The sequence below is a fragment of the Vipera ursinii genome, assembly GCF_947247035.1.
Source record: "Vipera ursinii genome assembly, chromosome: Z".
NCBI classification, from domain to species: domain Eukaryota; kingdom Metazoa; phylum Chordata; class Lepidosauria; order Squamata; family Viperidae; genus Vipera; species Vipera ursinii.
In genome coordinates, this window is record NC_139517.1 from 115,613,455 (window position 1) to 115,674,402 (window position 60,948).

Here is a 60,948-nt window from a genome sequence, read left to right on the forward strand (position 1 = left end):
TCCAAGGGATTATGGAACGCACACTTAAGGGTATTCAGGGAGTCTGCCGTTATTTTGATGATGTTCTCATTGCCGGGGAATCCCCAGAAGTGTTGGCCAATAGGCTCAGGGCCGTTTTGCAGAGGCTCCGCGATGTGGGCCTCAGATTGAAAAAAAAAACAAATGTAGTATTGGAGTCTCATCAACGGAATTCTTGGGGTTCCGTATCGATGCTAATGAAATTCACTCTGCTGATTCAAAAGTGAAGGCCATCAAAATAGCTCCAAGGCCAAAAGATGGCTCCAAGCTGGTAGACCACAAAGTGAAAGGAACTCCAAGGCATTCCTCCAGGCCACACAAAACTCCGGCATATCTCACAGACTATATTGTAAAATAAAGTGATGTATAGTGTTGTGACAATTGTACCACTACCTACAGAAATTGGGGAATTTTGGAACTGCCTGTACTGCTTGTAAGCATGTTCATTGAGACATTGTTTAATCTCTTGTAGTTCTTACTGCATTGGCAAGCCGTTTAGCTGTTGTTTAATCTTATTGTAGTCCCTACTGCAATGGCACCTCTGTAAAGGTCACTTAATGTCATTCTAGCCACCTTGATTTCATAAGCATTATTATTTATTATTTTGTTATTATGTATTTTGGTTGTTGGGAGTGATTCATAAGTCTTGATTGTTGTCAAGTTTATTAAGGGGATTATAGCCTGATTTTAGGAGGGAGGGGTTTTATGTACGGGGCTTTTGGTACCACACCATGTGAGTTGCCTGAGAGCTAACGGCTCTCCAGCAACCCAGACAGGCTGTCTCTGGTCCTGCAATTGGTCAGCCCCAGGTGGCAAGCACGGGTTCAAACCTATTGGCTGCTACCTTAGGGCTTGGCTATATATTGTGGCTGGGTGTCGCCCAAGCTCAAGTACATTTCCAGCAAGAATAAAAGAATGAGTTTCTCTGTACTCAACCGTGTGTCTTCATTCCTGCTCACCAGAGCCCACGACTTAACATAAAGTATCACCCCCAGCTGCCCTCTGACTCGGAGATGGCTGCATCCGACTGAGCTCTGACAGGCAGGTTTGATGAAATCATCATTACTATGCTGTGGTTTCACAATCAACAGTTCATCTAAGCTTGGAACAGTTTCTTGAAGCCTGACAGAACCCTGGGGGCATAACTCTGACCTCCTGACAACCCCAGAAGCTCTCTTTTTCTCGGTCCATTCCTTGCAATTCTTTAAATGTTTTGTTCTCCTTCAAAAGATATTTCTGTTTCCTGACTGGTTCTCAAAGGGACGGTTTTATTTCTTTTGAATTTTCCTTGGAAGGGAAGTGCTTCTGAGCTGAGTGTACAGGTAATCCTTGACTTACAGCCACAATTGAACCCAAAATTTCCCTTGCTAAGCAAAACATTTACATGAGTTTTGTCCCATTTTATTATCTTTCTTGCCACAATTTTTAAGTGAATCACTGCAATTGTTAAGTTAGTAACAGGTTTTTTAAAGTGAATCTGCCTTCCCCATTAGCTTTGCTTATCAGAAGATCACAAAAAGTGATCACATGACCACAGGACACTGCAACGGTCATAAATACATGCCCAAATTCTGATCATGTGACCATGGGGATACTGCAATGGTTGTAGGTTTGATAAAAAAGGTCATAGGTCACTTTTTCCAGTGCTGTTGTTAACTGTAAATGATCACTGAATGGATGGTTGGAAGTCAAGGATATATTGGGAGAAAGAGAAATCAGCCTTATGGTGGGGAAGGTGTTTTTTTCATAGACATCTTTCGGTCAGTAAAACCGCCCAATGCTTTCTGATTTGAAGACAATCCATGGGAAGTCCTTGAAGGCTGGGATTGCACTCAAGGGTGAGAAACCAGGAAGTTTGTAAATAATGGAAGAGAAGACTCAGACACCTTGATTGTCTTCAAATCAGTCCAAGAATATACATTCTGCTTTCTATCTTGAGTAATTTCATTTGGTCTTCCAAATGTTTAAGGTAAAAGGTAAAGTTTCCCCCGCACATGCATGCTAGTCGTTTCCAACTCTAGGGGCTGGTGCTCATCTCTGTTTCAAAGCCGAAGAGCTAGCGCTTGTCCGAGGGCGTCTCCGTGGTCATGTGGCCAGCATGACTAGACACCAAAGGCGCACGGAACACTGTTACCTTCCCACCATAGTGGTCCCTATTTTTCTACTTGCATTTTTACGTGCTTTCGAACTGCTAGGTTGGCAGAAGCTGGGACGAGTAACAGGCGCTCACTCTGTTACGCGGCACTCAGGATTCGACTCGCCAAACTGCCGACCTACTGATTGACAAGCTCAGCATCCTAACCCACTGAGCCACCACGTCCAAATGTTTATGAGTGGATAATAAGACAGCAGCTGTGCCAAATGGTCCTTCCTGGACATTGTGCACACTCACTCACCTTCTCCCTTACCTGGGACTCTCTCTTCCACATTCTGTCTATCAAAACCATCTGTAAGCATTCAACCCCTTGCAGAAAAAAATCTTAACTCAACCTTAACTCAACAGTTGTACCCAGCTGTCCATCAAAGTGGTAAATGGATGCCTCTAGTGCTTATTGGAAAGGCAGCGAAGAATTTAAAATTAGCAGTTGGACCAGTAGAAAAGCAGACCAGCATGCTACTCCCTGCCAAGGTTTCCTCTCTCTTCTGTCCCTCAACCACTGATTTTTCCTCCATTGCTGTGCATATGTAAAAGAGAAAGAGTGTGTGTGGTAGAGTTGCCTAGCAACTGATTGATTTCCCATTTGATGTGATGACTGATTCTTTCAGGGGTCACAAATATAAGCCCTTGGTCCTTATGGGGTGATGGATATTTTGGGAAAGTAGCCAAAAAAAAAAATATCCAAAGTGCTAGGTCAGAGCTCACTATCTGTGAAGGTTTGGGGGGCATGTGTGTCTGGGGGGGGGAGAGGAAGAGACCTTCCTCTCTTGCTTTTTTGTTCCTCTCATCCAAAAAATAGTCTTCTCTTGCAAAAGCAGCTGCATTGCACCATTGTAACTGTGAAGAGCATCGAGAGCTGTCCTAAGTTTCATTGCTGTTTGACGGTTGCTGTGGGCCTATGCTCACAGCATCTCATAATGCACAATTTTACGATTTGAAGGCAATAATGTGTTGGCTTTTATAGTTGCCTGTTTTACTACAGCAGAGCTGTCCCCAGAGCAGGGGAAAAAAAAACACGTGGCTGATTCATGGTGCTAAGTAACCTTGCCTATTATAAATGACTGCCATCGTGTTCTGTAATAGCTCGAAGAGTTGTCAGCCCAGGCGGGTGTATTTGTAGGGGTCTGTGTGTGTGTGAGAGAGAGATTGGCTTTAGGGGATATTGGAGAAGGAGAAGTGGGTGGATGGGAAGAAACAGCAGGAAAACTGTTATTTCTTCAGAGCGCTGTATATTTGGCACTGTCATTTCTCCAAGGGCAAAATTGCCAGCATAGGTTCAAAAGCAACAAGAACATTTAAAAATATTTGCATCCACGTGCAACATTTAGGATTGGGCTGGAAACATTTGCATCCTTCGGTCACAGGTCTTGCAGAGGTCACTGGCCATCATAAAAAAATTCAATATAATGCCTTGAAAATAAAGGGAAGGAGTCCTAACTTAAATATCAAAACAATTAGCAATTAAGGAGATCTAAATTGGAGAACTCCTTCAAGCTTGTGACCCTTTTGTCAGCCCCACTTCTACTTGCAATGCTGAATTATAAAGGTTGAATAACAGAGTTGGAAGGAACATTAGAGGTCTTCTAGTCCAACCCCCTATTCAAGCAGGAGACTCTGCACCATTTCAGACAAGAGGCTGTCCAATCTCTTAAAATTTAATTTAATTTAATTTAATTTAATAACATTTATATACCGCCCTTCTCCCTGAGGACTCAGGGCGGTTCACAGGGCAGAATAAAATAACCAATACAAACATTAAAAACAGATTAAACAATTGCCCTAGTTAAAAACAATATAATACAACGCTAAAAACCCCCAGAACAATTAAAAAACAAAAAATAAAACAACCCCAACACTCCCCCTCAGGCTAGGCCGGCTTGTACAAACAAAAATGTCTTGAGATCGCGGCGAAAGGAGCGAAGATCGGGCGCCATCCGGAGCTCTACCGGTAGCTGATTCCACAGCTCCGGAGCGCCCACAGAGAAGGATCTCCCCCTGGGGGCCACCAATCGACACTCTCTGATCGGTGGCACCCTGAGGAGGCCCTCTCTGTGGGAACGCACAGGGCGCAGGGAGCTTGATGCCGGCAGCAGATGTTCCCTAAGGTACTCCGGCCCCATGCCATGGAGTGCTTTGAATACCGTTACCAGTACCTTGAATCTCACCCGGAAGACAACTGGCAACCAATGCAGCTCACGGAGCAGAGGTGTAACGTGGGAGTATCGGGAGACTCCCAACACCACTCTCGCGGCTGCATTCTGTACCAGTTGGAGCTTCCGAGTGGTCCTCAAGGGCAGCCCCATGTAGAGAGCGTTGCAGTAGTCCAGACGAGAGGACACGAGCGCATGAGTGACCGTGCACAGATCATCCCGGCTAAGATAGGGCCGCAACTGACGCACCAGGCGAACCTGTGCAAAGGCCCCCCTAGTCACGGCTCCTATATGATCTTCCAAGGTGAGCCGTGAATCTAGGAGGACCCCCAAGTTGCGAGCCCTATCTACGGGGGGTAATAGTTCACCCCCCATAGTTAGAGATGGAATATCCGAATAAACCCGGGATGAAGATATGCAAAGCCACTCAGTCTTGTCGGGGTTGAGCTGGAGTCTGTTCCTCCCCATCCAGACCCGAACCGCCTCCAGGCAACGGGACATCACGTCGAGGGCATCACTGGGGTGGTTTGGGGTCGAAAAGAAAAGTTGGGTATCATCAGCGTACTGATGATACCCAACTCCAAAGCCACGAATGATCTCACCCAGCGGCTTCATATAGATGTTGAACAGGAGAGGCGAGAGGACCGACCCCTGAGGAACTCCACAAATGAGAGACCTCGCGGTCGACCTCTGTCCCCCTGCCAACACCGACTGCGAACGTCCCAAGAGATAGGAGGAGAACCACCGTAAAACCGTGCCTCCCACTCCCAATCCCCTGAGACGCCGCAGCAAGATACCATGGTCGATGGTATCGAAAGCCGCCGAGAGGTCTAATAGGACTAGGACAGAGGAATGCCCCCTGTCCCGAGCCCTCCAGAGATCATTCACCAGCGCGACCAATGCCGTCTCCGTGCTGTGCCCGGGCCTGAAACCCGATTGGTACGGGTCTAGATAATCCAGTGATGGAGCACCCACAACTTCTGGAGGCAAGTCATTCCACTGATTAATTGTTCTGTTAGGAATTTTCTCCTTGTTCCTTCTCTCTTTGGTCAATTTCCAGCTGTTGCTTCTTGCCCTGTCTTCAGGTGCTTTGGAGAATAGATTGACCCCCTCCTCTTTGTGGCAGTCCCTCACATCCAATATGTTATTATTCAAACCTTACCCTTTGTTTGGTCTCTGGATGAAGCGAGCCTCTGTTCTGGCTCTTGTATTCATTTGTATCAGGAAGAAAGTAAGACATAGCTAGCCAGTAAAATGGATGAGCTGAGTGGTAAAATAAATCCATAATTATCACTTGACAGGGAAGTGGTGGAACTGGGGAGGGGGAAAAACTTGGATTAATTCTGCTGACCTTCTACACAGGGTCATTATTCTTTAAGGGGATCAATTGGAAGGGAGTCAGGAAACCATTCTGAAGATGCCTGTATTTTAGGACCGAGCATGGGGGGAAAGCATCGTAATCAGTTTTGTTGCACTGCCAGGGTTTGCAAAGAAAATAGCAATGAAACTATGATACCTCTTGAAAGATGGAGCTGGAATAGTGACTACTTAAAAAGAAAAATCCCAAACTGGAACATAAATTATAGATGCAGGTAGTCCTTGACTTAACAACTCTTTGTTTGGCTACCATTCAAAGTTACAACGACATTGAAAAAAATGTATATAATTGGTCCTTGCACTTACAACCGTCACAGGTTCAATATTCTGGCTGGGCACTGAAAAATGACTAGGGGGGGCATAGATGATCTCTCTCCTGAGACTGCTCCATTCCTATCTAAGAGACATAATAACTTCAGCAGTATAAAGCAAAACAAAAGAATTTTGTGGAATACTTATGTTCCAGTAAAAATTTACTCTATGTTTTCCAGTATTCAAAATTCCTGGTGAAAAGCATTGAGGCTTTGGATATCCATGCCTTGCTGTTCTTACATGCTGGGTTCTTAAATTTCTACTTGGGTATTTATTGTCATCTCTGTGAGTGTGCTGCTGCCTGCTGGTGATGTGAGAACAGTGATCAAACCAACTTTCATAGGAGCTTAGTGTGAACCTAATTTTTGTTTAAGCTTCCCACAGATTATAATCTGCTCTTTATTTCATTTTTTATGTGGTTTCAAAGTGATAACTACACATTCCAAAGTAATAAACCTAGGCTTTCTTGTGCTCAATGAGTAAGTAGAGTCTGTCAACATTGCTGCAAGGATAAAGGGCATAATTCATTGTCATTATTTTTCTAGTCTTCCTATCCAGGGCTTTTAGTTCTGCTTAAGTCCAGCCCACTATTCAAGCTGTGTATCTAATGACTGGAATTGCCCACATGTTGATTTCCTTCATGGTATTTCCTCCATTGAGTTTAGACTTTAATATCTTCTTCACTCTCTTGATGTATACTCTTCTAACCTTTTTCTTATTATTATTTTAATTACTCTTTACATTTTATTTAATATCCAAACATGTTCCTTCTTGACAATCTGAATTTAAAATCCTAGTTTCCACTTTTAAACTTGATCTTAGATATATAGTTCTTTGTAAGCTTGTCCCATGAATAGATTCTATGTCTCAAAATTGCTCAAAACTAACTTCTATTAGAATGGTAGCGCTTATTGAAGGATATCCAGTGGTGAGATTCAGCTTGTTCGCACCAATTCAACAGAATTGATACTTAACTTTTTGTTGAGTTCGGCGAACCAGTTATGATAAATCTATGATGCATGTCACACTAATGATACCACTGTTGCCATGAGGCATGTTGCGCTGGTGATGACATCAATGTGACATGCATCACACTGATGATGATGTCAATGCAACATGCGTCATGCTGGTGATATCAACACAATGCACGTTGCGCCGGTGATGGCATAAATGCGATGTGCATTATGTTGGTGATGACGACAATGCAGTGATGACAAAAATGTGAGGCATGTCACGCCAGTGATGACAACAGACAGAACCAGAATCCCACCACTGAGGCCATCTATGTAGCTTTTAGATGGAAGCTTCAATCTGTTGTCTGTTTTGTTGTTCTGTAAATTGGAATACACATCTCCAACCATATTCTAGTTCTGGGGATGTTATGCCTAAATTTTCCAGGATTTATTTTTCCTCCTAAAGCAACATTACTATAAATTATGGAAAAAGAAAGAATGTACTGTAAAGTTATATGGCAATGATCTGAATACATACCCTATATTTCACAGCAATTATTTGATCCCACCCATTTTAAAAAGTGTCCCTTGGATATTTATGGTTAAATGCTTGCTGAAAAATATTTTAATTTGTTGATGAAAATTCTTTCAATGCATTTTGATGTTGTGTTCCTTGTTAAAAATGCAGTTGCATGGAGTTTCTCAATACAGAATAAGTATGATAACAACAACACATGAATTTGATAGATCATAACAAAGTTCATCTGTTTCCAATAATGACTAGCCAGAAGTGGCAGAAATATACAGAGGAGCTATTCTTCATTTCTCTCTTGCCATTTGGTATTCAAATGTCCCAAAGGAATCTGAAATGAAATGTTGTAACACAAAGTGCTTCAGTTCAGCCTGTTAGTCATGCCTTGTTGATGTTCTACTCTATTTCCAATCACCCCATTTACTTCAACATTCTATGCCTACTGATCATCCTCAGTTCTTCTTGAGCTATTTTTAGGATGCACCAAAGTTATTTTTTCCGCTAAAGTTGATTTGGCAATAGCAATAGCAATAGCACTTAGACGTATATACCACTTCACAGAGCTTTACAGCCCTCTCTAAGTGGCTCACAAAGTCAGCCTATTGCCCCCAACAACCTGGGTCCTCATTTTACCAACCTTGGAAGGATGGAAGGCTGAGTCAACCTTGAGCTGGTCAGAAGCGAACTGCTGAACCGCTGACGCTGAGCAGTCAGGAATTTAGGAGGGCAGAGCAGAAATAAGCATAAGAGGGGCTCAGCAGCAGAAAGTAAAACCTTCATGCAAAAAAATCCCAGCTTCCATTTCTACTAACGTTTGATAGATCTGAGAAACTAAGTCTACACATCCTAATGACAACACTCAAGGTGACCACTCGACGGTAGCAAAGTGTACATGTTTTCTGAAGCTTTGCTTTACCACCCAGTGGTAGTCTTGAATTTGCAATTTGGATCTAGCTGCCCTATGGGAAATACTTCTATGTTCTATCTACAGTTTTGGAGAGCAAGAATTAATGGCTTTACTTGTTGACTTTGGTATAGCTTGCTGATAGAGATCAGGGTAAGGGGACTGAGAACTAAGTCTTCTATGGAATGGTTAAAGGAGCTAAACTCATTAGCTTACAAAAGGAAGACTATGGGCAATTATAGCAGCAGTCTATAAATATCTATAAGACTGTTAAGTTCAGGAGGAGGAGGAATCTTTTCTCTGTTGAAACTGAGGAAAACAATTTTAAGACCAATTGGTTGAAATTAAGCAATAACAAGAAAACACTGCTTTACTGTTAGATGAGATTTCCTAGCAAAAGAGCTGTTAAGGAGAGGAATCATTTGCTCAGAACAGAGGTGACACCTCCTTGCTGCAATTTTTTCAATAGGAGTTGGATAACTATCTATAGTGATCAGTCCTGAGCATGGTCCCTTTCAGCTCCTACATTCTTTGGAGCTTTGAAAACAAATGTCAGCAAGCATAAACAAGACTCAACCAGGAGTTTGATTCAGCATTAGGCAGCTTCAGATGTCTCTTGCCAACTGTGCTCAAGAACCTTGTGACTGCACAAATCGTTGGCTCCTTCAAAAGTGAATAGTGAATGCCTGTCTCTTTGCAAGAAGCCAAGAGAGAAAGTTGGACATGTGCATGGCCCCAAAGAGGTTAGTAATAATTAACCTTCTTTCATTCATGCAAAGCTGTGTCAAGTGAGGCTAATGGGCTGGACACAATAATGCATAGTGTGTAAAAAAAAACTCCAATCTCACATTTGCACTTTATTTTGAAGTTTTGTTTCTTCCCCCTCCCCCCTCATGCTAGTCTGCCTCACTGCTCTCTGCTGCCATCTAGTGTGGTTCTATCTGAGCAGACTTCAAGTGTTCTGCTAAGTTTTTCTTTCCCAATTTTCTATTAAAAAAAAGAGGATAACTAGAAGAAAAATGCACTAGAAGGAATTAAATTTGTCCAAGAGTCTGCACAAAGAATCTTCTGGTTAGATTTATTTTTTAAAAGCCATCAACTAATTATGATTATCATAATAGCATAGGTAGTCATTGACTTACAACCACAATCGGGAAATGTTGCTAAGGCAATCAAGTGAATCACAGACAATTTTATGATCTTTTTGCCATGGTTGTTAAGCAAATCACTGCAGCTGTCAAGCTGTTAGGTGAATCAGCTTCCCCCATTGACTTTGCTTATTGGAAATCAGTTGGGAAACCAGTTGCATGATCCCCAAATACTGCAACTGTCATTGCAATATCTATAGCAATAGCACTTAGACTTATGTACTACTTCACAGTGCTTTACAGCGATCTCTAAACAGTTTACCGAGTCAGCATTTTTGCCCCCAACAATCTGGGTCATTTTACCTACCTCAGAAGGATGTAAGGCTGAATCAACCTTGAGCCGGTGAGAATCAAACTGCTGAACTGCAGGCAGCTGGCAGGCAGCCAAAGTAGCCTGCAGTACTACATTCTAACCACAGCATTACCACAGCTCATAAATACATGCTGGTTGCTAAATGTCCAAATTTGATCATGTGACAATGGGAGGGTGCTGCAACGGTCATAAATGCGGAGATCAGTTGTAAGTCACTTTTTTTTCTCCAGTGTCCTTGCTTGAAAGAAATGCTAAGCTAATGGCTGTAAGCTGAGGACTGCCTATGTTGGTTAAAAAGGTAAAGGTAAAGGTTCCCCCGCACATGCGTGCTAGTCGTTTCTGACTCTAGGGGCAGGTGCTCATCTCCGTTTCAAAGCCGAAGAGCCAGCGCTTGTCTGAGGACGACTCCGTGGTCATGTGGCCGGCATGACTAGACGCCAAAGGCGCACAGAACGCTGTTACCTTCCCACCGTAGTGGTCCCTATTTTTCTACTTGCATTTTTACGTGCTTTCAAACTGCTAGGTTTGCAGAAGCTGGGATGAGTAACAGGCGCTCACTCTGTTATGCGGCACTTGGGATTCGACCCGCCAAACTGCCGGCCTTCTGATAAACAAGCTCAGCGTCCTAATCCCCTAATTTTTTTTTTTAATTCCATTTATATCCCGCCCTTCTCTGAAGACTCAGGGCGGCTTACAAGCTTAGCAGTAGCCTTCATTCTATGTATATGCCTGCTTATTAGGGCTTTCACACACCCCTCCAAGCGGCATTATTACAAAGTCAGCTTAATTGCCCCCAACAATCTGGGTCCTCATTTTACCTACCTCGGAAGGATGGAAGGCTGAGTCAACCTTGAGCCTGGTGGGATGTGAACCTGCACTAATTGCAGGCAGCTGGTGTTACTTAAGGAGGCATTAGCCCACTGCTCCACCAAGGCTCTGATTTCTAGTAAGCATGCCAATCCTTGCTAAAGTTTATGGAAACTGAACTCCAACATCTCTGAAGAAGGTTGAAGGTTTGATAGAGGGCTCAAAGAGGCCATGTATGTCAAAACTGAACAGGTGTCTCTGAACAGAGTGGGAGGGATACGACCCCACCTATTTCCTGTTTACCACACAGTGCTTGTAATGGTCCCAAGAAGGTTCCACACCTGCATACACTCTTATTTAGGTGACTCTGAGGATACAGATAACCCCCCCCCCAAGTGAAGGTTTATCAACGAGTCTCAAAGAGTTAATGCTTATGACCAGATGACTGCAAAGAATATAAATCCTTCCATTCCCCACCATTCAGTCAAAATTGAAGAAGCTTCTTGGATGAGAAGGGAACATTTAAAAAAAAATAAATCAAGAAAGTCCAGTTGTCTTTTGAGACTGAAGTTGGGAGAAATTGACACACATCACTGAACTAACTCATACTTAAGGCAGAGATCTGTGTTTGTAATAGTAACTCTGCATTCAATTTTTGCTGAATTTTGTGTAGGCTGTCATGGCAATTACTGTAAATAACTATGAAGGGCTTCTGTTTCTGTAGCAACTTTATCAGATAGAATATACTGTTTTGTTCACCAATTAGGTGGTTTCTGACTGTCTTATGACCTAATAGATTTAATTTTCCTTGGATGTCTGCTATTAACTTCTTCTTTGAGTCCTTCTAAGATCATGCTTTGTCATCAGTGATAGTATCTACTTACCTTGACTTCTGTCAAACTCTTTTTCAGTTGCTTCAATTTTTCCAACTATCAAGGTCTTGTCCAATGACTTTTGCTTCAAAACATTTAAGTGTTAGTTTCATTATTATACACTTATGATTGTGTATCATCTGACCCATCCACTGCGATAATCAAGTTCGCAGATGATACAACTGTGGTGGGTCTTATTACAGGTGGGGATGAGACAGCATATAGGGTGGAGGTACAAAAACTATCCATATGGTGTAGTAACAACAACTTGCACCTAAACATCAGCAAGACAAAAGAGATGGTGTTAGACTTCCAGAGAAAAAAGGAGGAACCTGCCCCACTTTACATCGGAGAGAACTGTGTAGAGTTTCCTCCTTTAAATTTCTGGGAGTCTACCTCTGTGAAGATCTGACCTGGAAAGTTAACACAACTCAGGTGGCTAGAAAGGCCCAACAGAGGCTTCACTTTCTCAGGGTCTTGCAGAAGAACAGGGTAGAACAACAGCTAATGACCCTCTTTTACCGGTCTACTACAGAGAGCGTCCTCTCGTATGGTATTGTGGTTTGGTATGCTGGTCTGACAGCCGCGGATAGGAAAGTATTACAGAGGGTAGTGAGCACAGCACAAGACATTGTGGGCTGTCCCCTGACACCACTGGATGACATCGCCAGGGCTCGTTGCCTTGGAAGAGTGAGGAAGATTCTCAGGGATGACTCACACCCTGGACGGTATCTCTTTACTCTCCTACCATCCGGTAGGAGATATAGGAATATAGCCAGCCGTACCAACAGGCTGAAAAATAGCTTTTATCCGTGGGCTGTTAGGCTTTTGAATGGGATATAATCTCTGTGAACTTATGCAGAATTGACTTGGGAGGCCGGTGTGTGGTGTAGTTGGTTCACATGGTGTGGTAGGATGGAGGGTTTGTTGTCACTGTGTGTTGGGGGGAGGGAGCATGGGGGGAGGCTCAGCTAATCTCAATGTACACATGTTGTACTTTGACAATAAAGGTTTATTTATTTATTATTTATTATTAGCATTCTGTGGAACAGTCTGATTTTACTTCAACATGCAGCTATTGGTTCTTCTTCCTATCCAACATACTATCCAAACTTTTCCCCAAGAACACAAATCAAAAGAGAGAAGGAGATGGCAGATGGCTTTTTTTTTCATTCAGATTTTCTGATGGTTTAGTTTTCACAACCCTATTTTGTAGTTGGAAAACCATGGTCTTGACAACATGTTTGTTGTTGTTGTACAGTCACTAGTTTGTTTCTGAGTCTTTGTGATCCCATGGACCATAGCACATCAGCCCCCCCTGTCCCCCACTGTCTCTTGGAGTTTGCCCAAACTCATGCTCAATGCATCAATGACACTATCTAACCATCTCATCCTCTGCCATCTCCTTCTTCTTTTTGCCTTCAATCTTTCCCAACATCAGCAACTTTTCCAATGAGTCCTCACTTCTCATTAGGTGGCCAAAGTATTTGAACTTCAACTTCGGTATCTGTCCTTCCAGTCAGGACTGGACTTCTGGAAGCCAGCGGGTTCTCTGAATACAGCAAAATTTAGCTACCAGTTCTCCTGAACTGGTGCGAACTGGCTGACTCCCACCACTGGCTGGATCAGCCAGCTCTGCTAGCCAAATGAAATCCGCTGTGTGGGAAGTGGGTGTTCTTTCCGAGCAACCCCAATTCATTCTTAAATATTGCTATGTGTTGGGACCTCAGTGATGCAGCATTTCCATGGTTGTCCTTTGGACAGTCACCTAAGATTTGGGGTGTCCCCTACATCTTATTAGCCTTCTGGAGGCTGTAAATACTCAGCTCTCCACCCCAGCATTGGGCTAGGATGGAAGTTAGCCCAGCAAAAAGGAAATTTGGAGATACTGGAATGATGCAGCACAGAAATCTTATGGTGAGGTTTTAAAATTAATGTTTATTCTGGTTTTATGGATTGTTGTTGTGAGCTGCCTAGGATTTTCATGTACAAGATAAGACAGCTGTACAAGTAGTCCTTGACTTAAGACCACAATTGGGCCCAAAATTTCTGTTGCTAAATGAGATAGTGGTTAAGTGAGGTCCCTTCCAACTCTGTTATTCTATATTCTGTAAATGAGGGATTGCCGAGGATTCTTTTTATATTTCTGAAACTTGTGGATCAGTCAAGACAAAAATTAACATTTCTTCAGTTTCCCCAAGAGCTTTGTCTGTCTTATCTCAACTGTCCTGCTTTCCAAACTCTCTTTACAAAAAAAAAAAACAAGGCTGTAAGGAAAAATTTTACAAACTCTTGCAATCAGTAGGGTATGTCGGCAGAATGCAGTGTAACTAAAGGAAAGCTTAGCGAAATCCCGTCTAACTAACATGGTTTCTGCAGTTAGCCTTTTTTTTCTCAAACAGGATTAACTGGGCTTATAATGTCATGATGTTTTGCCTTCCAGGACTTGAGGGGGTGGAATTTTTAGAAGAGCAGTTGTTCTGAGAAACTGAAAAATTCGGCTTGCTATCTAGATATATTTGCCACTAATCAAAATAGTTTCTGCATTCCTATAGTACTTGCTAACTGTTCAGAAGGGGATTACCCTCCAAATTCTGTTTTTGAAGTGAAGGCACTTTGAATTGATGGGATTTAATTCCCCAGAAAATATTTGAAAATATCAGACAGGTTGCTAGATATAAGCAAATGGGTCTGACTAATCAATGCCTACAATCACTTACCTACAAAACAGGGGTGACTATGTATGTACAGTATGTGTGCATGTACATGTATGTACGCATGTATATACATATATTAATAAGGGCCTCTAGAGAGAACTGATGATCTACTGGTTTGTTTTTTGGTTGCCTAGATACAGGTAGTCCTTGGCTTATGGCTACAACTGAACCAAAATTTCAGTTGCTAAGCAAGACAGTTGTTGTTAAATGAATTTTGCCCCATTTTTACAGTTTTGCCAGTTGTTAAAATTGTGGCAAAAAAGGTGTAAAAATGGGGCAAGATTGACTTAACACTTAACTTAAGTGTTAGTGACTGTAGTACTTAATAACACAGTTGCTAAGTGACTTTGACTTCCCCACTGACTTTGCTTGTCAGAAGGTCGCAGGAGATGATCACATGATTCTAGGACAGTGCAACTGTCATAAATTCATGCCAGTTGCCAAGTGGTTACATGACCATAGGGATGTTGCAATGGTCATCAAGTGTTAAAAACGATCATAAGTCAGTTTTCAATGCCATTGTAACTTCAAACAGTCACTAAACAATGATTGTTCCACTGATTAATTGTTGTAAGACTTAGGAAATTTCTCCTTAGTTCGAGGTTGCTTTTCTCTTTGATTAGTTTCCATCCATTGTTTCTTGTCTTACCTTCAGGTGTTTTGGAGAATAGCTTGACTCCCTCTTCTTTGTGGCAGCCTCTTCTTTGTGGAACACTGCTATCATGTCACCCCTCGCCCTTCTCTTCATTAAACTAGACCAGGGGTCTTCAAACTTGGCCCTTTTATGACTTGTGGACTTCAACTCCAAGAATTCCTCAGCCAGCGTGCCTGGCTGAGGAATTCTGGGAGTTGAAGTCCACAAGCCATAAAAGGGCCAAGTTTGAAGACCCCTGAACTAGACATATCCAATTCCAGCAACCATTCTTTATATGTTTTATCCCCCAGTCCCCTGATCATCTTTGTTGCTCTTCTCCTCATAAAGGAACTTATGACACAGTTTTGAAGTTTCAATGGCTGCCCCCACCGTCATATGACCATATTTTGGGCTCAGCCACAGGGGTCCATTGCTACTGTATATGCAGCATTCTGTGGTTGCATTACTATGATTTACTTCTGACAAGCAAGGTCAATGATGAAAGCCAGATTTGCTTAAGGACCACAGGATTCACTTAGCAAATGACTGCATTGATTTGCTTAACAACTGTGGAAAAAAGGTCATGTTAAGTGTGACTCACTTAACAACCACCTTGCTTATCAAGAGAAATTTTGGTCCAAATTGTGGTTGTAAATCAAGGACTTCTTATATGAGTTTCCTGCCCCCCCCCAAATACTCCAAGTCAAGTTTGTTCCATTCTTGCTAATCTTCTAGATCAGGGCTTTTCAACCAGTGGTACGGGTACCACCTGTGGTACATTGACACCTGGCAGGTGGTACGTGACCATCCTAGAAAAGTGGTAGTGGGAGAGGGGAATGACAGCACTGCACAAGCCTGAGTGAGAGACGGCTGGAGCTGCAGGGCTGATCAGCTGGAATGTTGAAGCATCTCCAGGGTCTTGTGATTTACATTCAAATTCTTGGCAACTGATTCATGTTTATGACCGTCACAGTCCCCCAGGTCATGTGAACTGACCAAAACCTGCTGCAACCACCCAGCGGGGGGGGGGGGAATAAAAACCAAACACCCCTCCACCCCACCCCTGCTGCCAATCCTCAACATAAATGCTCACAATGATGAAAACCTCAGACAGGAGGAAGAGCACCACTGGGCAGGCAGGCAGGTAGGTGTCTTGCTCTGCTGTGGCTTGGGAGGGGCACTTTTTAGTGCCATTGTAACTTCGAACAGTCACTAAGCGAACTGTTGTAAATCGAGGACTACCTGTACTTCATCACTTTTTTCCTTTTTTTTTTTTGGTCATCAAGTTTTTGACACCTTGCTAGGTGACTGGTGGTACTCGGATGTTGCCATATCCTAAAAGTGGTACAATGGGTGAAAAGGTTGAAAAGCCCTGTTCTAGATGTCCTTCAAAGCCTGGTGAAGTCACCAGGACTGGATGCTCCAGCTCAACATCTTAAGATGGCTCCACTATATATTCACTCTTTCCATGCCTCTGGTTTGTATACCGTATTTGTTAATATATTTTAATTTTTAATAATGATCATGTTATATTTTTATGTTCGTATTTATATAATTGTTTTTATTTCATATTTGTACCCGGCTCTGAATCTATTTTTGTGAAGTGGGTAGTTATGAAAATTTGATAAATAAATAACTTTGCTGATGAAGTTTTACATATAAAATTGAGAAAATAATGATATCTTTATGATTGCATTTAATGTTTGGATTTTTCTTTGTTAAAGATGAAAGTAAAAGCTACCAATACCAAGTAGTGTATTTTTTTTTATTTATTTATGCCTTTTAGAACAAAATAGGCAGGATAACATGTACTCCAAGAAAGCTCATTACGCATTTTCTAAAAGTCACCTATTTTAGATTTTATCATTTTCTATACAGGAAGAACACCTTTCACCACAAATATTCCAGATAAAATGAGCAGAACAAATTTCGGAGACATGTTTTGTTTTGAACTGTTTTTAAAAGTCATCATATCTCTGTCCCGTTTCTTCCCCCACTGTCCCCCAACCTGAATTTCTTATGATTACAAAATGCTTATTTAAAAAAAAAACAACTGTTTTCCTTTTCTCTAGAATGACATGCTTTTAAATACAGGACAGGCAAAAGAAGGCAGGACACACTCCTGGTGTATAAAGATAAGTGCAGCAATAAAGATATTTCTAAACACATGGTGCTTGAAGCCATCTGTAAAAGTGACCTTAAAATGGTATTTATAAAGGTAAAGGTTCCCCGCACATGTGTGCTAGTCGTTTCCGACTCTAGGGGCCGGTGCTCATCTCCGTTTCAAAGCCGAAGAGCCAGCGCTTGTCCGAGGACGTCTCCGTGGTCATGTGGCCAGCATGACTAGACGCCAAAGGCGCATGGAACGCTGTTACCTTCCCACCAGAGTGGTCCCTATTTTTCTACTTGCATTTTTACGTGCTTTCGAACTGCTAGGTTGGCAGAAGCTGGTCAGGATTTGACCCGCCAAACTGCCGACCTTCTGATCGACAAGCTCAGCGTCCTAACCCACTGAGCCACCGCGTCCCATGGTATTTATAACTACTAATAATTCCAATATAGGCATATGCACATAGAACAAACAATATGTTTGGGTTGAGCAGCTGCATTATCATCCCCCAGTTTGAAACACCTTGTCACTTTCAAAACTTTAAGTCCTCGATTTAGAACAGTTCAGTGACTGTTCAAATTTACTACAGTACTGACAAGCGACTGTATTTCACACTTGAAGCCATTGCAGCATTTCCATGGTCACAAGATCAAAATTCAGACACTTCACAACCCACTCATATTTATGATGGTTGCACTGTCCTGGGGTCATGTGACCACCTTTTGTGACCATATTCACTTAACAACCACACTGATTCACTTAACAACCAAGGAAAGAAAGGTCGTAAAATGGGACAACATTCACTTAACAAATGCCTGGCTTAGCAACAGAGATGTTGGGCTCAAGTGTGGTTGTAAACTTGAGGACTTACTTGTATTAACACGAAAACCAGTTTTAAAGGACTACTCTTTGAAAATGGAAATGTGAACTCATCGGGGGATACCCATTCGTCATTGTCTTTCCGCAAGCAAAGCTCAAGGATCCTGAGTAAGCATGCTGCAGGAATTGCCCCCAACCCAAGAATTAGACCGCGGTCGCCGAAGACATACGACGCCACCAGCGATCTTTCAAGCACCGGCGCAAAGCCTCGCTCTTTTTTTTCTTTTTTTTAGAAAGGAGGAAAGGGGCGGAGCCGCGCGAGCGCGGAACATTCCGCAACCGCACTGGAGTAAGCTAGAAAAGGTCCACGCATGCGCTCTCCAGGGGTCCGTCCAGGTCAGAGCAGCAGCAGCAGCAGCAGAAGAAGAAGAAGAAGCGGCGTGGTCGCCTCTGGCTTTGCTTTCTGCCAGGAAGGTCGCCATGTGGGGCCTGTGGCTGGCTCGGACGGGCCTACCCCGGTGAGGACAGGAGTAGGAGGGGCTGCTGGCGGGAGGGCAAAGCCTGGCTTCTTCGTGGGACGCCGCCGGAAATCGCTTTGCCCATGCTCAGGGGCTCTTCTTTTCCCTCCGACCCGCTGCTACTTCCCATTTGGGAATGTCCTCAATTTGGAAACGTCGGAGCCGTCCTGGAAGACTGGGGCTTTGGAAACCGCGGTTATGTAGGGTGTGGGGCAAGAAAAGAGGGCTCTGAGCATGTGCAAAGTGCTTTCTGTTCCGACCTGATAAATTCTGCTGGGCGTGCGTGCTGTTTAGTTCTGGTGGGTGTGGACAGAGCCTCTCCTTTATTGTTCCCGTAGGTACGTAGAAGAAACTAAAGGGAACTAGTTGGGGAACCACGTTTATAGGCGCTACTTTGTATCTTTTTGCTTACATTGTTTTTAGGCCTTGAGCATTGGCCATACAGACGAACTAGCGACATGGTCAAAGATTTATCCCTGCACCAAGTCAAATAATAGTCCCCTTGCATGCCCCCACTTATCTTTAAGAAATCTGGATCGGACTTTGGCTGCAGTTTTCCTTATCTTTCCTGGTTTTTTGAGGCCCTAGAGGTGTCCTCTTAAAGAATAATTTGTAACAAAAGATTCAGGGATGACATGGAAATATACAAAGCTAAATGTAAAGAATGCTTTTATGGATAACATCAAGACAGTGGTGTTTTCCTTTCTTGAGGACGGTGAGATGACTTGCTTTCATTTTCTTTGATTTCTTTTGAATTGGCTTTAATGTCATCCCAATGTTTACCTTGTGGTCACCCCCCATGATTATCTATTGAATTCTGGGGCCAAACAGGTTTTGAAAATAGATCCTGCTGTGATCCAAATCCAGCTCTACTCTCTTCTCTTTACAAAGCATGCTGTCCTCATTATATATCTCATACAACTTCACTTACAAAATAGTATTTCTCAATCATGGCTAGTTTAAGACTCCTATGTTTCAATTCCCAGAATTCCCCAGCCAGATGGGGAATTCTAGGAATTGAAATCTACATGTCTTAAAGTTGCCAGGGTTCAGAAACACTGTCCTTAAAAGCTGACCTTTGTTTTATTCTTCTTTGTTTTTTAAACCTTACACAGTTCTGGGTTGTTTGGGCCAAGATTATGGCGATGGACAAGTGGTTCTGCAAATGAAAGGGCACTGCAATTCAAAAGTGGAGATAAAATCCATGGATTCACTGTAAACCAGGTAAAAGGTTTTGTTTGCAAGCCACCTTCTTTCAACTTGAACTCAGGATTTCTGCTAATTTAGGCTTTTCAGAGCTCATTTCCGTGATAGCTCGCTACCTCAGAAGTTAACACTGATTTCAGCCTTCCCTTAAGGTCTCTAGAATACAGGTGAAACTCGAAAAATTAGAATATCATGCAAAAGTTCATTTATTTCAGTAATGCAACTTAAAAGGGGAAACTAATATATGAGATAGACTCATTACATGCAAAGCAAGATAGTTCAAGCCGTGATTTCTCATAATTGTGATGATTATGGCTTACAGCTCATGAAAACCCCAAATCCACAATCTCAGAAAATTAGAATATTGTGAAAAGGTGCAATATTCTAGGCTCAAAGTGTCCCACTCTAATCAGCTAATTAAGCCATAACACCTGCAGAGGGTTCCTGAGCCTTTAAATGGTCTCTCAGTCTGGTTCAGTAGGAATCACAAACATGGGGAAGACTGCTGACCTGACAGTTGTGCAGAAAAACATCATTGACACCTTCCATAAGGAGGGAAAGCCTCAAAAGGTAATTGCAAAAGAAGTTGGATGTTCCCCAAGTGCTGTATCAAAGCACATTAATAGAAAGTTATGTGGAAGAGAAAAGTGTGGAAGAAAAAGGTGCACAAGCAGCAGGGATGACCGCAGCCTGGAGAGGATTGTCAGGAAAAGGCCATTCAAAAGTGTTGGGGACTTTCACAAGGAGTGGACTGAGGGAGCAATGTCATCTGCTGGTGTTGGTCCACTGTGCTTCATTAAGTCCAGGGTCAACGCAGCCATCTACCAGGAGATTTTGGAGCACTTCATGCTTCCTTCTGCAGACGAGCTTTATGGGGATGCTGACTTCATTTTCCAGCAGGACTTAGCACCTACCCACACTGCCAAAAGCACCAAAACCTGGTTCAGTGACTGTGGGATTACTATGCTTGATTGACCAGCAAACTCGCCTGACCTGAACCCCATAGAGCAGACATGTCAAACACAAGGCCCGGGGACTGGATCCAGCCCGCAAAGTGGTTTCATGTGGCCCGCAAAGCCATCCTGGAAACAGTGAGGGAATGGCCCCCACTGCCTTGGCCCTGGCCCAGAGACCCTCCTTCTGCCAGAGACCCTCAGATCTGTCCCACTCCTGCCCAGGCCCCCATAGTCACCCTTGATGCGAACGATGTAGAGCTGGCCATGCCCACCCAGTAGGCCATACGCACTTTAGCCATGCCCACCCAGTAGGCCATGCCCACCCTGACCATACCCACCCGGCCCCCTGAGGGCAACCACAATGCTGATGCGGCCCTCAATGAAATTGAGTTTGACACCCCTGCCATAGAGAATCTATGGGGCATTGCCAAGAAAAAGATGAGAGACCTGAGACCGAACAATGCAGAAGAGCTGAAGGCCGCTATTGAAGCATCCTGGTCTTCCATAACACCTCAGCAGTGCCACAGGCTGATAGCTTCCATGCCACGCCGCATTGAGGCAGTAATTGCTGCAAAAGGGGCCCAAACCAAGTACTGAGTACATATGCATGCTTATACTTTTCAGAGGTCCGATATTGTTCTACGTACACTCCTTGTTTTATTGATTGCATGTAATATTCTAATTTTCTGAGATTGTGGATTTGGGGTTTTCATGAGGTGTATGCCATAATCACAATTATGAGAAATCACGGCTTGAACTATCTTGCTTTGCATGTAATGAGTCTATCTCATATATTAGTTTCCCCTTTTAAGTTGCATTACTGAAATAAATGAACTTTGCACAATATTCTAATTTTTCGAGTTTCACCTGTATACCCAGTTAGAGCTTGCTAATGTAGAGATTGCTAATATCTGTTGGAGCCTTTGATGGAGGTTGTGACACAAACCTGGATTTGCATGGTGCAAAGACAGAGGACGAATGGGGTGGTCTAGGACCAAGGATCAGAACAAACAGCATGAAAATTCACTGACTTGTCATATTTTTGCAGCAAGCATCCCTTGCAGAAAAAAACAATTTAAGAGAATTTTGGTATAAACTGCCTTGAGTCAAATCTAGGAAACTAACAAATGCAGATAGTCCTTGTTTAGCAATGGCCTAATTGAGAGATGTTCCCACTTATGACTCAGCTCTGAGACAATCCTCATATTGGCAATTTTGCAGGTGACAAGATGATATGCCCAATTGTGATTTTCCCTAGCAACTTCTTTACTAAGCATTGCCAATCCCAGTTGTGGTCGCTAAAAGAGGATTACCTGTAAATGTAGAACAGTAAGGTGGAAAAGGGAATATTCTTGAGAAAGCTCAGGATGCTTCTGAGAAATGATTTTGAGAACCATCATCCTGATGTGCTACATGTGTTTCAGTTTGGGGTACACAACTGGCTTGAAGCTGGTCAGCCAAACATGATTGTCCTTCCAGCTGACCTTCTGGGGCAGTCTGGTTGGGCATGGATTGTGAACTCAAGCTTTGCAGAAGTGCTGGTAGCTTAATTTGTTTTAATTCGTAGAGGTGTGTGTGTTTGTTTGTTTGTTTGTTTATTTATTAGGTGACGGTAGTTCCTGAGTTTTTCTTGACGGCTGTTAAACTCCACCATGACAAGACCGGAGCCCAGTATTTGCATGTGGCACGAGAAGATTCCAACAATCTATTCAGGTCAAGAATGCTGAATAATGGATTTTTTTGTGGATCATCTGGTCTTCAAAGCCTTTGAGGCCATGCATCATATCTGCTCTTAAAATGTCTGGTATTTTTGTTATTCACCTTTGGTTTAGAAGTATTAAGTTACAGCACCAAAGTTTTGAATTCATTGGGGCCTTAAAGTAATTCTTGTTTTCTGTCAGAAATCATGGTTTCAGACATCCACTCATTTGGGAAGCTGACTTTAATGGCATGTTGGTTGGTTCTGCTTCTCGAGAGAGTGGATTAGGAGAGATGTGCGTGAACATTTTTCCTCATGCATTCGGCAGCATGCATATTATAAGCTGTTCGCTTATTAAATTTAAATGCTGCCCATCTCACTATTGAGTGACTTTGGGTGGCTTACCACATCGTAAAAGCAACAGTATAAAAGCGTGAAAGGATTAAAATGAACAGAAGTTGGGTAAAACTAGAATAACAGTATATGCACAAGGGTAGGCCTTACAGCAATATTATGCTGTTGTGTTTTACTAGTGTTTTGCTTTTTGATTGTACGCTATCTTGAAAGAAAAGGTATCTGAGAAGAAAAATTAAAAGACAATTTTTTCCCTTGTTTGTTTTATAGTGTTCAGTTCCGGACCACCCCCATGGACAATACAGGGGTTCCCCACATCCTTGAACACACTGTACTGTGTGGGTCAGAGAAGTATCCTGTCAGAGATCCCTTTTTCAAAATGCTGAATCGGTCGCTCTCTACCTTCATGAATGCATTTACAGGTGAGGAAATGGAAACCGGCAGCTTTGTGAATTTTCCGGTCTGTTTGTGGCATCTCATTTGTGCAACAAAATCTGTAATGTCAATTACTTTTTTTCTAAGGTAAATTCTGCATCTTGAATGCCAACAAGACAGTTGTCCAAACAAGGTTGCTAAGATACACACAAACCCTCAAGCTGACAGAACAAAGAAGAACCTGACTTGCTTAGTAGTTAACAAACGTATAGTGACAATTAGAACTATCAACATTGTATAGGACAGGGGTAGGCAACCTCGGCTCTTTTATGACTCATGGACTTCAACTCCCAGAATTCCTGAGCCAGCCAAGCTGGCTCGGGAATCCTGGGAGTTGAAGTCCATGAGTCATAAAAGAGCCGAGGTTGCCTACCCCTGGTATAGGGTATGATGGACAGCAGGAGAGTAAACTGCTGATTACAAATGACACATTGCTAAGGCCTTACAGAATAACAGGTACATTGGGAGGGACTTGGAGGTCTTCTAGTCCAGCTCCCAGCTTCAGCAGAAGACCCATTTCAGACAAATAGCTATCCAATCTGTTCTTGAAAACTTCCAGTGATGGGAGAACCCACAACCCACACCTGTTCCACTCATTAATTGTTCTCATGTCATGAAATTTCTTCTTAATTCTAAGTTGGTTCTTTCTTAATTAGCTTCCATCCATTGCTTCTTGTCCTGCCTTCAGATGCTTTGGAGAAAAGCTTGATCCCCCTCTTCTTTGAGACAACTCCTTAAATATCGGAAGACTGCTATCATGTCACCCCTGGTCCTTCTCTTCACTAGACTAGCCATGCCCAGTTCCTGTAACTCTTCTTCATATGTTTTTGTTAGACAAGACATACCCAATTTTAACTTGCAGTCCATGAGTGGGAGGCAGTAGAGCAGGGGTGTCAAACTGCCGGCCCGCGGGCCGGAGCGTCACAGAGAAACCGCACCCATCCCATTGCCGGCAATGGGAAAAAGTTCCAATACATCGCATGACATCACGTGACGTCGCTAGTTTGACATGTCTGCAGTAGAGTGTTCACACTTGCTCCAGCAGCAAGTCATACATAATCTTTCTTGTAGGGTACCATTTTTCTATCCCCTTTCATAATTTTCTAGTGGCATTTTATGACACAGTGAGCTGTGATCTCAGATTTATATCCTGTGGTCTTCCAATCAATGTTGAATTTGATCCTCAGTAGCCCAAAACAGCTTGGGAGCAGCTGAAGGATGCTGAAAGCTGGTACCATCCCCTCCTTGCAGTTTTTTTTTATATCTCTTTTTTTCTTGCATTTTGTACAGGTAGTCCTTGACTTACAACCATAACTGAGCTCAAAATTTATGTTGCTAAGTGAGACATTTGTTAAGCGAGTTTTGCCCCATTTTACAACTTTTCTTGATGGTTGTTAAGTGAGTATCTGCGGTGTTGTTAAGTTAGTAACATGGTTGTTAAGTGAAACTAGCTTCCCCATTGACCTTGTTTGCCACAAGATCGCAAAAGCTGATCACATGACCCTGGGACACTGCAACCATCATAACTATGAACCAATTGCCAAGCATCCAAATTTTGATTGCATGATCATGGGGATGCTGCAACGGTCGTAAGTATGAAAAAAGTCGCTTTTTCACTGCTGTTGTAACTTTGAATGATCACTAAATGAACTGTTGTAAGCCAAGAACTATCTGTATTTATTTCTCAAACTTTCCATAGAATTGGGTCTCTTAAGAAATGGCACATGTTATCAAAACATCAGAAATAACATGAATAACATTGGAATTATTGAAAAATTAATTAAAAAACAGACATGGAAGATTATTTTTAGACATGATTATTGTTTCAGGACTATTATATGTACAAAGGTATTATTAACAGCTATTTAATTCTTACAATTTTAATTGTTACAGATTTATAAATATAAATATCTCATATATTTGTAATTGTTTTTTATTTCTATTTTTTATCTTGCAAGACACCAGTGTCCATTTGGGTAGTTAGATGGGCAGCAAACAAACAAACAGACTGTGAAATAGTGGAGGATTGGTTGATGAAGGTGATAAATAGCAGACATAGCAAAATTAACTTGTTTGATTAGAGATTTATAAGTGACTGAAAACCAAAAAACTGAACATCCTTGTGGGCTTTTTGTTGAAAAAAGAAAATGAATTTGTGATTTATGTATTTGAGTATTAGAAAAATAGCTTATAGAAAGAATTATGTAACGAGGGAGAGAGTAAAATATAAACACATTTATAACTGCCATCAAAAAGATCAGAAGTCACTATCTTCTTTTTCTTCCTTTCTTTTTCTATTTTTCCTATTCTTATTACCTTTGTTTATTTTTCTAATATGTGTAGTGTCTATCTGGTTTAAAATTGCTTCAATAAAAATAATACGATAGAGGGCTCTATTTGAAAATGAGATGAAGATTGCAAAGCATTCATCACCCTAAATGAGCTGTAAAACTCATGGATTTAATTTTGAACCATTTCATTTTTTATTTTTGTCATCTTATGCAGCTAGTGATTACACACTCTACCCGTTTTCTACCCAAAATCCCAAGGACTTCCAGAATCTTCTTTCTGTTTACCTGGATGCTGTGTTTTTTCCTTCTTTGAGGCTTCTAGATTTCTGGTAAGATTTTGTGATCCAGCTGATGGACAGAACTGTGATGTATCATCCAGAAGAATTCTTAACTCGTGTTTTGTATGTTTGAAATCTCTTCAGGCAGGAAGGATGGAGACTGGAACATGAGAGCCCAACAGATTCTCGGACTCCGTTAACTTTCAAAGGAGTTGTATTTAACGAAATGAAGGGAGCTTTTGTAAGCCCTGTTTTATTGTTACACTTTTGGCTTGTTGAAAATTCCTGGGGTGCTGCCGTAAAATAATTATTTGAGTGATGGCAAGCTCAAATGAGAGACGGATAAGATAACATTTTTAAGGAATTATTATTATGAGGCTCAAAACTCGCTGAGATGGTAAAGGGTGCAGGATTCAAAAGTTCTTGCACTGGTTAACATTTATTTTATAAATGACTTGTTGGGTGAATTCATTTTCAGCCAGCAAGGTGGTTTTTAAGTCTCCTCTTTGTTTGGCAGGTTTAGACATGATGTTCCTACTGTGTACCAAACCATGGCTTGTTTTAAGTATGTTTTGTCAAACACGTTTATAAAATGATACCGAATCCAAATCAAATACAGGTAGTTCTCAACAATCACAACTGAGCACAAAATGTCCATTTCTAAGTGAGACAGTTAAGTGAATTTTGCCATTTTATGGCCATTTTTGCCACAGTTCTTAAGTGAATCACTGTGGCTGTTAAGTTAGTAACAGTTGTTAAGTGTATCTGGCTTTCCCCGTTGACTTTGCTTGTCAGAAGGTCATAAAATGGTGATCACATGACCCTGGGACACTGCAATATGAATGGCTGAATTTTAATAGTAATAATAATAAAGTTGGAAGGGACCTTGGAGGTCATCTAGCCCAACCCCCTGCTCAGGCAGGAAACCCTATACCATTTCGGACAAATTCTTAAAAATTTCCAGTGTTGGAGCATTCACTGCTTCTGGAGGCAGGTTGTTCCACTGGTTAGTTGTTTTAACTGTCAGGAAGTTTCTCCTTAGTTCTAGGTTGCTTCTCTCCTTGATTAGTTTCCATCCATTGCTTCTTGTTCTGCCTTTGGGTGCTTTTGATAATGTGACCATGAGGATGATGCAACAGTCATATAAGTATGAAAAATGGTCATAGGTCACTTTTTCAGTGCCGTTATAACTTTGAACAGTCACTAAACAAATGGATGTAGGTCCAGGACTACCGGTATCTTTGCAGCCCTAGAGATCATCAGTCCCCAGAGGTGTTCTATAGTGTTTGACCATAGATGATCTGTTCATTTATTCTTATTCAATAAAATATTTATTTTAAGGCAGATAATGAGAGAGTTTTCTCTCAGCACCTTCAAAACAAAATGCTTCCTGATCACACATATGCCGTTGTGTCTGGTGGTGATCCATTGAAGATCCCTGATCTGTCCTGGGAACAGCTGAAACACTTCCATGCTACTCATTATCATCCCAGCAATGCAAGGTATTGGAAGGAAAGACGAAAGGAAGAGAAACTTGGGCCATTAATAATAATTGCACAACAACTGCTTTGTTATTCAGCTAATGACAGAACTCAAGATAGCAAAATAGCTTTGATTTTTGTATTCTGCTATCCTTTTTTCCTAAACGTGCAGCCCTTCTGATCTAACAAAATTAAGTCAGGAAGTCTCTTATTAATCATAGCTAAATCTCTTTAGAACTGGAAGACCAACAGTCTAGGACAGGGGTCGGCAACCTCGGCTCTTTTATGACTCGTGGACTTCAACTCCCAGAATTCCTGAGCCAGCTATGCTGGCTCATGAATTCTGGGAGTTGAAGTCCACGAGTCATAAAAGAGCCGAGGTTGCCGACCCCTGGTCTAGGATATTAAGAAAAGATGAAGATTGTTTAAAAAGTCTGGCCTGGAAGTTAATAAAATTCTTGTTTAGGGAAACTGTGATTAATTGAGACTATTTAATTGCAAGGACGTGGATGACTTGAATGGGCTATTTGAAGAAATGCCCAGTACAAAGACAATAAATGGCTTTCTTTTTTTAAAAAAATAGCAATTAATTCTGCTTTCTCCCTTATACAAAGGGCCACCAAAATTGAATTGGGTCTTCTTGCTGTCTTAGGTTAACTCAAAACATCTTTACTTGACCAGCTTTTTCAACCTGCTGCTAATGTGTCCATTTCTGCTTTTTATTATTTCATATTTTTTTCTTTTATGTTGTGATTATGGTTATTTTTTACAATCACTTTGCAAGCTATCTAGAGCCATTGAGGGAGAGGGAAATGTGTGTTTATTTCTTTTCCAAATGAATAAGTAATGAACATGTTGATTTGTATACGCAAAGAGGTTCAGGAATGTCTCTCTGTTCCTTCTGCATGTGTCTGCAGTAAAAAAAAGAAGCTGCTCTTAGACAGAGGTCATAGCAGAACTGGAAATTTTTGACTGGCAAAGTATAGCCCTCACATCCCTTCAGCAAGACCTGAAGGCCAAGGGTTTCAGCAGCTCTTCTAGAGGAGTGTCTTAAGATGTGTGGACTTTAACTCCCAGAATTCCTTGCCCCAGCATGCTAGCAAGGGAATCCTGGGAATAGGTGTCTTAAAGTTGCCGAGGTGGAAAAACACTGCTTTAGAGCAATATTTAACATGATAGTATAGAATAAGCTATCAACACGCTATCTATCCTGTGATATCTGCTCTCTCCTATATACATGAATGGGGTTTTCTAGGGTTTCCCACCCTCCTTGGCCAGAAATAATGAATAAATTTACCTTCCATTGTAGGTTCTTCACTTACGGTAACTTCCCATTAGAGCAACATTTGAAACAAATCCATGAGGAAGCCCTGTGTAAATTCCAGAAAATTGAACCCAACACTACTGTCCCATCCCAGCAAATCTGGGACAAGCCTGTGAGTTTTGTTTTCTTTGCTGTGTTTTGAATGCCCCGGGATTTCTGTGGTTTCTCTTGCCAGAGGAGAGTTGGCTTCATTGGTGGTAGATCCAGTCCAGATACAAATGTCTAAGGCTGTGATTCCGTCCTTTGTGCGTGGGCAATGTTCTTAAGTTCCATATCTGTAAGTTCAGTTGAGAAAGGTCAAATAGCAAGAGAAGGAAGGAAGGAGATGGGAATGAGAAGGAGGCAGGATGGGAGGGAGGAAGGAAGGAGGTGGGAATGAGAAGGAGGGAAAGGAAGAGGGGAGGAAGAAAGGAAGAGAGAAAGAAAGAAAGGAGATGGAGAAAGAAAAAAGAAGGAGAAGGAGGGAGGCAGGATGGAAGAGAAAAAGGAAGGAAGGAACACACCCCACCCCACGCACCCCCACGGTAACCACAATGCTAATGTGGCCCTCAATGAAATTGAGCTCGACACATTGCTTTTCAAAGATATAATTGTAACATTAGAAAATCAATAAAATTAAAAAGAAAAAAAAGAGATTGAGTTTGACACCCCTGATATAAAAGGTTAAGTGAATCTGCCTTCCCCATTGACTTTGCTGGTCAAAAGGTTGCAAAAGGGGATCACATGACCTTGAGACACTGCAGCCATCATAAATATGATTCAGTTGCCACGCGTCCGAATGTAAATCACATGACCCTGGAGATGCTGAAATGCTCATAAATGTGAAAAATGGTCATAAGTCACTTTATTCAGTGCCATTGTAACTTCGAACAGTCGCTAAGTGAACTGTTGTAAGTGGAGGACTACCTGTACTTTATCACTTTTTTTTTTCTTTTTTGTCATCAAGTTTTTGACCCCTTGCTGGGTGACTGGTGGTACTCGAATATTGCCATATCGTAAAAGTGGTACAACGGATGAAAAGGTTGAAAAGCCCTGTCCTAGAGAGCCCCACCCTCCTGGGTTTGTCCATCTTATCTTACAGGAAAAATATGCCAGTTGCAATTCAGGGATCAAAAAGACTTCACTACCTGGAATCAGAAATTGGAAGGGGTCTGGAAGTCTTCTGCAATAATGTAGAAATACATCATTCTGGACAAATGCCAATCCAATCTTTCCTTGAAAATCTCCAGTGATGGAACTCCCATAATTTCATGAGCCAGGCTGTTCCGTTGCTTTAATAGTCTTATAGTCAGGAAATTCTTTCTTAGTTCAAGTTTGGATCTCTCAATGCAAAGCTTCTATCCTTACATGCTAAAGTGAATAAATATACTTCCTCTTCTTCCGTCATGTTTTCCCTTAGCCTTCTCTTCTTTAATTTCCTTTAAGCACCCTTCATGGGATTTAGCCCCCTTTACCCTTAGGGACACGGTGGCTCAGTGGGTTAGGACGCTGAGCTTGTCGGTCAGAAGGTCGGCAGTTTGGCGGGTCGAATCCTGAGTGCCACGTAGCAGAGTGAGGCCTGTTACTCGTCCCAGCTTCTGCCAACCTAGCAGTTCAAAAACATGTAAAAATGCAAGTAGAAAAATAGGGACCACTACGGTGGGAAGGTAACAGCGTTCCGTGCGCCTTTGGCGTCTAGTCATGCCAGCCACATGATCACGGAGACGTCCTCGGACAAGCGCTGGCTCTTCGGCTTTGAAACGGAGATGAGCACCATCCCCTAGAGTCGGAAACGACTAGCATGCATGTGCGGGGGAACCTTTACCTTTACCCTCTTTACTGCTCTTCCCTGGACTCTTTCCAGTTCCTCAGTATTGCCTAGCTTTAATGGACTAAAGGCTGGAACCAGATAGGATCATTTCCATACTTGGCACTTTGAAGTGCCTTTTGGCTAAGAACATACAGTTACAGTCCTCAAGTTACAACCACAGTGGAGCCTGCCCATTTCATAGCAGTCAGCAGTCAAGAACAGGTTGATCACGATTTTACATTTTTTGCAGTGACTGTAAGCAAATGTGGGAGTCATAACTCTGAATTTCACAGTTATTAAGTAAACCCATTATTCACTATGGCACAGTTTTGCAGAAAACCAGAAGTAAGTGCTGGGTTTTGGCCAAACCATTATAAAATACTTGGGATAAAGACAATGTCCTGTTTGCTAGTTGTTGTGTCTTTTTGCAGAGGGAACACCATGTGACGTGTGCTGCAGATTCATTGGCTGCTGACTCTAAGAAGCAGACAACGGTCAGCGTCGGCTTTCTCCTAGCAGAGTACGTAACTGGGATTAGCAGAGTTATTTATCTGAACAGAATCATACTAATCTATGCAGCTGAGGATTCCATTCATCATTTTCTGCTATGAAAGAACCTGGAAAGTAGTTAGGGGGATCTTCCTGCCTTCAATTGCATATCCCAACTTTAATCCAACTTAATGCCCTACAGTTGTTCAACCATACAACTCTCCAGTTCTTCCTGCTGTGTCAGCCATTTCTGTATTCTTCCTAACCAGCGCTGAGTTTCTTGTGCACCCTCCCTGACCCACACCATTCTCTCAAACGCACTTTCTCTGACCTAGACTTTCCCTTTCCCTTTGGTTGTGGGAAGCCAGCAAGAAGTTGCTTCGCCTAACAACCATGGGATTCAGTTAACAACAGTAACCGGGACTGCAAAGATTACTGTCATTAAGCAATGCAAGTATACTTTATGACCGCATCACTTAACAGTGGAAATTCCTGTGCCAGTCGCCATTGCAAGTTGAGGGCAACTTGTATATGAAATTAGTACAGGTAGTCCTTGACTTGCAACCACAATTGGGCCCAAAATTTCTGTTGCTAAGCAAGACGTTTGATAAGTGAGTTTTGCTCCATTTTACCACCTTTCTTGCGATAGTTGTTAAGTGAATCTCTACAGTTGTTATGTTAGTAACACAGTTGTTAAGTGAATCTGGATGCCTCGTTGACTTTGCTTGTTAGGTCATAAAAATTGATCACATGACCACTGGACACTGCCATTGTCATAAATATGAGTCAGTTGCCAAGCATCTGAATTTTGTTCACGTCACCGTGGGGGTGCTGCAGTGGTTATAAATGCGAACAATGGTCATAAGTCACTTTTCGATGTCCTTTTTAACGGTCAATAAACGAACTGTTGTAAGTTGAGGAGTACCTGTAATGAGTCAAAAGAACGTGAAAAGTGAGTAAATGCACAAGATATGTTTTGTACATCACCAGACTACATTGGTTATATTTAGTCATATCAGGAATTTTATTTTATTTATTAATTTTTTATTTTATTTCCATTTATATCCCGCCCTTCTCCGAAGACTCAGGGCGGCTTACAAGCTTAGCAGTAGCCTTCATTCTATGTATATGCCTGCTTATTAGGGCTTTCACACACACCCCCAAGCGGCATAATCTACAAAGTCAGCTTAATTGCCCCCAACAATCTGGGTCCTCATTTTACCTACCTCGGAAGGACGGAAGGCTGAGTCAACCTTGAGCCTGGTGGGACGCGAACCTGCACTAATTGCAGGCAGCTGGTGTTACTTAAGGAGGCATTAGCCCACTGCTCCACCAAGGCTCTATATTCAAATTCAAATTTCCATATTCAAATTCACTGCCCTCACCAAAAGGCTTTTGGAACACTTAGCGTGCTAATAGCCAGCAACGTGGACTCCCTACACATCATAAGGATCCAGATATCCATGAAGAGGAGAGCTGGCTAACACTAAAAAATTGAGACTCTTAATTCTTCACTTCTTTTATTCTATTGAGTGTTGGGGTCTTCTCAGGATAAACACATTGGATGGGTCAATTCTAACTTAGAGAAGATCCTGGTAAGGTGCCAAGCCATGTTGGTTAAAATCAGCACCTTGAATTTGACCTAGGAGTCCAACGCACCAGGTTTAGGAAAATTATAACGCTATTAAACCTTCTTTCTCTCATTAACTAAGCCGCTCCACTTTGAATTTTGGAGGGAACAATGAAATGTGTTTCTTCTCCAGGAAAACGGTCTGGCCCTTTTCTAAAACTTCTGTAACAAGAAATGATATCTCTGCTACATATATGGGTAGTCCTTGATGTATGATTGCCATAGAGACCAAAATTTCCATTGCTAAGCAAGTCAATTGTTAAGTGAGCTTTGCCCCATTTTATAACCTTTTTTGCCAAGGTTGTTAAGCGAATCACATTTAAGTGAAATATGCAGTAATTAAGTGAATCTGGCTTTCCCCCATTGACTTTTGGGAAGATTACAAATGGTGGTCACATGACCTCAAGACTGCAACTGTCACAAATACATTCCAATTGCCAAGCGCCTGAATTTTGATCATGTGACTATGGGGAAATGCTACAATGGGCATGTGAGAACCACTTGTAAGTCACTTTTTTCAGTGCTGTTGTAACTTTGAATGGTCACTAAACGAATTGTTGTATTGAATCCTACAGTATCCAATTTTTTTTCTCTTATGTTTAGTATTACAGATAATTTTGAAACCTTCATGCTAAACTTTTTATCTTCTCTATTGGTTGGTGGGCCAAATTCTCCATTTTATAAAGCTTTGATTGAAGCCGGTCTTGGAACAGATTTTTCACCAGATGTTGGGTAAGTATTTTGCTGGTGGCTTTCTATCTATCTCAATGGTGTAACAAATTTACTATGATTTCTTAGATGGGGTGTTTAGAAAAAGGGCTAATCAAGCTTTGGAGAAGCTTGAAATAAATGGAATTTTGTGTGGGAGTTCAGAAAGATTAAAATAACAATAGCATGTAGACTTTGTATACTGCCCCATAGTTCTTTATAGCCCTCTCTGAACGGTTTTCAAATGTCAGCATATTGTCCCTAACAATCTGGGTCCTCATTTTACCAACCACGGAAGGCCGAGTCGACTTTGAGCCCATCAGGATCAAACTGCTTGCAGTGAGCAGAGTTAGCCTGCAATATCGCATTCTAACCACTGTGCTACCACAGAATAAGAACATAGGTGAATGTAATCTTGTATATAAAATTTCTCTTAAGACTTCAGCCCCCCTGCATTGAATTAGGAGACCAAAGGAATGTGTCTGCTGAAATGTGGTTTTGAGCTTTCTCCCAGCAAATTAGCTTCTGTTTAGCTGCCCACTGATCCATATTTGTTGTTTAGCCATATTTGTTGTATAAGTCTTGGGAGCTTGGCTCATCCCTGACACTAAATCATATTAGAGGGTTCCCACATTCATGTTAAGCCACAAATAAAACCCATTGTGGTTTATTGCAAAACGTGAAATGAGCTTTTTCTGTCAAGATCCAGCTTTCCAATGTTTAAATTCTAATAAGATTTTTGTATTCTGTCTGTTTCTAGGATTAACTTATCTACCCGAGAAGCTTATTTCACTGTAGGCCTTCAAGGGATTTCTGAAGAAAGCATAGACACCATAAAGCAAATTATTGCTAAAACTATCGATGAAGTTATTGAGTAAGGACAATCAATTTTTTAATTGTTGCACTATTGTAAAAAGAAATAGCTAGGATGCTGCTTACTTTAAACTTGTGGCAGTAGTGATGATGGTTCATAATTTCTGTGCGGGTAAAGGAAACCTCTTAAATTTATACTCTATTCCCAGCTGTTGTAAAAGATTTGAGATAATTTTGCTGTTTATGAACCTCATTATAAAAAACGAATGTGTAAACTTTTGAGTATCCGTTTGATGTACAATTAACACCTAAAAGCTGAAAATTGAACCTTGAAAGAAAAAAAAAGAATGAAAGCCGAGATGGAGGAATGCAGATCTTTATGGCTAAAATGTAATATTGAGTAGTTCTCAACTTACCGCAGCTGAGCCCAAAATATCCATTGCTAAAGAAGACAGTTAAGTGAATTATCCCATTTTATGCCTTTTTGCCATAGTTCACTGCAATTAAGTTGGTAACATGGTTGTTATATGAATCTGGCTAACTTTCTTTGTCAGAAAATTGCAGAAGGTTATCACATGACCCTGGGACACTGCAACCATCATAAATACCTGCCAATTTGGAAGTGTCTTAATTTTGATCACGTAACCACAGAGATGCTGCAGTGTTCATAAGTGTGAAAATGGTCATAAGTCACTTTTTTCAGAGCTGTTGTAGCTTCAAATGGTCACTAAATGAATGGTTTTAAGTTGAGGACTACCTGTAAGGTGTTTTGTTTTTTTTTTGCTGAAACTTGATGCAAGCTTTGGTGTGTCTTGTCTTTTAATGTTGCTGTCAGAATCCATTTATATCCCATTCATAAATCCCTATCTGTATGTTCTAAAATCTTACATCCCTCACTGGATTCTGCCATTCCCAAGGAGGAGGAGAGAAGATGTTAATTGGCCATCCTTATCCATTTGTTCCAAGGGTGTTTATTTCAGCCAGCCTGGAGGCCCCAGGGGAAGAACCTTTGAACTGAGAAGAACAAAGAAAGGGAAGGGGGGGAGAGATCTGGTTTGTATCTCCATTAGAATCTGAAAGGGAGGAAGGAAATGTCCTAAGGGCATGGAAGATCCCTTTTCCCTTGGAAGGTTTTGACACCTGAACCTTAATTGATCTGGGACTGACCAAATGGACTGAGGGGAGGGGGTTTCACTCGGGCACACTTTAAAAGTACCAACCTGTAACACAGTTTTCAGATCCTGTCTAGATTTTCCACTGACAATTATGTTTTAGTAAAAGTTCCTTTTTGGACAATTCTGTCTCCAAGAGTTCTTCTTTCCTAAGACGTGGATTGGGGTGGGACCTTACAGTTGCTATACTTGAGCAACTAGATGGTTGGTGGGGGATAAGTAGGGAAGCACCACATCTGAGTCATCATGTAGTAAGGGAATACAAAATAATCATTAAGGAATTCCTCACTTAACAACCACTCCTTTAGCAATTGTGTTGAGTGAGACTTATGACCTGTTCTCAAAAGTTCTGGCCATCACGACATGTGAACCTAAATCAATGGGGAAGCCAACAGGAAATTACAGGTTGAGGTCCTGTGACATCTCACTTAAGGACTTTGCTTAAGGACGTGAGCTGGAATTGTAGGAACTGCTGTCATAAGCTGGTGTAGTCATGTGATTTCCCCCCCCCCCCCATTATTATCACATTGTTTAGTGATGGACTTCCTAGTCCCAGTTAGATCCGTAAATGAAGAGTGCCTGAAATTAATTCCTTTGGGGTTTTTTTTTAAAAAAATCAGATCCATCCCCACCTTCCATGTAATTTCTATAGTAGTTGAATAGTCTATGCTATATGATTAAATTTCATTCAAAAACTTGAGTCCTTGTTATTCTTGAACAAAATTAAATGTCTTCTTTTCATCCTCAGGAATGGATTTGAGAAAGAAAGGATTGAAGCTTTACTCCACAAAATTGAGATCCAGATGAAGCATCAGTCAACCCGTTTTGGACTTGTCTTGGCTTCAGTAAGGGATGCTTCTCCCCTAGAATCAGCCATAACATGTGCAAACAAGCCTTTTGAACATTCCTTGTATGGGAAAGTCCCCACTGCACACTTCTTAAACATTTACAAAAGGATTTTAGGATGCAAGTCTAGAGTGTAAATAGTAAAGATGCATCACAGAATCTCTTGTAAGACAGTCAAGATGTGTTGGGATCCATGATCGTGATGTTCTTCTCTGTGGAATTGCAGAAATCTCACTAACTTAAGGCTTGAATATAAGGGAAACGCTTCTGAACAAAATGGAAATTTCCAGTCAAGAAGAATAAAAAAGTAGAACATTGATTGACTCAAGCCCATAATAATTACTTCATCTGGAGCATCTAAGTCAATATTTCTGATCTTTTCTGGATTCAAGAACCACACTTGAGACGCTGTAGTTGTAAAGTGGGTTTTGGTGGATTGGGATGAATTTTAAAAGGGAGAAATGGATGCCTTAGATTAGGGGTAGGCAACCTTGGCTCTTTTATGACTCGTGGACTTCAACTCCCAGAATTCCTGAGCCAGCATGACTCAGCTTGGAAGCCTCTCCCTTTTCCCTCAGCATAGCTGACTCAGGAATTCTGGGAGTTGAAGTCCACGAGTCATAAAAGAGCCAAGGTTGCCTACCCCTGCCTCAGATGTTTGCAAAAAATATTTTTGCTCCTCGATTACTATCCTGTACCTCAAGTCCACCCATTCTGGAACAGCCAGAAGGGCTGCAGAAGGAATGCTGAGACAATCCTTGCGTTATGTATCCCCTATCCCCTATGAAGCAGCTTGATACTTAAATCAGATCCTAGTCCTTTTCAGAAGTGTCATCAGTCTGAGTTCTATATGTTGAAAACCCGAGGTTTCCCTTCCCATTTAAAAAGGGTCAGATGATCTAGGATGGGAAGACTTTAGAGTGCTGCTGCTAATTAAAGCTCCAGTTTGTATTTTACAACTCTCTACAGACAAAAGTCTCAAGAGTTCCTAGCCAGCCTGGAATTGCATTTAAAACATAGCTGGAGATGCCAAGTTGAGATAATGTTGGATGTTCTCATTTTAGGCCAGACTGTTCCTAACTGGGATTGACTTTGAAATTGCCCGTCTTCACTCTTCTTCCTCTTTTTGGGGGGGAAAGGGGAGCTTTTCTCTGAATTGTTGAAAATGTGCTGGAATGTGTAGCTATCTTTAGGTACCACTAGTGGCAGCTGCTGCAGACAGAAAAAAAAACCCACACTAGCTCACTCTAGAGCAAGCGGTGTCAAACTGGCGGCCCACGGGCTGGATGCATCTCATGGAGGCCACACCCATCCCACCTCCATGTGACATGACTTGATACATCATATGACATGATCATGTTTGACACCCGTGCTCTAGAGAGACAGTAGTCTTAATATCCTTCATGTGGAATATTTTCATTCTTTTTTCTAACTCTCCTTTTTTTCTGTAAGAATATTGCCTCCTGCTGGAACCACGAAGGAGATCCTGTTGGTCTTTTGAAAATAGCAGAGAAAGTAACTCAGCTCAGGCATTGCCTTGAGGAGGACCCCCATTTCCTGCAGAGAAAAGTAAAACAATATTTCAAGGTAGGACTCAGTTGAACCTGCGTAGGGCTGGTTTTAACCCTGTTTCCAACAGTGATTAGCCAGGCAATTAGTAGCCCAACAGCAGTCATACAGAATAGTTTCTCTGCAATCCAAAGCATTGGGGTTTTGCGTTGCATAGAGATCATCCTGAAAGCTTGCGTGATTTCTTGCTTGTGCTAGACTACTCTAGGCATTAGTGATCTTTGGTGCATCTTCTGGTTTTCTTCCCTTTAGTAGAGGTTTTCTTACAAAGGGAAGGCTGTAATTCGGCATACGTAAGTCTTCAATTTACTATAGTGGCTTAGTGACTTCAAAGTTCCAGTGGATCCCCTATAACAGAGGTCCCCAACCTTTTGGGCACCAGGGATCAGTTCCATGGACGGAGGTTTTTCCGTAGACTGGAGAGTGTGTGGTTTTGTGTGCTGCCTTCATCCCACAGATGGGGCTTTGCTTGTTTGTGTGGACCGGTTGCTGGCATGCCGTGGCCCGGTACCGGTACATGGGCCGGGGGTTGGGGACCCCTGCCTTATAAGATACTTACAATCCTGTTGCAAAATTTTGATTCTCCCACTCACGTGACCCCATTTATGGCCTTGGGGCTACCCTTAAAAACCACCCGGAGACTTCAGCTGGTGCAGAGTGCGGCCGCGCGGATAGTGATGGGAGCAACCCGATACTCCCATATTACACCCTTCCTGTGTGAGCTGCATTGGTTACCGGTTGTCCTCCGGATGAGATTTAAGGTGCTGGTACTTACCTTTAAAGTCCTACATGGCTTAGGCCTGGGATACTTGCAGGACCGTCTGCTGCCGGGAACGACTTCCCATCACCCAGTACGCTCACACAGAGAAGGCCTCCTCAGGGTACCGTCGGCTAAACAATGTCGGCTAGCGACCCCCAGGGGGAGGGCCTTCTCTGGGAGCGCCAGACCTATGGAACCAGCTCCCCCCTGAGCTTCGGATGGCCCCAGATCTCCAGTCCTTTCGCCGCGGCCTCAAAACACTCCTGTTCCACCAGGCTGACCTGGACTGACAGGGATTTTAATTATGTTTTTAATTTTTAACTCTAATTTTTAATTTATTTTAATTTTAATTTTTATTTATTCTACAGGGGCCTTTAATTTTAATTTTTATTTTAACTTCTGTACTTATTGTACGTTATTGTTGTTAGCCGCCCTGAGTCCTTCGGGAGATAGGGCAGCATATAAATCCCAATAATTAATTAATAAACAAACAAACAAACAAATAAATAAATAAATAAATTTGCAGAGTCCTGCAGTCACATGATCACAGTTTATGACATTATTGCCAAAGCCTAGATTTTACTTCCAGTTTTTGGCAGAGATGCCCTGTAACAAATAATAGGTTCAATTAATGATCATGGCATTCACTTAACAATAGTGGATTCACTTAGGAACTATGGTGAGTCTTATAACGACCACCACAAAGAAGGTCTTAAAAATTGGGTCAGTCACATGGTGACCTTTATGATCAGCATGACTTACAAGCTAATTGGGTAAGCTCTATTAGGGTTGTAAGTCGAGGATTACCTGTAATTAATAAGGCAGTTGATGTCAGTTGTTGAACAGCATCAGGCGCAAAGAGAAATTGTTTTTACACTGATTAGAATTCTTCTTTCTTGGCCAAAGGACAACCCACACAGATTAACACTCACTATGAGTCCAGATGAGGCTTTCCATGACAAGCAAGCAGCGATGGAGGCAGACAAATTGAAAGAGAAGGTTGAGGCCCTTTCTGAAGAAGAGAAGAAACAAATCTATGAAAAAGGTCTTCTGAGTCATTAAAATGTGGCCTTGTTTGATTGATTAATGTTTCTTTTTCAAGTGGGAAGTGGTCTTCAGTGTCTTTTCTAAGACTTTTTTCTTTTTACTGTTTTTCTATTATCTGGATTCAACACTTGATATCTTGGTCACTTCACCTACTCTCTAAATGCCTGGTCAGAGCACATAATCCCTTCAGATGACAGAGAGGGGAGGAGAGATTTGAACCTGGTCTCCCCAGTCTTGATCTCTTACAACCATGGGTACACCATATGCTTCTTTTCCCCAGCGAATGCAGAAAGTGGCAGTAAAATTTAATCCTTCTAATTCCTCACATAAATTTCATGTCTGATTAATTCTATCTGCAGGGGAGCTTTTCCCAACTTGCATCTCCCAGAAAGCATTTCCAACAAGCTTGCCTGGAATTCTGGGTCTCATAGACTAATACAGTTTTGCTGGAAGAATCCTTTTGAGCATTCCCAACCTCAAAACCCGTAGAGATTCTGACCAATTAGCTCTTGATTTTAAAACGGGTTAAAAGCACCATCATGTAACATGTAAGAGGTAAAAAGTAGGCTTTTAAATGGTTTTACTATTAGAAAATCACCAAAGGTTTGGAAGCCAGTGGGTGCTGTGTCATGCTGCAGCCTAAGTGTTGTCCCCCCCCCCCCGCCCCACTCCTCTTCTTTGGATACTTAGCTGATTCTTGAACACCCTGCAGCTATATTTTTCACTTGGTCTTTGAAATAATAAGTAGCCTTTTAAAAGACCTGAAATGGGTCCCTGGAGGACATTATCAGGTCCTTAACTAATGCTACAAGGTGGGGGAATTTGAGTAACTGGTTTTGTTGGAATTTCTAAATTGATGTTCCCTTTGATCTGCTAGGTTTGGAATTGCTTGATCTGCAAAGCAAACCTCAAGATACTTCCTGTCTTCCTGCTCTGAAAGTTTCAGATATTGAACCAAGGATTCTGTATACTGATCTGGAGATGGCGTTTACAGGTTAGGGGAACTGAAGTATGAAGGCTGAGGGGATGAAAATAAAATGATTAGATCAAATTCTCTTAAGTAGAAAATGGAGAGCCTAGACTTCACAAACTCCTGGGTAGATTTCGGTTCCAGTAATCCCCAGCCTCCAATTTTTACACAACATGTGCTAGTGTATCAGTGTAGTAGAGTTATAAACAGTCCTTTGAAAGTATGGGTAATTCTCACCTTAACAACTATTTGTATAGCAATCATTCAAAGTGGTAAGGGACTCAAAAACTGATTTAAGACCCCATCCTCACCCTTACGACCATAGCAGTGTTCCATAGCGACATGATAAAAATTTTGAGCACTTGGTAGCTAGGATGTATTTGTGATGGTTATAGAATCCCAGGGTCACATGATGTTGTTTGTGACTTTCCTAGATGGCTCTAAGAAGCAGTGGGAAAACCCAGATTTAATTAATGACTGCTTGATTCATTAATTGTTTGCTTAATCTTGGCAAAAATGGTTTTAAAATTGGGTGTGACTCATTTAGCAACTGCCTTGTTCCCAGTTGGGGTTGTAAGCTAAGGACTATCTGTGTGTATCATGATCATTCTTCCATATATACAAACCAGCCTAGAAGGACAGTGCTCAGACATTCTTACCAAGGTAATCCTTGATTTAACTCAATTTGTTCAGCAACTGTCCAGATCTGCATAGGCACACTGGAAAAAAAAAGGATGTACAACCAATCCTTGAAATTCTGGTAATCACAAGACCCCTACAATATCATGATTCTGATCCAGGTGCTCTGATGCCAGGCTAGCAATTGCGATGTCTCAGGAAGCTGTGGTCCTGTGACCTGCATTGGTACTTCCCTGGCCTTTCACAACTCGCTTGCATTCAGCCTGTGCCAGTCCTCTTAGGCCCTTATCCCTCCTGAGCATACTTGGGTTCCTTACCTGAGACTCTCAGGTCCTCATCCCTACTGGGCATACCTGTGTTCCTTACCTGAGACTCTGGCTTCTTCCCTCTTAATAACTCATGCATTTTAGAGTTACAACAGCAACCTGGACTTCCCAAATTTGCTCTCCTGGGAGGTACCGTCACGTGATTTTGCACTTTATGTTTGCATCTTGCCCTTTATGCCTGTATCACTTAGCAAGGCTAATCATGGCCCCAATTGCCATCATAACCCAAGGGAGTTACCTATACTGGGAAGTTCCATCACTTTGTGCACCTGTGGCCCCTTTCCCTCTTGTTGGATGATAGATTTGAGGGATAGGAAAAAGAACATGAATGGCAAAACAGCTTAATGTGAGTTGAATTAGTTCTGACATCATTTGATGAAGTTATCTCTTTTCTCTGTAGGTGAGGATGTCCCTGTCCAGTATTGTGCTCAACCTACAAATGGCATAGTTTATTTCAGAGCCATTTCCAGCCTGAATACACTCCCTGAAGAGCTTCGGCCTTACGTTCCACTTTTTTGCGGTGTCATCACCAAGTAAGAGAGGGTTATGTCTGAAGCTTTTTCAGCAGTCTTTGCCTCTGTCCAAGAATTTTCCTGCACTTCCACCCAAATCATACTCTCCATCAACTTATTTTGTGCCAGAATTGTCAGGAGTGACTTGGCTTAGGAGCTAAGTTGGATTGCCAATTCTGGCCACAATTTGTTTAGAGGGATAGCATCAAAATCATGTGAAGTGTTGGTACCACTTTATACTGCACTGGTAAGACCAGACTTGGAACCCTGCATCCAGTTTTGGTCACCATCAAAGATACTGTGACCCTAGAAAAAATGTATAGAAGAGCAATGAAGATGATTAGGGGTCTGGAAGCTTAAACATATGATGAATGATTGAGGGCCAGGTATTTCTAGTCTAATGAAGATAAGAACTTGGGGTGATCTGATAGAAATCTTTCAATATTTGAGGGGCGGTCACCAAGAGGAGCAGGTCAACCTATTCTCCAAATCAACTGAAGGCAGGACACGAAGCAATGGATGGAAACTAATCAAGGAGAAAAGCAACCAAGAACTAAGGAGATATTTCCTGACAGTGAGAACAGTTAAATCAGTTTTGCCTCCAGAAGTTTTGGGTACTCCAACACTGGAGGTTTTTAAGAAGAGATTGGACAGTCATTTGTCTGGAATGGTATAGGGATTCTTGCTCGAGCAGGTGCTGGACTAGAACTCTAAAGTCCCTTCCAACTCTGTTATTTTGTATTTTTAGTGCTACCACATTTGTGTATCTGCACTATAACTGACATGGCTCGGTCACACTTCACATAAGAGCCAAAGTGCTCTGAGCGTCATCTCATCAGTCAGAATCCAGAGATCTCTGTGTAACTAGGAGTTGCTTCTCTTAGCAAAAGCACAAGACAAAGGGAGGCAGTTGAGATGCCGAGCTCCAGGGAAGACTGGATTATACAGGGCCACGTACGGCTGCCTTCTTGCCATTAGAATGGGTATAATTATTTATTTATTTTATTGGATTTGTATACCGCCCTATTCCCGTAGGACTCAGGGCGGTTTACAGGGCAGTTAAAACCATGAATACAATACCTAGGATGGAAGCCCAGTTATCTAGAGTGAATAATTTGCAGACCCACACAAGTCTGTATGAGAACCCAGTTTCTTTTCTCTTTTCATAAGGATGGGGTGTGGAGCACTCAACTACCGAGAACAGGCTTTGGAAATAGATCTGAAAACAGGTGGCCTTTCTGTTAGCCCACATATCAATGTAGATGACTCCCACCTGGACATGTATGAACAGGTGAGTCCATCTCTAGTTAAGGTCTGGTCAGTTGCATAGGTAAAGGTTCCCCCGCACATGTGTGCTAGTCGTTTCCAACTCTAGGGGCTGGTGCTCATCTCCATTTCAAAGCCGAAGAGCCAGCGCTTGTCCGAGGACATCTCCATGGTCATGTGGCCGGCATGACTAGACGCCAAAGGCGCATGGAACGCTGTTACCTTCCCACCGTAGTGGTCCCTATTTTTCTACTTGCGCTTTTACGTGCTTTCGAACTGCTAGGTTGGCAGAAGCTGGGACGAGTAACAGGCGCTCACTCTGTTACGCGGCACTCGGGATTCGACCCGCCCAACTGCCAACCATCTGATCGACAAGCTCAGCGTCCTAACCCACTGAGCCACCGCGTTGCATTTATAAAGGCAAAATTAAATCTTCAAAGTATTGGTGTCTAAATTTTCCTCAGACAGAATTACTAATTAGGAAATTTCAAGACTAAATTCTTACTCTAATTTAGGGGTGTCAAACTCGTCACATGACGTGTCGCGACATATTGCGACTACTCCCCCATTGTTGGAGGTATGCCCAGGCCAGCAGTTTTGACACCTCTGCTCTAATTCAATAAGTGGCATCCTTCTCTAGCTAGCTAGCTCTTAACCTTTTCACTTGCTTTTTTCTCTCTCTTTGTTTTCTAATCCATTCACTATTTGAAGTATAACTCCGGTCCACCAGCCAGCATTGTTATAACAATTATTTTGTAAATATATGGGACAAATGCATTCGGAATAGAAAGTACAGTATCCGTGGATGCATTTCGGTAAAATCAAAAAAGTTGAAGGGGAGTGTTTTAAGTTCTTAAGACTCAAATGCTCCTCTAGGCAAAAATTTTAAGTTACTCTTCCCTCCAAATCCAAGAAGTAAAGGACAATTCGCCATTTATCTGGATAATTAGTTCTATTGCCAGTTCACTCTTACAGGTAGGAAAGCAAATAATAAATGGTGTGGAATTGCTTTGATTATTATAACACTGAGAGAAGAAAATATTTGTAGCTCGTGTAGAAATGTAGGGGTTCTTGGTGCTGCCTGGGCTTTGTTGTTTCCTTGCGGATGTTTCGTTGCCCAAACGTGGTGCGCTGATGATGTTACCTATTTTGGATAATGAAACATCTGCAAGAAAACCACAAAGCCCAGGCAGCACCAAGGATCCCTCATTGATCATACTTTTCTTAAAGCTGAGATGTATAAAATAATAATAATGATAATGATAATGATAATGATAATAATAATAATAATAATAATAATAATAATAATAATAATAATAATAATAATAATAATAATAATAATAATTTTATTTATATACCGCCCTTCTCCCGAAGGACTCAGGGCGGTGAACAGGGCAAGCATAAAAAATACAGAGATACAAAAGTTAAAGATTAAATATATGCCCAACTAAAAACAGTAATACAAATATTAAAATAACAGTAAAAAACCCCACCCATCCCCCATCAGGCCAGGCCGGCTTGTTCAAATAAGAATGTCTTTAGATCGCGACGGAAGGAGCGAAGGTCGGGCGCCATCCGGAGCTCAACTGGCAGCCGATTCCATAGCTCCAGGGCGCCCACAGAGAAGGACCTCCCCCTGGGGGCCACCAATCGACATTCTCTGATCGGTGGCACCCTGAGGAGGCCCCCTCTGTGGGAACGCACAGGGCGGAGGGAAGTTGATGGAGAGAAGAAAGCTGCTTTTTGATTATAAAGAACCTGATGCACTCGTTTTCCAAAATGCAAGCTCTACACTCCAAAGGCAAAATTTCAGAAGGACAGCTTAGCCCAGCACAGACTTCTTGCTGCCTTTCCCCCTAAACTTAGGAAATAGTACCAAGCAGGGAAACTTGGATCAAAGTTGCTTTTTCCCCCCTCTCCAACTGATGGATCCAACACGTTTTGAAGAAGTGGGGGGAGGGGGTTTCAGGTCTTTGGGAGATTGGATGGCAGTTTCAGGAGATGAAGTGACTGACACACGTTAGGCAGAAACTGCCTCTACTCTTCATTAAGATCTAAGCTGAATTCCTATTGAAATACTGGTGATTCTTTATTAGAATTTGTGTATCGAACTGGGGAAACCAGAGATTGGACTTGGTGTAAATAAACCCTTCCAGTTTTAAAGGTGGAGATGTTCTAAAGTTGTGAAGTGGAATATCTTAAAGTAAGTCACTAGTGCAGACATGTCAAACACAAGGCCCGGGGGCCAGATCCAGCCCACGAAGTGGTTTCATGCAGCCCGCGAAGCCATCCTAGAAACAGTGAGGGAACGGCCCCCACTTCCTTGGCCCTGGCCCAGAGACCCTCCTTCTGCCAGAGACCCTCAGATCTGTCCCACTCCTGCCCAGGCCCCCATAGGCCAACAATGTAGAGCTGGCCATGCCCACACAGTAGGCCATACGCACTCTAGCCACGCCCACACAGTAGGCCACGCCCACCCGGCCCCCTGAGGGCAACCGCAATGCTGATGCGGCCCTCAATGAAATTGAGTTTGACACCCCTGCACTAGTGGATAGGAAATTTGCATCTACAAAGTACATCTACAAAGGACTAGTATCTTTTTTTGTGTGCTTTGTTGAGTTGGATTTCAGTTTTGGATTTATTTTCACAACTGCCATTGACAATTTTTTTTAAAAAAAAACCAAGAATCCCATGTCAGTGTTCTTTAAGTAATTTCCCTTGGTATTAGCACTTTGCCTTACTTTTTTCATTCATTCCTACAATTTTTCTTTAGGGTGTGATCTTCTCTTCGTTGTGCCTGGACAGAAACTTGCCTGACATGATGCATCTCTGGACTGAAATATTCAACAAGTATGGTCCATTTTAGGGAACAATATTTTGAAGATGTATATTTCCTTGTTTGTATATTTGAATTTATGAGCTTGTCCAGCTGCAATGGATAGCTCCAATGGCAATACTAAAACACCTTAGTAAATAATTTCATATTGGTTAATTGGTTAAAAATGCTTTTGGCTGATGTTTTAATTAAGAGGAAGAGAAGGCCAACAATTGTCTTGTATGGAGAATTGCTGGTGCTTTGAGCTCCTTTCAAGACTATATAAAAAGAATGAATGGAATTAGATCTCCATTCATATGGCTCCATCCATAATGGCTATTAGTTTGAGAGATATGGTTCGTAAACATTTGAAGAACCCTCCCAATTTACTCCTGCATCTTATTTTAACAGAGGTCCCTTTTTTTCTCCCTTTTCTCTTCGCAGCCCTCATTTTGAAGATGAAGATCATTTCAAAGTCTTGGTTAAAATGACAGCTCAAGAGCTATCAAATGGCATTCCTGATTCTGGACATCATTATGCCTTAATTAGAGCAAGCAGGACTCTGAACCTTGCAGGAGAATTACAAGAAACGTTTAATGGGATGGAGCAGGTGAAATGACATTAAAAAGTGGGAAAGTGCCCTTATTCTGTGTTGCCCGGTTCTGCCCATTAAGATTGACCACTCTGAGATTGTTTCCAGTGCCTGGTTTTTTTATATTATTGAACTGGAGATGCTCAAGATTGAATGGACCTTCTGCATATAAAGTGGATCTTCTTTCACTATATAATAGTTGAAGCTTAATAAAACGCTCCAAGTATCCTCATAGAGATACAGTGATACTGTCTCCTTTACACTATAATTTCTCTTTCGGACAGGACAGGGGTGTCAAACTCACAACGTCATGTGACATATTACAATGTATCACAATGTGGTGGGTGCGGTTTTGGCATGATGCATCTGGCCCGCGGGCCAGCAGCTTGACACCCCTGTGATAGGGGATGTGTTGCTGATCTTTTCGGGGGAAACCTAAAGTCTTAGCTGCTAGTCAGCCCAATGTAGGCATGGAATTAGTGATTAAGGTCCTCAAAACATTTAAGCATTCACTGTAAACATTAGCGTTGCTGTGATAATTTTCCTTGTATTGATGCAACACAGATAGTCCAAAGCCTACAATCATTCATTCAAAGTTTCAGTGGCATTGAAAAAAGTGACTTACAACTGGTTCTTAGACGTAACAATTGTTACAACATCCCCATAATCACTTGAACAGAATTCATTTACTAGGCAACCAACACACTGGGGGTCATGTTACCATTTTTTCCAATCTCAGTGGGCTTCCGAAATGCAAAATCAGTGGAGAACTTATGTAGGCTTTTGCTCTTAATTCCCTTCCAACCTTTTTCTATTCAGGTGAAACTGATGAAGCGAATTGCAGAAATGGCAGACATTAAGTCTGTGCTCCGAAAACTGCCACGCATCAAGAAATACCTTTTAAATAGTGACAACCTGCGGTGAGTCTGGATTCATCCTTGTAACCCTTGCAGGCACCACTGAATATGCATGATTTCTAACTGAATACTAAAAACTAGTTTTTAAAGAACTAAAAAAAATCACTGTCTTGTTAAGTCAGTACCACAAATTTGGAGTCATCATCATTGGAGTCTGCCTAGATGATAAAAGCTTGGTTCCTAGACTTCAAGTTTCAAAAACTACTAATTGATTGTAGATCACAATTGCATAGCTGCTTTATGCCAAGATATTTCCATCAGTGAAAATCTAATATCTAAAATAAAATTATTTGACTAAAGCTTCTGAAGAAGCTTCTTGTATTGTTATATGTAAGACTCCAGACTGAAGAGAAAATAAACTCAGATTCCATTTTAAGATTATTTCCTTGAGAATGTAAATGCCAGAGGTCTACATTTCTAGGCAGACCTTTCTAACTAAAACTCAAACTTCATGACTTCCAATTCTGCTGGCTTTCTGCAAAGAAATATACTCATTTAGGAGATGAACTATGAGGACTTGAGTACCATCAACAATAGCTTTAGCCTGTCTGTCATTCAGTCCACTGGAATTTGCTCTTTTCTGGAAGCAAGTATCCTTGGGAGTATGTTTGTTGGCTTTGAAAATGTTGGCCTGTGTATTCAAGGCTTTTTGGGAATTTTGGCCTCAGAGCTGCCAAGTAATCTCTAGATGTGCTTCTTCCTTTGGAACTTAAAAATAACAGATATATCTTCCTCTCAGTCATCCTTGTTCTTTGCATCTTTCAAGACGGAAAGAAAATTGGCTTCTCGTTATATTCACCAGAGGCCAAGTTGTACTCACAATGGCAGGTGTGGCATAAGGAATAGTTGAAGCTTCCCTAAGATTTGAAAGAGCCACCATACTTACTTGGAATCCATAATTTTACATGTACAAAGGTGTTTGAAAGAAGCCTAGAAGCCCTCCATTTTTTTAAAAAAATCTAATAAGTTTCAAAAACAGACATTAAAATATAAACTAACATAAAGAGAAAAAAATTGAGGGGAATAAAAGAACAAATTTAAAAGTGAAAAAATATATCAGATATAAAACAAAAATGATCAGCTTTTTTTAGTAGAGATAATTAATATGGCATTTTAAATTTAAATAAATAATATTAAAATACTAATAATACATTAGTGTATTAGTACTAATTAACGTTAGATAAATGCATTAGATAATATTAACCAGTACCATTAGAAATACACCATTCTAAGAGACCAATATTGATAATACATTTCTCTTAATTTTAATGTAGCTCATGGTAAATTGTCAAATATGAATAAATGTTTATTTGAGTATTTGTCTAATCAAATCAGATGGCTGCATTTCTTTAGTGAAAATATGCATTCCTCCTACACAGATGTGCGGTGAATGCTACACCTCAGCAGATGCCAATTGTTGCGAAAGCTGTGGAAAAATTTGTCCTGGGAATTGCCAGAAGTAAAAAGGAAAGGAAGTTTGTCCGTCCCCGCATAATTGAGGTAACGGTGGGAACTAAATGAAAATATGTTTATGCAAATGTGAGATCTAAAGGGAATGGTAGTAGGAATATCAGAAATAAATGGCTATACCTCTGTGATAAATTTCAGCAGTTTGCAGGAAGCCCCTGGTCCTACATCTCTTCCGGGTGAGGTTCAAGGTCTTGGTTATGATCTTTAAGTCCTTACATGGCATGGGTCCGGGATACCTCGAGGACCACCTGCTGCCGGCGTCAACTCCCCTCCGCCCTGTGCGTGCCCACAGAGAGGGCCTCCTCAGGGTGCCTCCAGTCAGGGAATGTCGACTGGTGGCCCCCAGGGGGAGGGCCTTCTCTGTGGGTGCCCCGGCACTATGGAACCAACTGCCGGTTGAGCTCCGGATGGCATCGGACCTCCGATCCTTCCGTCGCGGGTTGAAGACCCATTTGTTTGAGTTAGCTGGTCTGGCCTGAAGGGGTATTTGGGTTTTTAATTGGTTTTTATTTCACTATTGTTATATTTTGATTTGGGCATGGTTTAATTTTCTTTTAATTTTTGTATACTTATTTATATATGCCCTGTGAACCGCCCTGAGTCCCTTAGGGAGAAGGGCGGTATAGAAATTAAATAAAATAAATAAATAAATAAATAGTCAATAGTAGGAGTGCTATATTGGAAACTAGTTTTAATCCATATTTACTCAGTTTTAATCCATATTTACTCTGATTAGTACAGAGACTTTTAAAACAGCCAGGGGAAAGTGGTTTTGTCACCGATTTTTTGCTTAAAATCAATGACAAGAAAACACCTCAGTCAAGTAGCTTTTGGAAAAAGGGCAGAGGAAGAGAATGCTAATGTAGTACTTGCGTTTTTACCAATAGAAGATAATATTTGTACTTGGGGTTGAATTGTGGAGTCCTTGCTGCTTTCTGAGTTTGGTTGGGTGTCTGTGTTTTTTTTTTTTTTTACAGATGTTTCATTAGTCAACTAGTTAACGTTATCACTTTCTAGAAGTACTGATGGGTAACAAAATGTCTGCTAGAAAACAATCAAGCTCACCAAGGACCCCATTTGTGTTTTTCCCCAGCAATGTTAATTGTCAGTTTTTATAAATTAATAAGTAATAGACATTTAGCAGGAAAATTATGTAGAGGTGGGTAGTTCATTAAGCATCTGCTACTTTGATCAGGCACAGGCCACTGCTCCCAGTTGTATTAAGATTAAATAATGAAGGAGATACATGAACATGCTTCTTATTTCCTTTCCCTACAACAGCCTACTTCAGTTTAAGGCCTATGGCCTGCTGCTTTGAGGGTATAGGACAGGGGTAGGCAACCTTGCCTCTTTTATGACTCATGGACTTCAACTCCCAGAATTCCTGAGAAGTCCACCAGTCATAAAAGAGCCAAGGTTGCCTACCCCTGGTCTAGGACAATTCCCTGGCCATTTCACCATGGCCAGTTCGATGTGGCCATTTCAATGCAGCCAACTTGCCACGGGAAAGTTCACTCTGGCCAACTCGCCACAGAAAATTCCACGCAGGATAACAGTGCGATAAATATTATGTGCCACTGTCTCTTTGACATTATTTCCATTCACAAAAATGGAATGGACAACATTTATTTTGTTGAGTTATCCCCCATGGAATTTTCTGTGGTGAGTTGTCCTGTGGCAAGTTGAAATGGCTAAGCAAGGCACAATTTTGTCATAATTGTTAAGGAATCACTGCAGTTTTCATGTGGTCATTAAGCAAATCTGGCTTCCCCCCCCCCCCATTGATTTTGCTTGTCAGAAACCAGTTGGGAAGGATATAAATCATAATCACATGACCCAGGACGTTGCAGCTGTTATAAATTCATCACAGTTGCCAAGCACATGAATCTTGATCGTGTGGCCATGGGGATGCTGCAACAGTCATAAGTGTGAAACTATAACTCACTTTTTTCAGTGCCACTGTTAACGTTCACTAAACAAATGGTTGCAAGTCGAGGACTGTCTGTACAAGTCCATACCTGTCATGGAGAGTCTTCATCTTTAATCCTAGCTATAAGGATGTCCAGATCTTGGAAGCCTAATCAAGGTTGCACACAGTTCGTATTTGAGTTTGAGGCCACCAGGCAATCTCGTGGCTGTAAGTTAGTCTGGGAAGTTAAAAAGCCAAACAAAAGCTAAAATAACACTGGCAAGCCAATTCTCTACTGCTGTGGAAAAGGACTATGTGATGTTTTTTATTTTATTTTATTTTATTTTATTTTATTTTATTTTATTTTATTTTATTTTATTTATATACCGCCCTTTCCCGAAGGACTCAGGGCGGTTTACAGGGTAATTAAAAACCAAGATACAAAAGTTAAAAACAAGTTTAAAAAAAATACATTTGTCCCTGTATAAATAAAACCCCAGTTAAAATAAGATTAATCCTCAGCCTGGGCCAGAGAGCTTGAAGAGCCAGGTCTTCAGGTCCCGGCGGAATTAACGGAGGTCGGGGGCAGTCCTCAGCTCCACTGGCAGCTGGTTCCAAAGGGCAGGCGCCCCCACTGAGAAGGCCCTATCCCTGGGTGTCGTCCGCCGGCAATCTCTTACCGGTGGCACCCTGAGAAGGCCCTCCCTGTGGGAGCGTACTGGACGAAGGGAACTTGATGCCGGCAGCAGGTGTTCCCTCAGATATCCCAGACCCAAGCCATGTAGGGCTTTATAGGTCATCACCAGCACCTTGAATCTCACCCGGAGGGCAACCGGAAGCCAATGCAGCTCGCGGAGTAGAGGTGTTACATGGGAGTATCAGGAGAATGTGTTGATATAAGGAACCAAGCTTCACTTGAGAGAGACTTTTGCTAGACGATCTGCTTTCCTACAGGTGGAAATGTGAATCAGATAAATTGCTCAGTAGGACTGGATTGTAGCTATACCATTTCAACCAAGTCTTGTATTTCTAGAAACCTTCAGATTCCAAAACTGCTAGCAGTGAAGCAAGGGCTGGTTCCCAGATCACAAGGAAGCTAATTACGGTGAGGCTTTTTTCTGTGACCTAAGTTATAATTACCTGATCCTTTGGGGGAGAGAGGTAGGGATTTGCAGAGAGGATATGCAGCTGGTCTTGCAACAATATCTTGATCAGTAGTATCTGTAAAACCTGCCATTTCTTTTATTATATTTCTGTGCCACTTTCTTATCCTGTCAAGGGCCTTCAAAGTGGCCTTAGAGGCTGACAAGCCTGATGGATGGCATAGAAATTTGATAAATAAAATGTAAAATATTTACACGTTTATATGAAACATGGGTATCCATCCATACTTCCAATCCTGTGGGCAGGAAAAGACCAAGATATCTATTTAGAGGTATTTGCTGTATTTGCATAGGCAAAAGCCATAACTCAATATATGTGTTCAGGAACAAAATGGGAAAGCTTTTAAAATTACAGGAAAGCTGAGAGTGGCCAATTAATAATATTAATTAGGAACTGGAATCCTTAAAGATAATTCTTCAGTTTTGAAGGTGGAGGGACCACATGAATTTTAAAGTCCTGGCTCAAGACAGCTGCTGAAAGAAAAAATGATGTTTTTTTTCACAAATTCCTTGTCTCAAGGAGAGGCGGGCAGTTCTAGCAGAGAAGAGTCAGATTCTGGCCAGGACACTTGCTAGATTTCTTTGCTAGAAGTGAACTAATCAAGCATACTGTCTCTTCTCCTTTAGGATCCCACTTTTCAACCCTGTCAGATGAAGACCCATTTCCTGCTTCCCTTCCCTGTAAATTATGTTGGTGCTTGTGTTCGCACTGTGCCTTTCACAGCCCCAGACTATGCAAGGTAGGCAGAGAGATGTGTTATCCGGTGATACGTGTGCAATGAAGTTGAAGGTGGAATGTAAAACATTGCTTCTTGTGACTCTGCTGAGAATATAAATATAGATAAAAATGATGATCCTCTCTCGATTATTCATACTGCAAATTGCAGCCTTTGGACTCTTTTGGGAGACAAAGAGCATCATGTAGTAGATATATGTTTTGGTTTATAGCCAGTTTGGTTCCAAACCTGCTTAAAGGTTAAATTGAATTCACACAGAGTAAAATTTTACTTGAAGCATCATGGAAATCCTTAGCTATTGATTTCAGCATTTAGTTCCCTGGTTACCACACAGAGAACTGGAGCCATAACTTGATTGTCTCTTCAGCAAAGACATAACACAAATTTCTTGGCTTGAATTCAGTTTATTGTATGGAGTCAATTTTATTAGTAAATCATTATTTTAATTATTTACTTTGACTTGTATGTTGCTCATTGCAAAGTGAGGAATTAGAAAGATTTAAGAAAGAAATACCCCAAAATCATTCATAAAAGGGAAGGAAGGAAGGAGCCATTTGCAAGCTCTCCTTCTACACTTGATGGAACAATCAGACCTTAACTCCAAGAGCAGACTGTGTCTCTGAAGAGGGATTCCAGAATGTGGGAATGGCCATTGCAAATGCTGTCTTCCAAGGCCTTATCGGATAGCATTTTTATAGAGATGAGACCAGGAGATAGTTGACCCTGCTTGATCTCATTGGGTAGACAGATCAATAAGAGAAAAGGTGGCATCACAAATAACCTGGTCCAGAGCTCCATAAGAACCTAAAGATGATCACCAGCACTTTGAATCACACCCAGAAACCCAAAATATTAGGGTCATATGTTATAGAACAGGGGTGTCAAACTCAATTTCACTGAGGGCCACATTAGCATTGCGCTTGCCCTCGGGGGGCCGGGTGGGTGTGGCCAGGGTGGGCGTGGCCTACTGGGTGGGCGTGGCTAGAGTGCGTATGGCCTACTGGGTGGGCGTGGCCAGCTCTACATCGTTTGCATCAAGGGTGCCTATGGGGGCCTGGGCAGGAGTGGGACAGATCTGAGGGTCTTTGGCAGAAGGAGGGCCTCTGGGCCAGGGCCAGGGCAGTGGGGGCCGTTCCCTCACTGTTTCCAGGGTGGCTTTGCGGGCCGCATGAAACCACTTCACGGGCCGGATCTGGCCCCTGGGCCTTGTGTTTGACATGTCTGGTATAGAAGGATAAAGCCATCAAGAGTCTGGGTCTTTTTAAAAAAAGTCTTTAAACTTGTGAGTGAGCGCCTGTTACTCGTCCCAGCTTCTGCCAACCTAGCAGTTCGAAAGCACGTAAAAATGCAAGTAGAAACATAGGGACCACCACGGTGGGAAGGTAACAGCGCTCCGTGCGCCTTTGGTGTCTAGTCATGCCAGCCAAATGACCACGGAGACGTCCTCGGACAAGCGCTGGCTCTTCGGCTTTGAAACGGAGATGAGCACCGGCCCCTAGAGTTGGAAACGACTAGCACGCATGTGTGGGGGAACCTTTACCTTTACCTTTAAACTTGTATTTAATTTTTTCCCACTAAGTATTGAAGAAAACCTACTTGGTGTTTTCAGACATATCAATCCAAAGGTTCCTAATATCTGAAAAGCAGTTAACAATCAATTTCAAAAAGTGATTAGAAAAGGAATCATGTAAACGTTTTAAAGACACTGGCTTTGGTTTGAGCAAGGTTGCGTTCCTTCATCTCCCAGAGCTCTACGTCTGCTGCAGACTTGCAGTTTTCTTGTGAGGAGAAACTATCTGGAGTATGTGTGGTCAATCTCAAGTCCTCCAGTTTGTCCAGAGAGGAATTACAAAGAGTAGGTCTACTCACCAGCTCTTCTTTCTGCTACATTCATTGGTTCCGCTTTTGTCTTCAGCTCACTTTTTTCCCCCCAGAAGTCAATTGAGGCTGAACTTTTGTCAAAGATTTATCTGGTATTCCTTGATCTCTCTCCTTTCAGCCTTCGTCTCCTGGCCCGTTTAATGACAGCAAAATTCCTGCATACAGAAATCAGGGAGAAAGGAGGTGCTTACGGCGGTGGTGCTCATATCTCTCATAACGGCATATTCAATTTCTACTCCTATAGGTAACAACCAGACCTGGGTAAGGGAAGGGTTAGAGTGGCACAGACCATGTTTTCCCCCCTAATTTGGTATGGTGGATACCAGCCTTCTTTGCTTTTTTCAGGATGTCAGAGAAATGGGCTCCAAATGGGAAATTCATAAAGAAATTAGAAAAACAAGGACAGTTTATGGTCACCTTTCCCACCCCACCATTCACACTTCTCAAAAGCTGAATATAGTTTAATTCAAAAGTTGGCCTCCAGATTAAATAAACCTGGAAGAAACCATTGTCTAGACACGTAAAAGCTCCCGGCATACTGTATTAATTTGATATGTGTGTGGAATCAATAAATCAAGGGTGTGGTTCTTTTCATTAGTCACAACCACATAAAAGCAGAAAATTAAGAATCTGTTTCCCTAAGGCCATGCAGAAAATGTATCTATTCTGTCAACAGGAAAACAGGTGGTATTTTGGGTTAATCCAATTCAAGTACTTGGCTGTAAGCTTATCTATAACATTACAGGGATCCAAACTCCATGAATACTTTGGCTGCTTTTGAAAAGGCTGCAGAATGGGCCAAGATGGGCATGTTTACTGACCAAGACATTGATGAAGCCAAACTTGCTGTGTTTGCATCAGTCGATGCTCCAATTGCTCCGTCTGACAAAGGTAGGTAAACTTGTCTTCTTGGTCTGAGCTCATGAATGCAAGTAGCTTCCCCTGAAATTTAGTTGCTCAAGTTCTGTCATTGCAAGCGTTTTGATGGTTGGCTCAGCCATAGTTCTCCTACTTAGCTTCCGAAGAACATTTGCTTATGTGTAGAGCAGGGGTCCCCAACCCCCGGTCCATGGACCAGTACCGGTCTGTGGTATGCCAGTAACTGGGCCGCACAAATAAGCAAAGCCCCATCCACGAGATGCAGGCAGTACACTAAACTACACACCCCCAGTCCACGGAAAAACCTCTTTCCACAGAACCAGTTCCTGGTGCCCAAAAGGTTGGGGACCTCTGGTGTAGAGGAAATAAAATGGGCAGAATAAAGGCCGGAACAGTAAATATTGCATTGCCTTAAAGGTTTCACTGTATGGCAGAGGCTAGAAGAAAAACATCCACTTTTGTTCATAAAAAGTGTCCTGAAAGATCAGACCCCTGATCCATCTAGTCTAGCAGTCTCTTCTTGCAGTGGCCAATCACTGCTTAATGAAGTCCATTAGCCTCTCAGCAGATGGCCTTCAGATGTAATCACGCTGGTAACAGCCTTGATTCCCCTGACTTCCACAAATCAGTTTAGTCCTTTTTGAAACCAAGATGGTAGACAGCAATCTCTTATTCCAAGTATTTTGGAAAGGTGAAATAACCTCTACTTGCCCAGTTTATCCCCATCGTGCATAATTTTGTACACCTTAATAATGTCCCCTTTCGTATGCTTCAATTCTGGGCAAAAGAGCTTCAACTTTCTCAATCTTTCTCCAACCCCTTCATTATCTTAGTTGTTCTCCTCTAGGCTTCCTTTTTAATGCCATTCACCCTACAGACACGGCTGATGCACACTGTGTCTTCATCTTCACTGAACTGTTTGCCATTACTCCAAGATCGGTTATGAATCATTGCTAGCTCTGATTCCATTAGTTTGTATAAGTAATTAGGATTTTTGGCACCACATTAGGACACTGAGATGAAGTGCAGATAACTAACATAATTCTCATAAAATAAGAATCTGGCGGCTTTAGGGTTTAGCGTGCTAATCTCTTTATTAGGGTTCCTCCAAGCATGACAAAATGCTTGGTAGCTTTGAAACTAAAATGAACTTCAATTAAGCAGAGATTGAGTGCAGCCATTTAAATACCCATAGAAGCTTTAAATAACTCTAGATGGTTGATAGTAAATAAACCAGAATTCTGAAAATTATGATATTACTTTGCAAGGGAATTCACTTATCTTTATTACGTTTTTGAAGAGAGAAATCCATTTACTGTTTCAGTTAGGGCAAACAATTGTTCTGTGTGTTTACATATTGAGCTGTTTGCCTTTGACAGAATGCAAATGTACCAGTAATGGGAGGAATTACTTAGAACTGATTTGCATAATGTTTGGCTATGCATATTGTTCCAGACAAATAAATTAAAAGGGAATGCATGTTAACAAATGGATCCATTTAGTTTATGAACTGAGGAATCAGAGTGTAAGATTACCATCTGGCGCCGTTATACTTAAGACTGATATGAATTATTAGCATTTGTGATTTCTGCTTTTAGGGATGAATAATTTCTTATATGGAATCTCTGATGAGATGAAGCAGAGGCACAGAGAACATCTTTTTGCTGTCTCCAGGGAAAGCCTGATAGATGCATCCAACAAGTGAGTTTGAGTTCCTGTTGAGAAGTGCTAGGATTTTGAAACGCTTGCAGATGCTGTGAGAGGAAACCAAGGCATTTGCTACGTGGCCCCTTTAAATTTGGCATCTACTTTGCTGGGCACCTGAACATTTCTCTTTCCTTCTGAATCTGAAAATTGATTGAGGCCCATATCAGATTTTATTTGGTGGTTGTGTTTTGTCAAGTGTCAGGGCAGTGATCAAGGTGCAATTGGTTCTTTTGGATCCTGAGAAAATGCCAATGAATAAAGAGATTTTTAAGTTTTGTTATTAGCTCCAGCAAACAGAGTTAAAAAAAACATAACATAAAAAACCATACCAAGCAAGCTGATAGCCAGCTGCCAGGAGATTTTTAATAATGATAACAAAGAGTCTATGGAGATTCTCAATCAATCAGGACATGACTGTCTCAAAGTTGCTTCTTCCAAAATGCAACTGGATTTTATTTTATTTTTATTTTTTTTATTTTGGAAAACATTTCACTTCTCAACCAAGAAGCTTGTTCAGTTCTTCAGAAACATTTTCAAAAAAAAAAACTCCAGTTGCCTTTTGGAAGAGGTTACTTTGGGATACCGACAGCAGAGATAACCCAAGGGGGAGGCAATTTACACAATACCTGGTGCTAGGTTCCATGCAGAAGCTCCCAACAAACAACAACCCCAAGATTTTTATCAAAGCCTGGCACTATGACTTCATGGACCTATGATGGTCATGAAGCCGCAAGATCTGATCATGACTGGGTGGTTCTTGACTCAGATGGGAATAAAAAAATCAGATTTTTTGCAGTAAGAAAAGCTCCTTTATTCAGTAAACAAGAGTAAAAAGAAATAAGCAGATTAGCTCAGAATTAGTTCTAGTCTTTTCTTAATAGGAAGGAAAAGTCAAAACATATCACTAAACTCCTTGAAATAACAATGGCCTTCCTCATTGCCACTACAGGTTGTAAATGGAACCAGAAGACTACTGTGATGTATTCTGATTATTGTGAAAGTCAGGGCAGGGAGAAGATCACATAACTTAAGTCCAGATAGCATTGCGCTGTCTGCTGAAATTAGAAATAAATGGACTTCTTGAACGAGTGGGCAATGTATCCAACGTCAGAAATCTTCCCTGTTTTGCTGTCTGGAGTCTAAAGCTGTCTCCAGATGTGTTGGAATTACAGCTTCTACAGTTCTCCACCATGTGGTCGTTCTTAATAATTTTGACAAAAATTGTTTGTATACAGATTATAAAATACAAATGTGTATGCTTGTCTGACACACTCATATAAACATTTTAGTAAGAGAATGCAGAAACCTGTGTCAAGTGTTAGATGGTTTTGAGCTCTCTGCATTTGGCCTATTTCACTGCTCCTGAATGAATTGGATAGAAGGAGCACATTGAAGCTAATGGCTTTTTCTAGTTCCATTTTAATTCCTTTTTTTATGATGTCTGCTGCTGGGAGAAAATCCAGGGTCTTCGTTCTGTGTCAGGATGAGATTGATAATTATTATTATAATTTCTTTTATTGTGAACCACCTAGAGGCATTATTATTATAAACATAGAAATGGAAGGCCCTTTCAACAATACAGTGTGATTACAGGTAGACCTCAATTTATGACAATTGGGATAAAAATTTCCATTACTAAGCCAAGGCATTTATTAAATGAGACACACTCAGTTTGATAACCTTTTCCCCATGATTGTTAAGCAAATCATTGCAGTTCCCAAGCGAATTATGTGGTTGTTAAACAAATCTGGCTTCCCCCATTGACTTTGCTTTCTGGAAGCCATCTGGGAAGGTTACAAATTGTGATCACGTGATCCGGGGACATTGCAATGTTGAAAAATTCATGGCAGTTGTCAATCACTCAAATTTTGATAATGTGACTGTGGGGAAGCTTGTAATGGTTGTAACTGCAAGGACTGGTTGAAAGTCACTTTTTCAGAGCTGTTGTGACTTTGAACAGTTGGCAGATGAATAGTTGTAAGTCATGCAGTACCTGTAATGCATTTCAGGTCCTTTGCTTACATGCTGAACATTCTTGTGTATCAAGAAAACAAAAACAGCCCCCCTGATCTCTCCCATATAACCAAAATACACACATATCAAACCTTCTAATCATTAATTTCAGAAGGCCGAGGCCAATCTGTTAAGTGTTTTTATTAGTCTGTGTTAAGCATTATTTGGCAAATGCTAAGACGGTAGATAATTGTTCAGCATTGTTTTAGACTAGAGCACTGGAATTTGAGTGTGTGCTCATATCATGGTCTTATCTTTCTCTTTCCATTGTTTATCCTAATCTTCATCTAATACTTTGCACTTCTCCTTAGTCACACCTAGGACCTCAGGCCTCGATAGAGCAGCGTTTCTCCACCTTAGCCATCTTAAGATGTATTCAACTCCCAGAATACCCCAGCTAGCATGCCTGCTCTCTCTCTGGCTGAGATGTTCTGGGAGTTGAAGTCCACACATCCTAAAATGGCTAGGGTTGGGAAGCATGAAAAATACAAGTAGTGTGCTAAACAGCCTGATCAGGGAGCAACAACAAGGGACATGGAGAAGAAATACTGAGGTCGGTTCGGATGGAGATATGAATGATATGAACTTACGCACCAGAGACAAATTCCTTCTGTATCCGATTACATTGATCGATAAAGAATTCTTTTCTGTTCTGTCCTTGTTCTTTTCTGTTTTCTATTCTACTCTACTGCACTCCTAATAACAATAATAACAATAATAATAATAATAGTAATAATAATAATGATAATGATAATAATAATGATAATGATAATAATGATAATAATAATAGTGATGATGATGTTGGAAGGGACCTTGGAGGTCTTCTAGTCCAACCCCAATATTCTATTCCATTCTATATCCCTATCCCACCAATGTTGTTTCCGCTAATTTGTACTCTGTATCTGCATGTCAATACATCCAAAGGAGCATCATTTAAACTTGACAGTTTGAACTGTTTGAACCCTATTAAGGACTAGATATATTTAATAATTTGGGATAAATTATTACAATTCAGAATTTCAAGAATAGCCTCCCTTTTCAGTGTTTCCCTATCAAAGGAGAAGGAATTCCTCCCTCCATGATTTCTGTTCCACCCTGATCAGATGAAGACTAGTCTTCAGGTATTCCCAGTTGGAATAACAGATGCCTTTCTACTTTCAGATTCCTCATTGCTGGGAAGAGCACAAGGGGATTGGCTATTCTTGGACCAGAGAATCCAGAAACAGCCAAGGATCCTTCCTGGGTTATACGATAATGCAGCCTTCTAGGGCTTGCCTTAGAAGGAAATCCAACAGGTGCAACTCATGTCACGACTATCATAGTAGATTTTGTGAAAAAGGACTTTAAAAAGTATTATTAAGGCAAAACATTACTTGCATCGTGTCATCCCCAAAGAGCCTGATACTGCAGTAGTGTCTTTATTTTGAAAAAAATAAGTGGATTTGAAGTCTGTCATAAGTCCACCAACTGGCCTCACCAATTTTTGTCTTAACTGCAGCAGTTATGAAACAAGTACAAGTCAAGTCATTCCTGGCTGTGAATGACAGCTGGTTCTAATTTCAGTTTGATCTCTCAAAAAAAAAACCGCTGTATTTATTTATAAAATCGTAGAATTGTTTTCAATCTATTTTCTTTAGATCATGGTCAGTTAATAAAATATTTTTGAAAACCGTGTATAATTGATTTTAACTTTCCTGTTTTGCATTTCAATCTTGGGCAAGTCAGTGCCTCATCTTAAGAATACCTTGCCTTATGGGGCTGTTATAAAGGATTTTAAGTAGCTCTAACTGTAGGAAAGAGAGGATTCAGGCATGGGATTTTCTGTGTCACAGTGAACATGTTGCAAGTTGTTCAGCTTCAGTTTTGTGTTTTGTGTGAGCATCAGTATACAAGATGGAGCATTGAACATTCTAATTGTGTCCACACTGCTTGTTCTATAATTCAAGTGTTCTACTTTCTTTGC

General features: G+C 41.5%; 1 protein-coding gene across 2 annotated transcripts; it reads left to right on the forward strand.

Annotated features, from left to right (window-relative positions):
- The first annotated feature begins 18,211 nt into the window (after positions 1 to 18,211).
- On the forward strand, positions 18,212 to 60,658 carry PITRM1 (pitrilysin metallopeptidase 1). 2 transcript variants are annotated; one of them, XM_083378216.1, is made up of 27 exons: positions 18,212 to 18,342; positions 19,458 to 19,566; positions 22,111 to 22,217; positions 22,828 to 22,979; positions 25,498 to 25,612; positions 25,706 to 25,802; positions 26,903 to 27,063; positions 28,352 to 28,478; positions 30,587 to 30,675; positions 32,878 to 33,006; positions 33,743 to 33,856; positions 35,716 to 35,812; positions 37,266 to 37,400; positions 39,049 to 39,187; positions 40,067 to 40,183; positions 41,525 to 41,657; positions 42,807 to 42,927; positions 45,676 to 45,752; positions 46,162 to 46,327; positions 47,129 to 47,229; positions 48,606 to 48,726; positions 51,639 to 51,710; positions 52,396 to 52,508; positions 54,505 to 54,630; positions 55,132 to 55,277; positions 56,864 to 56,966; positions 60,147 to 60,658. In XM_083378216.1, exons 1-27 carry the CDS (start codon positions 18,305 to 18,307, stop codon positions 60,238 to 60,240), a joined length of 3,099 nt encoding a protein of 1,032 aa, XP_083234342.1. In that variant the 5' UTR covers positions 18,212 to 18,304; the 3' UTR covers positions 60,241 to 60,658. The 2 variants fall into 2 exon arrangements, with proteins under 2 accessions (XP_083234342.1, XP_083234343.1); XM_083378217.1 differs by lacking the exons at positions 18,212 to 18,342; positions 19,458 to 19,566; positions 22,111 to 22,217; positions 22,828 to 22,979; positions 25,498 to 25,612 and having other exon boundaries at positions 25,707 to 25,802; positions 26,907 to 27,063.
- Positions 60,659 to 60,948: the final 290 nt, after the last annotated feature.

Bases quoted from the DNA above. Each gene is read 5' to 3' on its own strand.
- PITRM1 (XM_083378216.1), top strand. From the start codon at position 18,305: ATGTGGGGCCTGTGGCTGGCTCGGACGGGCCTACCCCG. The intron at 22,218-22,827 runs GTCAAGAATGCT...TTTGTTTTATAG, and splicing joins GATTCCAACAATCTATTCAG to TGTTCAGTTCCGGACCACCC. The intron at 42,928-45,675 runs GTGAGTCCATCT...ATTTTTCTTTAG, and splicing joins ACCTGGACATGTATGAACAG to GGTGTGATCTTCTCTTCGTT.